General features: G+C 38.8%; 4 protein-coding genes across 4 annotated transcripts; all 4 read right to left on the bottom strand.

Moving 5' to 3' along the window:
* Positions 1–4,330: 4,330 nt before the first annotated feature.
* On the bottom strand, positions 4,331–8,347 carry LOC129711869 (homeobox protein Hox-A9). Its single transcript, XM_055659854.1, has 2 exons — positions 6,352–8,347; positions 4,331–5,721 (listed from the first exon to the last, which is right to left on the bottom strand). The coding sequence occupies exons 1-2, from the start codon at positions 6,890–6,892 to the stop codon at positions 5,480–5,482; spliced, it is 783 nt and encodes a 260-aa protein (XP_055515829.1). The 5' UTR covers positions 6,893–8,347; the 3' UTR covers positions 4,331–5,479.
* A 5,971-nt stretch (positions 8,348–14,318) lies between these two features.
* On the bottom strand, positions 14,319–18,894 carry hoxa10b (homeobox A10b). The gene is made up of 2 exons (XM_055659843.1): positions 16,635–18,894; positions 14,319–14,874 (listed from the first exon to the last, which is right to left on the bottom strand). The coding sequence occupies exons 1-2, from the start codon at positions 17,392–17,394 to the stop codon at positions 14,600–14,602; spliced, it is 1,035 nt and encodes a 344-aa protein (XP_055515818.1). The 5' UTR covers positions 17,395–18,894; the 3' UTR covers positions 14,319–14,599.
* A 7,689-nt stretch (positions 18,895–26,583) lies between these two features.
* Positions 26,584–30,734, bottom strand: hoxa11b (homeobox A11b). Its single transcript, XM_055659866.1, has 2 exons — positions 29,974–30,734; positions 26,584–28,815 (listed from the first exon to the last, which is right to left on the bottom strand). Exons 1-2 carry the CDS (start codon positions 30,620–30,622, stop codon positions 28,583–28,585), a joined length of 882 nt encoding a protein of 293 aa, XP_055515841.1. The 5' UTR covers positions 30,623–30,734; the 3' UTR covers positions 26,584–28,582.
* Positions 30,735–39,134: 8,400 nt separating this feature from the next.
* hoxa13b (homeobox A13b) lies at positions 39,135–44,083 on the bottom strand. The gene is made up of 2 exons (XM_055659878.1): positions 43,370–44,083; positions 39,135–42,980 (listed from the first exon to the last, which is right to left on the bottom strand). The coding sequence occupies exons 1-2, from the start codon at positions 44,016–44,018 to the stop codon at positions 42,736–42,738; spliced, it is 894 nt and encodes a 297-aa protein (XP_055515853.1). The 5' UTR covers positions 44,019–44,083; the 3' UTR covers positions 39,135–42,735.
* Positions 44,084–72,089: the final 28,006 nt, after the last annotated feature.

Consider the following 72,089-nt stretch of genomic DNA (forward strand, 5'->3'; position numbering starts at 1 on the left):
ACACTCTATCCTGCATATTAAGTCCGATTGTATTGGAGTATCTAATAAAATTGTGTATTCGCTAATAAAACACTGATATTGTTTGTGTAGCAATAATGTTAAATTCTTATTTTCTTTTATTACCAGGAGTCAGTGGATGCATTTTACGCAGCATCGTTGTTTCACAGATCGAATTGAAGAAAGTACCGAAACAAAGAAAGCGAAATACATTTCAATGCCATTATACAAAAGTATCGTGGCAGTAACTCCATACATTACCGAATATTGTAGAAATAAAAATGTGGTTTATAAATTTTTGCGAGTATCAGCAATGTTGTTGTTATATTCTCAGCAGAATCGGCATATTTGATTTTTCACGATGGAAAAATCGATAAATATTCAATTACTAACAATTTCTCAATTGTATAAGTAGATAGACAGACAGACAGACAGACAGACAGACAGACAGACAGACAGACAGACATACAGACAGACAGACAGACAGACAGACAAACAGACAGACAGACAGACAGACAGACAGACAGACAGACAGATAGATAGATAGATAGATAGATAGATAGATAGATAGATAGATAGATAGATAGATAGATAGATAGATAGATAGATAGATAGATAGATAGATAGATAGATAGATAGATAGATAGATAGATAGATAGATAGATAGATAGATAGATAGATAGAATAACAGACAGACAGATAGGCAGAGAGACAGACAAGCAACGAGACAGTAGGACAAATTCACTATGCTGGATTGCCACATAATGTTTTGTAGAAAATCTGGCAAATGTCAGAACTCTGAAATCTATATTTTTTGGATATTCCCACCGGACAAGGGTGGGTATTTTTCCATCGTATTCTAACAGATTTTCATAATAGTTTTGGAAGCTGCTTGCAAACACACGCAAAAGACTTTATGCAGCATTAAGATGTTGCACAGCAACAGATCATACTGAAAGTGCAGCTGGGAACTTTACACTTCAATAGACATAGTAGAAACGAGCACTTGATCACGGAGCATATATTGGAAATGCGATTGAATAATAATATAGATCATGCCTGTCAGCATATTTTGAAATACATACATATCAATTCCATTACAAGTCATTTGCTGTAGTTGGGAATCTATTATAAGGCTGTAAAACCACCACGTTCCTCTGTGCAGCTTATTAAAAGAATGGGGAGGCTAGTATTTACAAATTAGCATTGCTTTGTTGCAATAATGTGCAAGCCCACGTATACACATATAAACATGAAAAAGAATGAGTATTATTTAAAAAAACAAATAGTGAAATAATTAGCCTTCCTATGGTGATAATTATGGGATATTCGGCGAGATTTTAAATCCAATTAAACTGCTTTTCAGTGTGCTAAAAGACCTCTATTTTGGTCGAAAGGTAAATACAAACATATTACCAATAAAGAGCTGCACGATGTTAACTTTGAAAATAAACGATTTAGATATTCCGCAAGAAATCAACACTATTTGAGGCTGACCACTCCTTCCTTCACTCATCCCAAGACCAATATGGAGGAATTCCTTCAGAGAATGCCCTTTAAAAATTATATGCTTAAATGCCGCAGTTTGACCCATCGATAAATATTATGCAGGTGACAGTATATTAAAAAAATGTGTATCCTCCTAAATTACCTTTTTTGGTCGCAGTTATTTGAGTTATTAATGATTTTATGAGAATTCTAAAACTAAGTTAAATACATTTATCCTGCATTTCACTACGTACTTATTTCATAACTTTCTATATTTAAAATCCATTAACGTGTTCGCATAGAAATATCAATTTCGCTCTCTCAAGTTCTCTGTGTTTACATAATGCAAAATTATCCCTTATTTTTACACATTTCTCCTTTGCATGCAGTTAAAGAGGAGTCATTTATATCCACATACTCGTGTATCATTACGATAATTTATTCTGCAGCTGGCTGAATATATTTTTCTGGCACTAGGGTTGATTTAAAAAAAATGTGTTATAACAACGTGAAGTCTAAGCACAAAATATAAACAACTAAATTAATTATATAAGTTTGATTTTCCTGCAATGAGTTACATATAACAGATGCCTCCTGCTGCTCTTGAAAAGAAAAGGCATTAACAACGTAAATACATTCATATGTAACTGCTTGCGTGTATGTGTGAGTACATGCAATTGTATTATATTTGTTTGCATGGATGTACATGCGTATTCGTGCACTCAGTGTATATGCACAATTTTATGTGGGGTTATAAAAGATTCATTCTCAAGCAACTTTCAATCGCAATCCATTGTTGCAAATAGCACAGTAGGGTTGAGGAATGGATTGGAAGATAATCAATTTAAATCGTCTCAGTATACATTAAAATAAAACGCTGAGATACAAATGGTTTTCTAAACCTTGTTTGAAGTGGAATTAATCTATTCACAAATTAGTTGATGGATACAAAATGAATATACTCCGTCGACCACAGTCCGATTTTACAAGTGTCATTTGTCGTGCATGTTTTCATCCTATTTACAACCTACTGTATAAATAAATCCCAGGATATAGCAGTTATTGCACTTTTTGGCAGCTTGGCGGCACTCTTTTTAAACTCTTTTGTGGATGAATGCTGCCATCTTCTGGTTGTAAAGAGATCCTGCTACGAAGAAATTGCTGACAAGGAATGCCCAGAAAGCCTTTTCAATTCTGTGGCGAATTTAATAGCTGCATAGAGTTTAATCAGGCATTTTATTTTATTTAACAAATTTAATATCAAGTATTATTAACAAGGCTTAACATTAACTAAATGTTGGTTATTTGTCTACTAGACGCAATAAATTGGTAAAGAGATATGTGAGGGGCCCGTGTTAGAGACGAGACTAATAAAGGTCGTTATTTCCGCAGACCCTTTTGTCTAAGCAGCCAGACAAAACAAATGGATGGCCTTCCCTGGAAAAATACTGATTGTAGCTGGACAGTTGTAAACTCATTAAAACCTGAATTCCAGACGGCTTGCCAGACCCTTTATTTTATTGCAAGTCTCCCTGTTTAGTCTTTGAAGTTCCACATGCAACAACAGAGGGCGTCGCATCATTATAGTCCTCCAGACTGAACATTTAAAAATAAAATAATTTCAATTTACCGCTACTTTTAATATTATAATAAAAAATATTGCAAATACCGCAAAGCTATTCACGCGTTTGTTCCAGACGCGGAGAATACTTCGATCGTCAGTGTCGTGTTTATGTACTTCGCCCCTTAACCTCCAGCGTTTTACACCCCATAAACGCTTACAGCAGTCATTTTCTTTTATTGCGGTACACCACTCTGAATTTTACTAACGACAGCCACTGCCAAGACTTGCAGCTACTCGGGCCTTTCCGTCCAAATTCCAAATCATTTGAATCTCACTAAATCCATCCAAACTGTCTTCGGGGTTTTAAAAAGTTACCAGGGATCTTACAGTTAGAAAGGAAGTTACATAAATGGTCAAATCGTGTACTTTTTGTTCGTGGTGAAATGCCTAAGATTATTTAACTTTGTTTGCTTTCAAAGGCTGCGACTCTCGTGTGCGATTTGTTAAAGAAATGGCGGCAAGGATTTGTGCCAGGCTTTTTTTTAAATGTATATATAATAATTCACTTCATTATAATATGGTGAAATCCCATAACGTTCCAGGTTTTTTTCACGGGCAACTGGATCAAGGTTATCCATTCCCACTTGGAGAAAAGTACAGCATTTCTTGCATTGGCAGCCCACAACAAATCTTATAAATAGCCAGCCACATTGGAGCATGGCCAAGCGACAAATGCAAGTTGTTAGTGCACTTTTGCAGGTTCTCGGGTTAATTGGTGATAACTGGGCGTTAAGCTCAACTGTATTCAGACTCTGCGTCATCAAATCCGCTTCTAAAACAAAGTTACGACTTCACGGTTTATGAATCCTTCCAGAAACCTGTAACGTTCGTTTTAGTTATCAACTAAACATCCCATGTTTATTTGGAAAAATCCAAACAATGGATTACATTTTATATGTCAGAATTTGAGAAAGGTATATAATAGCTGTGTTGACATTAGAGATTACATTTTAGTAATGAATGGGATTTAAAAAAAAATGTATACATATTATTCTATTTATGGCATCGTCCGGGTGTTGCAAAACTTAGGGTGATCTTAAGCATTGAAATCGAAACCATCTGTAAAGAGGGCAATGAAGATCTTGAAAGTATTAGTGTTGAGTATGGTGCGTTTCAAAATTCTGAAATTGTGGCGGAATTTATTAAACATAGGCGTGTACGAAATACCGTGCAATGCATTTCCATAAATTGAATTGTGAGAAGCGAAACCACATGTTTTATGTAGTGAAACATATATTTTATTAGACAACAAATAAAATGACATTTCATTACAAACAGTATAGTTTGGTCAATATGACACGAGGTATTCATTTCAAACGTGTACACAAGTTTAAACGTGTTAGCTCCGCAGGTTTACCGAAACCCTATTTAAAACACATTAGTGGTATCGGTTCTTTCTATTGCACCCAGATATTTTCCTTGTATTGTACACATTACATTTATTGACAATATTGTTTTTTTTTCCATAGCATAAATGCATCTAGACTGTTTTAAGAGTGACATTTACACACAAAACATAGGTAGTTACTAGTTATACATATAGGTAGTTTTTAAACCAAATCTTATACTTTTCTTTGCACCACAACACCGATAAATACAAAGTGTCTGAGAACTTTATTCGTGCTTTCATCACAATAGACAATAGTATCGTGTAGCAGTATGTTCAGCGCCGCTCTTTTAAATAAAACTTATATTAGCATTCTATGCAATTCAGTTTCATATATTTGCTGAAGAACAACACAAACGTCATGCACCCAGGCAAGGCCGTTACTCAGTCTCACAAAGACAGCATAAAGCCTGGCGATTTTACGTTAATTCACAGTGAAAATAATACAATATATGTCCCAAGTTCACCACGAAAATAACATTTCATATCCAACACATAGCCTGTTAGTTTTATATTAAACATCCTGAGTTGAATTGAGATTTTTCTTTTGTTTGTTTACACGATCTTTACTCAGACACCGCCTAAGCACAGAGGCCCAGTCACAGAGATAATCACAACAGACACATGGATTCAAGTATATAGGCAGCCTCATTTGCTGCATGTAAAACAAGTAAATATTAAACGAATACAGTATTACTGAATTACTGTCCGCATAGAATAGCGGTGGATTAAGAGAAGGTAGTTTTCATGTAAAGGTAGATTCCGTAGCCACAGACTTAACCTTGCCGTAGATGTCTCCCTCTTTGGTTCCCATCTAACAAGTGTGTGAGTCTTTCCCACCAAGTGTAGTCCAGAACTGGCAAAGGAATAATTTGTGCTAATGGTATGATAAAATGTTCACAATGTCTTTCTAACCAGAGCCCGTTTCGATAGTAATGGTGAAATAGTCCTTTTTTTTCTCTTCGAAGATATTTTAATCCATGTCACCGGTCATCTTTAGGTCGTTCCTTATTAATTTTTTTCATCTTCATTCTTCTATTCTGAAACCAGATTTTAACTTGCCGTTCGGTGAGATTGAGAACCCGGGCGACCTCGTATCTGCGGTCTCTTGTGAGGTACATGTTAAACAAGAATTCCTTTTCCAGCTCCAATGTCTGATGTTTGGTGTAAGGGCAGCGTTTTTTTCTGGTAGACCTTGCATGCAGCCAGTTCGCGGAAGGGTTATCTGAAAGTATAAAGGAAACACATTTACTATATTTCCCTTTCCATGTTGGTCAAATATTGTAATATTCTCAGAATCAAATCACCTTTACACATAAAAGAGGGTGGGGATTTCTGGATTCATGAAATTGTTTACTGAAAATTCATGTGTTTACACAGATTATTATACTCTTACACGCATGGCCCTGGCCAATGAATAAAGTCTATGAATCGAATTCAAATACTAGATTAAATGTCAATGTTGAGACAATTTATAAACAAGGTAAAACGTTGCATGTTTGCATTGTGCATTTTTCGATCCAGTGAACTTATCTCCATCACGTTTACTTGCATAGGATGCACTTGAATTACGGAGTCAGCAATTACTATCTCCCCTTCCTCTATTATAACGAATTAGTTCAGTATATTCATGGTTTCTGTCCTTGACAATGCCTAAAAGGTACAACATAAACCTGAATCAAATATTTATTTTTATTTTTATACAACCACATACAAAACGGCGAATTGAAAACAGATAAGTCATTGTTTTAAACTAATTTTTTACTCTATGAAGATGTCAGTTTAATAAAATGGTTTTAATTTATAAGCCTTAGGTAGAAAAGTAAAACAAATAAAAGGAGAGATCCGTACTTACTTGGATCCATGTGCAGCTTATCTGCGTTTGATTCAACCTCTCCATTATTTTCAGAAAAGGAAATCTCGGCCAGACGTTTATCACCAGGAGATGGTCCACAAGCATATTCTGAGAGGGCTAACGTGTGTGTATCAAACGTAGTGCAGTCATTTCTGCGGGCAACTGCAGGCTCAGGTTTGATGCCGTAGTGTCTACTGGAAGGTAACCCGGGAAAGGACAAGGTCCCCGGCATGGGTTCTAGCCAGGAGCGCATGTACCTACCATCAGGCGTAGCGGTAATAGGTGCCTGGTGCATGTATGGGTGATAAACAGTGGGCATGTTGGCAGAGGTCTGAGCATGCACCGGGTTCCAGGACGTGCTGAACACAGTCGCTTTAGACTGGAAGTTACAGGGGGAAAAATCGGGGTGTTCAGTAAGGGCTGCCTGCCTGGAAGCCTGAGCCAGTGGACCCGACGCATATCTGGACGCCAGCAGATCATCGTTCTCATGCATTATGAGAGAGTCGACATAATAATTGCTGATAGTCCCCGATGTCGACATTCTCGGCAATGACACAGCAAGCGCCTCTGAAAATATGAAAGAGCAGAATTCAATATAACAACTTACCGCCGGGACAAGTACAGTCCGCTAATATGGTGCAGGCGCACTTCCACCCCATTGGATACATCACCCACGTGATTCAAAAAACAACAATAAAATATAAATCAGTCCGCAGCTTGTAGCAGGGTCAATCTTTTATAGTCATAATTTTATATAGCAACTCCATATGTTTTTTTATGCATTGGCATATAATCACTTCTATATAAGGAAGTTGATTTCTTTCTGCCAACTGAAATACAAGAAGAAAACGGTTGGATTTCTTTTCTTGAGGGACTACTTTATATCATAATCAATCTTCCCATCAGATGCTCGTTTTTTTTAACGAACACCTTATAATCGTTAACCTTCTCATAAAACGTTATGGAAAGAGTGAAACTATAAACTGCAAAAAAAAACAACGAAGAATAGAATAGGGCCGGTATTTATTATTCGAGTTCAGTAAAAACTAAAATTCATATCCAGTATTAACAAATCAAAATCGTTAACGAAGTTTTAAAGGCTACCACTGAGAAGTGGCGAGTGTACCTGCAGCTGCTATGAATCTTTCATTTTAAAAATAAGGTACACATTAAACCCACTGTGTCAATCTCCGTTTTATAACAGGTTAAGCAATAAAACTACATGTTAGCAAACTATAGCCATTGCAAAACGACTCTTTACCTACAATAAACCATAATTAATTACAACTTCCGCATTCAGCGTGCTATTTTGGTTGACAGATGCAGATTCACGGATCATATTAATTTGTTCGGAAATCCAATAGTTGCCACATCTTTCTTTTCGGATTCGTGGACGTTCTCCTTCCTGCATTCACTGGCGAATTATGTGGGGAGGAAATTGCAAAGCTTTCCCTCACTGACGGTATTTGGAAATCTCATCGCTTATACGGTTAACACATATTCCTTTCAATGGTAAATAAAAGCAAACCGTTAGACATATCATAGATTTAAAACGTGTGGGCATTTCTGTGGATTTCGCCAGCATCCGTATTAATGGTTGCATTTATCACATGTTATGTCTTCGCGGCATATTAAATATTACAACGAAGCACTGTGCTTTAATACCTAAATAGGCCTAGTCTTCTCTCTCTGTCTCTCTCTCTCTCCCTCTCTCTCTCCCTCCACTTTCCCTAACACACAAACACAGCCACACACATACAGGCGCATATTCTACGGATATATGTTATAAGTGTGAATGTGCATGTTTAAAACGGTGGACTATTTCACTTTAAAAGAGCAAAAATAACATAAACGATATTTCCGAAGGACGACATCATGGCCTGGTCCACTTTTTAAGTAAATAAACTTGTAATGTATTTAATATAAAATCGTTGAAATAACTTCAAATACATTTTGTAAAGTGATACTCGTTATCTCTATAATAATTTTCGTGTAGAATAACTTATCATCGCTAATCTCATATGAAATATTTTATTGTGTATCAAATAATCAGATGCCAATGCATTTGTTTTTATAGCTTCATGGCGCAGTATTTCGCAGAGTACTATGGTAACATTTCACTGTTTCATTTGGACACAGTTTTAAAATATATTTATATGTAAGCAGCATTTCCAGACCTGTAAAAGAATTAATAACAATTATTTCAGTTTTGTTTTATTTAAAATATCCTTGGATTTTTCAGGCCAAATATTTAGATTTCCCAGCTAAAGCTGCCGGTTCCTATCTGAGCCTTATAGGTCCAATTCTAATTTTCTCTTAGTTTGGCGATTTGACCAACTATATGTGGAATGCTTTCTTTCTGCTGCATAAAATGAAGCAGGAAAAAACCTCGGCAGTATAAACAGCGTAGAAATTCAACGTCTTTCCTCGCAATTAACGTGAAGCACTTGAACTGTTGCGTTATATCCGATTGCACAGAAATAGTGATGAAACAAAGGCAATTATCAGAATAGACTTTAAACCATCGTGCTCCCGCCGCTGTGGTGAATAGCTTGCTCTAAAATACACCCTCCTCAACACAACTGCCCTCGACGCAACAACTACCCGCTGATTGTACAAACCTTAAGGTGCAAATAACTGAAATGCAACGTCCTTTTATCGCTACTTGGTTTTTTTTAATCTAAAACAAAATATTTTTGTTCATTCTTCTTATATTTTTTCACCAGTTTGGGCGATTTGGTCGGAAAAGAGGGTTGTGGTGGGTGGTTATGGTGGGTGGGGGGGGGGGGGGGGGGAGACTAAAGTGTGAGTTCTTGTGAATGCTGGCGGGGGGTGTCGGGGAGATTCAGCCGTCGCTGGCGTGCCGACACGAGAATCTGAGCAGCGGACTGTTACAATGAAACCGGTGGAGTGATGAGGTCCAGAGCAGAATCAAGAACCATTCAAGTCCAGTGTTGAACCTTAGGGAGAAAAAAAAGACGCTTTGCGTTTCCTGTGCAGATGGCCTGAAATTGGGATTGAAATGTTGATTTTATATATATGTATATATATATATATAATGAAGCCACGAGGCCCTGACTCTGCACTTCGCTAAAAAGAGCTGTTCATCTCATTAAAATTAAGGTTTTTATTTGAAGGAGATTTATAAAAACGACTAGCCATTAAAACAAAGTTGGAATGCGCCGCGTCTAGCTGTGATACTAAAGATTTATTGTTTGTATGAGATGCTTGATTTCAAACTATATACTTGAATTCGTTAGAAAAGGTATAGTGATTACTTAATTCCTGTCATATCCAATCCATTCCCCCACCCCCACAATCACATAAAAATCATAATATTTTTATAGAGTTTGTCCGGGTGAGATTTTCAGTTTCGACTTTTGTTTGGGCGTTCAAAACGGGAAGAATATCTGTTACTTGCAAACAAGGGTATTTCAAAGCAGCAGAAAGAAAGAAAATAATCTCGTTCTTGGATGTGTTTCGCTATAATTCCTCAATCAATTGTTATTATGCAGCATCGATACATATCATCCGCATTATAGAGGAATGCAGTGATGTACCTATTTCAAGTTTAAGATATATTTGGTAGAGGGATCCATCATATCACATTATACAACAAGGGGATGGGATCAGGAATAAAGCAACATTTCTCTTTTCGTGCAGTGCAGAGTTCGTCTGATTTGCTTTTACTTAGGAATTACGGTTGTTGCAAATAATTAGAACAATCTTTATTAATTCGTGCAAAATTATACCAATGAAAGGTCTGTCAAAAGTGTTGTATCATTGATTTCCTGTTTTATTTTTTAAAAAGGTTTGTGGAATTACCCGGATAAATAAGATATTCATTGAATACACCTTGTAACCAGAAGCATTTGGCAAAACTATGATATAGCTGACTGATAACATTTTCAAGCATGCCACAGTTAGAAATGTGGCGTTTCTTTTGGCTTTTCGGTCCTATCATTTAAAATAACGCTGACGCCTTTATTTCCGTTCAGATAACATCTGTGTGAAATTGCAATGCTCAATTTGTGGAGACACAGTGTGTGAGGAGGACAGAGATCTTTAATCGCTTTCGCCTCTAATTTGCCGTAAGCAAAATAATTTGACAAAGATTCACCTGATAAATAAAAATAACAGAAAGGGGGAAATCAAATCCTGGAATGTCTGCAAATAAGAATCATCAAAATTGGTCAGATCGCTTTGCAACTAAACATTCACGACGCCCTATAGTCTGGGAATCCAAACGTGATATTGGGCTGTTGCGTTTTTACGAATAATTAAACCATTTTTAGGCCATTCGCAGCAATCCAAAATTAAATGTTCAACTTAAAACTATAGAGTTGGGCAGCGTGCATTGGTCTTTGTCTTTAATGTAAGTGAACATTCAATTGAAGAGCTACAAAACTGTAGCGAATCCCTTTATATAAGATTATAAATATATGAACCTTGGTGATGATAGCAAGCAACGCGCAAATAATAACATTTAAGGTGCAAACAGAATGATTTTCAAACAAAACATTATTTGTCCTGTTAAATTTGTCAAATAAGTTATATGAGGGGGGGGGAGTGTGCATTCATAATGTTGCTTATATAAACAATATTCGTATTTATTCCGATGCGCAGTAGTTAAAGAAACATCCCCAATTACTTGGCAACGTATTTGGTCTATAAAACTAGGCAAATAAAAGCGAATGCGTTGAATCGAAGGGCTGGGTTGTACAGCGTTTTAAACAGGGCCTGGCTGTAACCAGAAGGGATGTTTTGACCAGTACAAACTTGACTTCCTCCGTGGGTCAATAAACCTTGCCGACGATATTTTAAGGTGGTACAGTGGCTTCGGGAGAATATGAACCTGCAATGGTATAACAACGCACATTTTTCGGAACATGTTCATTTATATTTAACTGAAAAAAATAATCAAGATAAATATTTCTGCTTTGCGTAACACTTCCATCTATAACATGCCGCGTGATATAATTTAACATCACAGATGAATTTTTAGACATATTATTTGAATAATGTATCAATATGTTGCTTGAAATGCTCATTTTAAATCGCTTACACGAAATTCTGGGAAATTGTAGGTTAATACGTTTCCTTTGTACAATGTGCAAGTATTTCGCATTCTGTCGGTTAATTTGTTCGGCTTGTCTTTGCCATGGAACGATATCATATGTGATTGTTATATGCAATGCATTTAATTCTGAATTCATAAATTAGGACACGAATCAATCTAGACATGATCCTTATTCTGCATAATGGCACTGAAGCATCAATTTTAAATAGTTTAATTCCAATGGTTGTTCAACTAACTTGACCAACAATATAAAGTGCCATTGTGCATGTTTACTTGCTTTGCTTCGATTAAAGCTTCTGTTTGTCTCGTCTAGAGAGCCCAATATAATGGGGCAAGTCTGCTTTCTGTGTTTAGTCTAGTTTCTGCAGAGCATGAGACACCGACCAAGTAGCGTTTCCACTACGCTCCGCCGAGGTCGCTGTTTCCAAGAACAAAACAAAATTACGCGCCCAGGCGCCATGTAATGATCATAACCGAGGCCTTGTGCCTTTCAAGTAATTTCTTTGTCTTGCACATGGTAGAATACATAGGTTTAAATGCGTACCCTAAATCATTTTGCAAGGTTCCTTTTAATTCCGATTTTCACCTCGAATTGCAGATAAGCCATGTAAAAATGTACAAAAACAATTATGTGACTTTTTAAGCGATGTTAATATAACTATGGAATATTTATCACTAACAAAATCGAAATCTGCAATGCATCAATTATGCCGCCGTACGTATGTAACTGCAGCAATCTACAGTATAATGCAGCAGATTAACACCGATCCTTTCAACTAATGGCTCCACAGCGCATATATATTGAAGGGAAATCGAAATGGATCATATTTAATTTAAACATGAACTTGATCCTTATTAGAAAAAAAAATCTAACATAAAATCTAAGGTAAATGATAGTATTTAGGAAATGCCAGTTCGCCACATCGTTCGGAAAGCACAATCCACGGTTAGTTTGCAAATGTAGAAGATTCTCTTCTGTTCTTTGAAAAAAATACACAGTTCGATTAATTTCGGGAGGGAGGGGGGGCTTGCAGAAGAACTAACTACCACGTCTTTGTATTACACATTCTTAATCCGATTGTAGAACGTGCCACTTTGTGGCTAGCTGTGTCAAACCAAAAGCTTTTACTTTTTCGGAATTATTTGAGTATCTGTGGTTTCTTTCCAAACCAACACAAGAACTCACTGGCGATGATGATAACTGCAGTAATTCAGACAGTCTCGTGTTGTAGAGTTAGACTTTAGCCCCAACAACATGAAACTACCTAAATCACACATCAGTTCTATCTCAGCTCTTTAGATTCCTATCACTGTACATTAGTAGTGGGACAATCTATATCCACATTCAACAAGCTTACTCAAATAGAGGTCATAATCATTGCGCTTCTCGTCAAAACCTCGCATGTATTTACCAAAATCGAAAAGCACTCCTTCCACATGCAAAGCTGTTTGTCTCTGAAATCATTTTCCAAATTATTGAGGGGATTTCGGGTTTCATACCGAATTCCAATTCAAATGAATAAATTGAATTGCAAATTCAGCACAATAATACATGTTAGTCCCCACTAAATATGGCGGGGTTCTTTATTATCTCTGAACAGGATTTCACGCGATCTGAATACATGTCATTCATTCCAGTAATGATAAGCCATTGCAACTTGTGTGCACAGCAATAATCACGAGTTCAAGGTTTGCCCGAAGAAAAGAGCTAGCCAGATGACAGTCAATATATATATATATATATATATATATATATATATATATATATGTATATATATATATATATATATATATTTCTTTTCCCCCACGTCCTCCACCCCCCAAAGGAAAATAAACAATGCAGTAGTTTTACGTTTTCTCTGCTAACGCCACCGATTGCATTAAACATATACTAAAAGCACAAGTTTGTTAGAAATGATCCCTTACCTATTGGTCTAAACAGAGGATAATGGATCTCGTTCTTCATATAGATCTCACCTTCAATGTGAATGCTTCCAGATGTTTTATCTGCTAAGATTTTTCGATTCTTCAAACTCTTCTGATTATTGCAGATTAAAAGATCTGGTGCGTATTTTGTTCAAAGAAAATCAATTTCCTACATCCGAGCGGTGCTCTGCTTCCTCTGTCTTCGTGGCTGTTCGCTGAACTGAAACCACTCGTCCAAGACAGCAACAACCCAGATATACTAGCAAGTCATAAAACTCAACAAAAGCCGACAAACGTTACAGCACCATCGCTATATAGCCCAGACAAATTACGACCGTCTAGGTAATATTTAAATAGATTGCAACGGTAATTGCCAGTCTTTAAACCCACCATTCCTGCAGTAAACTTCCTCAACAGATAAGGTAAGAAAAAAACGAACACAAAATGAAGTAAAAACAATGTGCATATACCTATCTCAATGGACTGCGACGAAATACGTTTTATTCACCTTCCAGGAAACACAAGTTTTTGTTAACGTACAGAAAGCAGCAGCAATAGGTCTAAGCATGAGCTGAGTTTTCCAGTACGAGTATTTCATCTTTTCGAAACCAGAATGAATCAATTCTAATTGATTTTATTTTCTTTTGGAAGTGAATCGACGGCATTGAATAAAAGGTCCGACATTCTACTTAGTTATGTTTGCAACAAGGTTTCACATTTAAATGTGCTATGGTGTTTCCATTCATGGCATGTGATATATTTATGTAACAACACACTTTACAGCATATTCACATTTAACTTTTTTTTATCAACATGTCGGTATATGGGTAGTAACATCATCCTGGAACTATTTAAACAGCATTAAATGTATTTAAATATTACAATGTTCGATTTACGTAGCTGATAATTGGTAACTAGCACAATTAAATGATTGTTGACATGTTCAACCACCCCCCCCCCCCCCCCCCCCTCACAATCCTATCCCTCCGCAGTTGTTTGGAAAATTCTCATATAGGAGGACAACTTCTGTGCATGCCTTGCTTATCATTGGCAACACTTATTATTATAGATACAGAAACAGACTAGCGCCACAAATAAAAACAAAAACACATAAATCGCATTTATCTACAATCAGCACAAGGCTGAGAAGTCAGAGGTAAGTGGAAAAGTTTTTAGTCTTTCAGTAACACTAGCACAACTTCCCGATGTCCGAGTAAATAGGCAAACCAGTGTCTGTATTTATCATGAAAAGCTGAAGTTAGCTGTGAGCTCCCGAATCCTGTTCTCACGGTTCATTTTCTTGAGTTTCATTCTGCGATTTTGAAACCAGATTTTGACCTGTCTGTCAGTCAGGTGGACACTGCGGCTAATCTCTAGGCGACGCTCTCGAGTCAGGTACATGTTGAAAAGAAACTCTTTCTCCAGCTCCAGGGTCTGATGTTTGGTGTAAGGGCATCGTTTTTTCCTGCCACTCTTTGCAGTCAGCCAGTTAGCCCCATTTTCAGCTTTCACTTCCCCTATTAAGTAAAAAAAATGATAGAAAACAAAGGAAAGAAAAAAAAACAGACATGCAAAGGCAGAGAGGGAGAGGCAGAGAGGGAGAGAGAGAGAGGGGCAGTGAGGGAAGAGAGGGAGGAGAGAGAGAGAGGGAGAGAGAGAGAGAGAGAGAGAGAGAGAGAGAGAGAGAGAGAGAGAGAGAGAGAGAGAGAGAGAGAGAGAGAGAGAGAGAGAGAGAGAGAGAGAGAGAGAGAGAGAGAGAGAGAGAGAGAGAGAGAGAGAGAGAGAGATTGAGAGAGAGAGAGATATCAAATGAGCAGAGAAAGAAAAGAAAATTTCGTCAAATAATTTTCAATGATAACTTAATAGTGGTAAAATGGACGTTTTACCTGTGTTCATGTTACTGTGCCAAGAAATAGGTACAATATATAGGTATAATATCAACTATTAAAAATGCTATATTCTCCATTTATTTTACATTTTAATTGTTAATACAATGGCAATATTGTTCCATTTTTGTCCATACATTGGGTACATACTCGCATTGAATGGAAACAATAACATTTTGAACTATATCAAGGTTTAATCAGATTTCTGAAATGGGGGATGATATGGTATTGTAATGAACCATGAGGGCTATTAGGATGAAGATGGAATTGGTTTGAAATCTGTATGTTAATGGCATTGGATATATTTAAACAATTGTCAAGAATCTTATGTACTTGGAGTAACTGTCAGATTGATTTCACGTCATTCAAGGGTCTTATAATTCTTCGCTTTTAAGATGCTTGGTTAATACCAACGCAGTTGGTTATTCGCAAAATGAAAAATTCTCCTGCAATTATCGCAATATTCAATATTTTGCTTGCACCAGTAAGCATGTCTTTCCCCCTGCTATCATGTACAAAGATTATGTTTTCAGTCCTATTTCTCGCCATGTTCCACACCAAACAAATCCTATCTTCATCCATGACAATATCCAATGAGATTGAGCGGAGTTTTTCGTTTAAGAAAATAACTTTAAATGCAACAGATCGAAATGTATTCGTCTTCAATGTTTTAAAGCTCTAGCCTCTTCAACTCCTCAATTTTCTCACTTGAACTAGCTCACTCAAATGTTTTCTTTGGAAGTTCGTTAGAGTTGCAATTAAACTAATCGGTGGACATTTTAACCATTTTATTATGGTGCTCCCATGTTGTTAACTAGATGGATTTCAAATACAGTAAAATAAAAACTAGGCATCCCCTAAAACTGTCTTTTAACATCTAAGTTTAAACAAAAGCATATGCAATAAATCGACATTGACCTAAAAGCACCAAATGTCTTAAAGTAAAATATGGCAGTGATATATTATATTATTTTGAAAACTTTTCTTATTTTCATTTCATTTTTTTTCTGGAAAGACGCGCTAGATCATAAAACGTTCCTGGGTTCCTTTGAGTATTATTCATTGGCTGTCTTTTATTTACTTTGGACCCTGTGTGCAAATATGTGCTTCTATGCGGTACACTTACATAACTGCAATAAGGATTCGTGGTTTGTAACTTATCTGACAAGTTTAGAATGTGAGTACAATTGATTCCGGAGCGTGGGCTCATGCTATAAACTATAGTAGGCATTAATTTTTACAGCATAGCTCACGCCCAAAAATAAAAAGTTCACAAGGTCAAAATAAACCCCCCTTTGTTAGGCTTGTTGGCTGTACCTGCCACGTCTACTCTGATTGTTAGCTTCTGATTGTTCGCTCTGTAAATCGCCCACTGTCTATTTTGTACCTACCTTTTGTTTCTTTCTCAGGAGAGTTTTTGCTGCTTTCTGAATGGACTGGTGAAGATTCTTCGTTTGGTGAAGATGCCGGAGCCTCTGCCTCTTCTCTCTCCGAGCCGCAGGTTAAATGGCCGGGGGATGTCCCCTCGCTTCCTTTTCTCCCCAATTCACTCGGGGTCGAAGCTGAAGAAGGGGGTGTTCCAAAACGGATCTGGGACTGAGGCACGAACGGAGAGGCCCCAACCTGCCCAGTGTTGGTATAAAGTGTCTGTTTGGTTGTCGGGTAGGCTTGGGACAGACGGAAATAGCCGGGCACAGGAACCCCGCCGCTAGTAGTAGTGTCAGTATTGGAGCACGATTCTGATGTTAGCCTTGGAAACGTGGAAAGATCTGTTGCTGCCGCGCTTTTTGGACATTTCTCAGAATCATATAAGCAATATGCATTTTCTTCTTTGATATTCTGGGGGAAGGAACATGCTGCTACTTGCTGGGTTGCAGGTTGCTCCATGCGACAGGACCTGGGAGGATCTGACCAGACCTCCATCCCGCTCATGTAGGGATGAGAAGTCAGGACCATACTCTGAGAGTTGTTCTCACTGCGTTTGCTCAGAGATGGGAAAAGTCCACAGTTTTGGATGCCGTATGATAGATCAGAGGCAGGCGGCAGGTATACGCTGTTGTTGGGGTAATAGGTTCCTTCCCCGCCACGGCCCACGCTGATCAGAGAATCTACTAAAAAGGAGTTTGCAGCCGGGCTGTCTGAGCATGACATTGTTGTGGGGTAATTTGGCGAAAGCAGAAGATATCCAGTTCAGGCTGACATTTCTTGTGCAAACACGTTGAATATGATTAGAGATACCTCCGCAGCACGACAGGCGGGACGAACCAATCAAATGGCATAGCTGGCCATAAGCCCCTCCTTCATGGTGGGGCTACGTCACCAGAACGGCAATAAGGTCACCATATGTGTTCGGTAAACTGCAAAAACGTCTAAATGCATCTTTATTTATTCAGTTCTACTTTATTAGAATCACGTCCTTCAAATAAAATAAAAGAGGGGCAAAATTGTAATTCAATACTACAAGTTTCAGCAAAATGTGAAGCTACCTAACTGTTTCAAAGTAGCAATTATTTACATATTTCCAATTATTCGCACACGCGGTTGATAAAAAGAACAAAGTTGTAGTTCTATATTGTACAATTTTAATCACGCGTTAAGTTTCGCAGGCGGATACTTGCAAGAAAACAGAAGTAATCTTGACTTTCACGGGTCTGATTGTAATTACCCAGCCGCCTGCTGCAACAGTTTCACAGTGATCACTGTGATTCAGACCCACAATGAGCGTTTCCTTATTGTTACTTCTGTTGCCATTCCTTGTATGCGCAGGGTTGAAGAATCACTCTTGAAATACAAGTCCGTGATTGTATATCTGGCCTTTTTTTGTAGTTTAGAGTTTAGTGGGGTAATGGGACATACTGCATCTCTGTAAGTTAAGTGTAGAAGGTCGGGCACAACAAACTAATTCTACAACCACTTCCTTTTATCCATTCATCTATTTCCCGACCGAGGCTGACTGGGTTGTGGCAATTCTTGAAATTTCTTACCAAATAACAATTTCAAGAAATAGAAAACATTTGGTTCGAAATACTTGATCATGTGTTCTTCAATTGGCTGGGCCAAGAACACACATCGTTTACCACATCTATAAAATCGACCTCATCATATCGTCTTAAAAATAGAATACACTGCAGTTAAACAAAATTTACAAGTATCTCAACTACAATCGGGTCAAGTTTTTTTTTAAGCGCGCTATAGATGCCTCCTCCAGAGTATGACACTCCATCCCATCCAAAGATAACTTAGAAATGAAACCAGAGGGGTGAAAATGCTTTACCTTTTTCCATGGGGACTTCGATTGGTGAACTATTTATCTCCAGAATTTAAGGTGGAAGATAATTATACTCAATCTACAGCTATTATCATAATATCAGTGCAAAAAGAAAGTAATGCAACAACGATAAGAGCCCCCTCCAAATACACGCACGCACGCACCCACACACACACACACACACACACACACACACACACATACACACACATACATAAATCCCTTGTGATCCAAGGCAAGGGAGGCTTTTAACAGTGTATTTGTGGCATATTTCTTCAATATGTCTCAATGGGAATCTGAATACAAAACTATTCTGTGTGTCGGTCATATTGTATGTATTTTGATCGGCCATCTCCGTAATAAAATGCAGCGCAGCAAGCAATGCCGCCGTAAATGTCGTCTTTAGATTTGGATGTAATATTAAATCTCTAACATTACTGTGTTTTTCTACGAGCCATCTTTTAGCCGCACTCAAAATGTGAACCGTGCCGCCCCACCCCCACCCTCTTCCCCACCGCCACTCTGTACTATTATTCCAATTGCAGTTATTTTAACTTCTGACGCTGGATTAAAGCTCAGAAAATGTTGTTAATCTAAAGCAGATTATTTAAAATATCGTTTCAGTTAAAGTCAGCGGGATATGAAGGCCGGCTTTACACGCACCGTGTTTGCTAAAGGGCCGTCTCGGAGGATTCCTTATGCATGCTTGTTTTTAAGCACAAACGACTGTTTAGAATTATCACGGCCGTCCAAAAATCATATAAAAACCTGAATGTTCTTTATCGAAAATTTTGAAAATATTCCCGTTTGCAATCCCTCTGAGCCAATGACACGTATGATCATGGGAGCAGACAAAGATTTAATGGGTAAAAATAACAATTACCATCTCTGCCAGAGTCTCATATATAAAGGTCCATGCTACTGTACAGCAATGCTAACAAGCGGCGCATTTATGTGTTGGAGGCATGATATTTATCTGGTTCTTTTTGCAAATGTTTCATTGCTTAATAAATTGATACCATATTTGGATAATTTTATTGGGGCATTTTTGGAAAGGTTTAAACGTCTATAACCCAATTTCCCCAGTAAAACTGTAATGGGGATGGTGGATTGATTTCTCCTGTTTCTAAGATACTGCAGGCCTTTCTCAACTTTATGGATAGGAATGGAGCGAGGAGCTGGGAGTCTCATGTGAACATTTAAAAAGCCCACACCAGGAAGTAATTGAAGCAGCAAGGATTTGCGGGAAATAAGTTTATTTTCTAGCTTCTAGTGTGTACGTGACTGTTAATTGCGACATTGGTAACAGTTAAGAAATGCGTTTAATGCCGAGGAGGTTGGGCGAGATGAAATAGCTTTATCGCCTATTTCAGGAATATGGCGAGGGGAAAAATTAAATTAAAGAAATAGCTTTAGAAAGTGCATAGTTATACAATACTTTTAATGGCCATTAATGCGTTCCATTTGGCATAAGAAAGAATAATGAAGCCACATTTCTTTGCGCCAAGCTATGTCGACCGTGGGTACTGCAAGATTTCTACATTTCTCCATCAACGCGTAAGCAATAAACACACGTCTTACAACGCTGCAACAATCGAGGTAAATAATATAGTCCAGTCTGTTATAAAAGGACGAGCATAGATTGCAGTGGCGCATGTAGTGCTTCTTCAGTAAATAAGCGATTTCAATGTCTAAACTGAGCAGGCTGTGCCCACTCAGAGCTCGGGCTCGTTGTTAGCCTAGATCGTGAACTTAAGACTGAAGGCCAGACTGAGTGCCTTTCACCCTGTTTTCCGGATAAAGTTCCAAGAAGAATACTCGTATGCTCGCCACCTACACCACCGAGTGAGATTGCTTATAATTATGTAGTTCTTGTTTGCAGTCACAAAATCTATCCAACACTTCGTGAACTTCAAAAAAAAAACTCCTCGCCCTTCAAGTGTATAGGCCATTGTATGTACGCAGTGAAATCTTTTCGTAGAGGGGCCAGGGCAAATATTTGCCATCTACGGCGCTGATTTAACATACATAGCTTTTTCAACAAGAAGTAATAACAATTCTCTGTAATTCGCAAAAATTGCTGGAGAAGTTGAAAAGAGATCATTATTTTATGTCTCCGAGATAAATCTGAAAAGAATGTCACCCTTTATCTGTGTATGTATTCAATAATGTTGTAAGCAACCACTTCGGAATCACATTACTTTCAAAATCATTTCTATTTCTTGAAATTTTTAGGTAAAAATATTTAAAAATAAAAGGCACCAACTGTAAAAATCGATGGTAAATGGATAAAATTGAAAATTCGCTGCATTAAAGGGCTTGGTTTCTTTATATTGGACACTTAAAGAATAAAACACGTTGAAATAGAAACACTGTTCGGTAATTTTAGAAAGCCATGCAACACTAACTTTTTGCACAGTGTACAATCAAAATATAAACTAACGTCTATCAATCGCAGACAAGAAATCTAAAAATCAAGGATATCAAACCTCACCAAATGTTATCATCCTCTAAATCTACAAATTTAACTAATCTGGTTAATTGTTACCACGGAATTGCTATTGAAACACTGATATTTCTTGCTGGATAGTTTGTGATATAATGCTTTATTTCTTTTTAAAAAAAGATAGTGAGTCTAACACTTAAATTTAAAGACATCGTTTACACTCGCATTTGAATGAAAGAGAAACGGAAATCCAGCCAGAAAGCAAAGGATGTCAACAGTGTACAATAAGTCCGAATGAAGTGCAGAGTAATAACAGAAATAGACGCATAACTGTTTTATGGTTTGGAATGACAAAAATATTAATAACCATATTTTTCAATTGCCTGCTTAAAAAGACTTCCGTAAGCATGTCTCGAACAATTTAAAACTGAGACAAAAGACTTCCATTGAAGCAGCGCCTTTCACAACCTTGGGACGTCCCAAAGTGCTTTACAGCCAATGGAGTACTTTTTGATGTGCAGTCCCTGTTGTAACGTGGGAGACCTAATTAGTTTGTTCTATTTTAATTTCATTTCAGTCAGCTATTTTACTGTTATATAGAATTATGCGCCAATATACCCTCTAAAAAATAAAACAAAGAAAGCGCAATTGGATTATACGATTTCAAATGAATAATCGACTTTGAACGTGAACAATGAGCAATATTCCGCAAGGTAAAGGGTTTTTACTAGTGAAATCAAGCGCTTGTATTTATAATGAAGATTACAGCGATGTACACTTCAATTTAGGCCTTATCAACAGTTTATATCGACAAGATTGAGCAATTACAAGAAAAAAGCAGTCTAACAATTCAAAAGAAGTCCAGATAAAAATAGGATGGGGATCTTAAATTTGTTTTGTGAATCGAATGGAGTAAATAGTCTATTGTGAATTGAGAAATTGCTTTTAATATAAAGTGTCTTAGGTAATCCTAATGTTAATTTCGCTTTAAAGATTACATTAAAGAATGCTTACCTTATGCGGAAACTACGCGTGCAAAATAATTGCAAATAAACACAGAATTGCGCAAAGTCACATTATTCTCCGTGTCTTTAAAATTAACGAGATATTTATGTTGAATAGATTTTGTTGAAATAAGGAGCCAGATTTTATTCATATGAAATTGTGTTTTTGTTAACATATCGTTTTTCATAATCTGACGAACAGATTTTCATTTTACTAATCGTGATTCTAAGAAAACGACGGTAGAGTTTTTGTTTTCACGCTGACAAAATAGCTCACTAGCTTTATAACAAAAAAGCGGCAATTCAGTTGCACAGGCCACGGTGAAGGTGACGCAGCGGGGGTCGAGTCACAAACCAAAATGGTCCATGTTATGAACCACGTTGAAAATAAAGAGTTGGCGTAAAATGTACAATTACAACACATTCCTCACATCAGTGCCATACTCTGACGAGAACGTTTCATTCAATAACTTGATACCTTTAAACAATGAAGGATTCGTGGTATTAATGTTCAATGTAACGCCGTTCCATTGCCTAGCATTCATTTCATATTAAAACAAACACACTGTTCTTCAACTATGAAGTGCACACGCTAGTTCTGTTTTATGTACAGCTTCCACGTTCCAGAATAAACCGGTAAATTTCATTACTGTACCCCCACCCATCTTGTCAAATAAAAAAATTAAAAAACTGGCTGCCCAAACTCTTTCGTATTTTACAATTTGCGATCGCAGAAGTAAACTTTCTTTAAGTAATTTACTTAAAAATATGTTCGAATGTTTTGATGCAAAAGGCTATGCAAAGGGATATCTGTGCCCTGGTTTAATTAAGCAGCGAACTGCACACAATGAACATTATCGGAAAGTGTTTTGTTAGACATAGAAAAAGAAGAGATTGGCCTTTTTAAAACAATGATAAGCCCAACCGAGTTGTCTAGACTGTTTTATTGTCCGAAAAGTTGGGAAGTTGGAGTTCGAGCTCATGTTTATTTTTAGTTCACCCTAGCTTTATCTATTCATTCCTTCACTGGCTCACGTTATTGGCAATCTCACTCAGAAAATGCCTACCTTTCCCACTGTTTATTTTTCAAGATTTATCCGTTACATATTATCAAATCATTAGATATTTAATCAAAGGGTTAATATTTGATGATAATTGAAAGACATGTATTTCAGTAATTAGAAACTGGCTTGCACTAGTTTCTGAAGGACAAATCCTGCCAAGATAATAAAGAGGTTGTTGAAATGGTCTCTTTTTAAAAGATATGCTCTTTAACAGATAGGCTGCCGTTGACATTTTGCGTATATCGTTACATCAAATATTAAGATTTAAATTGCCATTAGAAACTAAGATTTTTTTTTAGTTTTTTTAAAAATTAGGATCTGGCTATTAAATTTATTTAGTACTGCAATGCCCGAATATATTTTATACAGCAACCAAGAACAGAATGAATGACCATTGTACTGTGGTGCAAGTGCCAATCCTAGACCCAGAGGGCGCTATGGCCTAAGGTTGCTCGAGCTTTCAAATGGTATGCTTTAAATATTCAAGTTGTACTGATTCTTGATAGGGATGCATTTCATGACATTCTTGATAACACGCCATTAAATAATATGAAGATAATAATTGGGAGTAGCCATTTTAGTCAAATAATCTGAAACAAAGGAATGAAGTGAAAGGAATACTATTGGTTGGCAGCATTATTCAAGTTATAGTAAGTAAGAAACATTTTCACAGAAAAATTCCATTGCTAACAATTAATGAATATTGACGTTTTAACGAAACCCTTTACTAACTTATCACAATCCCATAATGCAATATATATATTATTTACATCACACACACACACACACACACACACACACACACACACACACACACACACACACACACACACACACACACACACACACACACACACACACACACCACCCACACCCCCACACACACACACACACACACACACACACACACACACACACACACACACACACACACACACACACACACACACACACACACACACACACACACACACACACACACACACACACACACACACACACACCAAAGCATGCAATGAACTACACTACAGTATATTCATCCACCACGATAATTTAACGCAATAAAATTTGTCACAAATATCATGTTTATACATTGTTCAGTCAAACTAGTTTTATAGGACATCGTTACCGAACCGCACAAGACAATTTTAATCTCAGTATTCCCACAGGAAACGATCAGCAAGTATGAACTTCATGTGAAATTTACTTAAAAATGCACACAATCGCGTACTTATTCTTAGTTTAACAAGCTCCGACATAAAAATAGGGTTTGGTAAATTTTACATAACTTGGCACAGTTGCTAATTAGCTTTCTAACCTTAAAAAAAACTGGTCAACGGACATCAACAAATAAGAGGTATAATCTGGAACAATAGGTTTATTTAATTTCTGCGTTAACTGTCAAAATTAAGTAATGCGAAAAAGAATCAATCGAATATACTTTCGAAAAAATGCACCAACATTTCCAAATCTTTCCTCATCATTTAAAAAGGAACAGTTAATTGAAATGACACTATCCCGCAAAAAAAAAAGAAAGGAAAGCGGGCAAATGATTAAATCTCGCCAGTTATACTTTTTGGTTGAACTGTTAATGTTCGATCAATATTTAAGAAACATAAAGCCACCACAATTTGATTGTTACATTCCAACGAACTGTTCGATTTTTTTTGAAACAGACATATATGCGCATTATTTCGTTAAATATGGGAAACGCATAAGAACAGAGAACAGGAAAACTGCAAAAGCGCTCTGAATCTTAAGTGCCAAACCAAAGATCCACGGTTCAGCACATTTAAACCCTGTTAATGTTCAGAATAATACATATAGTCATTGCGGGGATAGATTTCCAAAAGCTGCATTATGTGTCGGTTGTTGAGGAAACAAATCAAATTTGACAATTGCCGATCAAACGTCAAGATAAAATCACTTGGTGCCCCAATGATAGCATTATGTTGATAAAAGAAACCATGCAATATCAAGCAAAAACAGAAGGGAGAAATGAAAGAACGAATATGAGCAACCCAGTTCCAGGAATAAACCTTTTCTTCCTAACCAGCAAATCGAATAGTGCACATATTGTATCTAAATATAAAATGTGGTCCGTGGTTTAGTCAAGAAGCAAATATAATGTATTTTCTAACCAATTTCCAATGACAATTAAAGTATACTGTTTCTGAAATGAATATCCTGCACTTTCCCTTTTCCGGAGGGTTTTTTTTCTTAATGAAACAAAAGCGGTTTAACAATGAACTTTCACTCCATCCGAATTCAAATCTTACGTTAGTTGTAACGTACACTGTCGAACCGCTCTTTGATAATTGTGAAGCCACATTTCTCAATTCAAGAATCCATGTCGTATATACATGGATCCCGATCACCTACCTTTTGTTAGAAAGATTGGTTATTTTGGAGCTCTTTAAGATATTCAATGAATATTGAATTTAAATTGTCAAACATATAGGAACTATTTTATTTTGCCTCAAAAAAATAACATACCTCTTTAACTCGTACTTTGGAAGAGCGACAAAGTATTTTTCATTATAATTATTTTTGCTGCCCAAAAGCGGCTTTGACATTGATCTAAATGGCGCCACCATGTGGACTGAGGGTCCAACTGGAGGAATTCATTGCCATAGCTCTCTGGTGCAGCAGTGCAGAAACATTGAACGAACGCAAAACGACATTAAGAGGGAGAAGAACTAAACTCAAAAATATGTATACGTTCATAACATTAGGACTATAAAATCTACTGCGGTAATATTCAAAAAACAGATAGCTACAATTATTTTTTTTTAATCACTTGTCCCGCTGTTAGTAACCACAGCAACAGAGACGATCCCATGTCATTTGCCTTGAATGCCACAGCCCCTTAATATGCTACTTCACTGGTCTCAACTCCCTCTTCTGCAGATATAAAAGCTTCCACATATATTTAACCACCTCCAGTATCACTCATTATTAAAACAACCTCACACGCAACATTAAACTTCCAAGATACTAGAATATGTCTCGCTAGTTTCTCTGCCAATTCAGTTGATCAACCTCTTATAATCTGTTTTGGTCTCCCGTCACCTCCGGCGGGAGTCTAACCAGAGAATGTAAGCTTCAGGGCTGATTATCCCTTCACCCCCAAGGTTAGAGGTGACGTCCACGGCGCAACAGAAGTTCAAAGCCAGGAAACAAACAGGAAAACAGAATGAAAATCGGCATTAAAGATATTATAATACAACTGCAATGCAATGCAATTGTTTCTAATGTACGCCCCTATGTATCCAAACAAACGTCGTCGATAATTTGCCAAACCGACAGTTTTGATTCACAAAATTTCCCAAAGAGAGTTATTTGTGCTGAATAAAGTTCTAACAAATACAATTTTTGACATCTTGGCTAATTGTTCCCATTTGAGCATGCGATTATCAATGTGAAATGACTATAGCCCGTGCCAAGGGAAAGATAATTGTAATTGCATTGTCCGAAATTTGATATGAATGCCTTGGCTTGGCTTCCAGAAAATAAACTAAAGAAAAACGTACCAATGTATGTAGACAGATATGAATGTTATCCAGCTTTAATGGTTGCTTATTACGTACATGAAACGAACAATATTACAATACTTTGCAGGTGTTTTAGTTTTCGGCTTGAATACCCAACGAAGTTCGCCCTCAAGAGAAAGCACCTTCATTACTTTTTCTACATGAAATCCAATTGTGCGCTCTCTCAACATGGACATGCACATTTACCCCCACTTTAGTCAAATTGATAAATATAAATTATATACAAATGTTAAGCAAATGTCGATTTCACATTTAATAAAACAGCATCTGATTGTTCTTAAAATAATTGGTGCTACATTTCAAAATCTAAATGCTTAATGTAAAAAAAAACACCACTTCTGTGGTGCATGTTCCAGCCTTTTAATACATTTCAGTGTTTTGCAAAATAAACTAGAATCACAAAAAATAAAGATAACGGCGAGCAGCCAACCGCTGTCATCTGTCATTTTATGAGAATGAACAATAAAAGAAGCTATTTTGATGATGTTAATAACAAAGGCCACAACGAAACATTGAATTTAAACTGATAAAATAAACAAAAGTGATTTTGAAGGCTGGTATATGTCGTTAGGTAAAGTGTGGGTGATTTTTGTACAATACGGCCTATAGGTATATCGGCCTATAAAAAGCTTAAATGGTGAATGTACAGGAAATGTTACCATTGTGCAATAAACACACTTATGTGTTTAATGAAAATATTTTTCTGTCTTTGGTTCACACGGATAAAGATGGCTTCAAAATGGTGAATAATGTAGACTTGTCACCCTTTGGGGGAATCCGTGAAAAGGATAGATGCATGAGCAGCAGCTTTCAAACCCAATTCCTATACACATTCATAATGTACCAAAAGAGCGACATATTTACAATACTTTGTGCTCAAGTATGCCATCACGGGTAGCATCTCTTCCTTTTGAAAATTGAAACGTAAAAACCGCATTTGTAAATTACGAAGCACAATGGGTCAAGTACAAATAAACACACACGGATTGCTTCAGCGAGCATAAAATAGCCGGTTTTCAAATATCTTATTATTCCAAGCTATGTATTAAATGGTAAGGTGTTTATATATCGAGGCCAACAGCTAAAATATACAGATTTGTACATGTTAAACAGAATTTAACCACACTTGTTTATTTTAATGACTAATATAAATTCCACACTCATTAGAAACGGTGTTTCTTTTTGCTATGAATTTCAAATTGGATATTTGCATGCATGTTACCTTTTGGGGTAATAATGGAGGTGGGGGTGGGGAGTACTGATTGATATGTATGGAAATAAATGTGGATCTATTGTGGAGATGGAAGTTGTCATCTGCCTTTTCTAGAGACGAGTTTTAGTATGCTGAACAGCGATAAGCAGGCATTATTTGTGGAACTGCTGCGCTACGTTCCCTCCTTTCAGAAGGCTCAGTTGCAAAAGAACGAGACTGCTTGCAACTAGTTGTAACCGAAGATAACAAATATATATCCAATGAGTGCCACTGTAATGTTCCTAATCTAAAGCATGCGCTTCTTATCGCCTTATTTTTAAAAATACGTTTATATTGCAGCTGGTCCACAACAGTCCACTCCTTCTCCCAGACCTTCAGTACACGTGTCCGTTCATGTATAGAAGCTGCCTTCTTCCTTGAATTTAAAAAAAAATCGGTTTCGCTTAACTAAGTCCAAACGTTCACCTTGACATCTCAAAAGTTAATCTCAAGAGATACTCTATGTATTAAATATATAGGAGACGTGTGTGTATTAATAAGTGTGTGAGTGCGTGGGTCTGTGTGTGGCTGTGTGTGAAGTCAACGATGAACATTAATTCCAGTTACTTTTTAAAGTTGAAACTAGACGTCCCCATTAGTTTTGAAAAGTTGTCTGGCCCGTCAGAGTTGTATTAAAGTGTCTGCTCACAAACTCGAACTTGAGCTTTTTTTTACCTCTGCCTTCTGGCCTGGCCGATTTCATCGTAGAAGTTAGGAAGGTGGAATGCCTCTTTGTAAACTCAGTCTAATCTCAGAGCAATGGATTCGTAGTGTAATATTGAAGGCGGTCCCTGTTCAACTTCTTTTCCTTCATCCTCCTGTTCTGAAACCAAATTTTAACTTGGCGGTCGGTTAAATTGAGCATGCGGGAAAGTTGTAGGCGCTTCTCCTTATTGATGTAGACACTGAAAAAAAATTCTCTCTCCAGCTCCCTGATCTGGTACTTGGTATAGGGGCATCTTTTTTTACGTGTACGCTGGCCACCTGTAACAGGTAAACAGTACGTTAAAACATTGATAAGTCAGAGTAGCCAATGTTTTACTCAGGAGCAACATATACTTTGCTGTAATTCGGAGCACCTCTACATAATTCATACTTTTTACACAGCAATATCTACCACCAATGACGATATACAGAAGACTTCGCGAAAGCTTTAAAGCGCATTTTAACATGTTGAATGGGTCTTGAAACATAAGATGGCTGCCTCGGTTACCATAATGCTTGTGGAACTTCTGAAGTTAAAGCTGTGATACTCCCTTTCCAAATAGTATTTGAAATTACAAAAGGGCTTTCCGTACCCAGGAACTACCCGCATTTGGAAGATAAATGATTTTTACAGATGAAACGCCCGAGTATGAGAGCATTAAAGACAGAAAATAAATGAAGAGCACGACGTTTTATTTAATTTAGGTTGTTAAATCTAAAAGGATTTGAAGCATGACACAATCGCCCTGTCATTATAAAGGTGCTGGGAACAGGAATTGGGTTTCTTAAGGGAGGGGGCTTTGTTGTGTAGATATTCCGTGTTGTAAAAGTCGACATAAGCATGATCCAGAAGTACTGCTGTAGCGTTAAAGCTGTGCTTATCGCACGTCCAGCTATAAAATGTGATTATTAAATAAAATATGGTCACTCAATCTGAAATAAGTTTTTATGATGGAAAACCCTGTGCTTAAGGTATTGTACTATTTATGTTGCTGTTAAAAATGTCATTTTACCCTGTTATGTTTTAAAGCGGTTACTTATGGAATTGAATACAACCTATAAATAGAGGTTTTGTGTCAACACGTGTTTTATAGAATTCGTGTGCTGTATTCATACACGCGTAGATCACAACGGCCAAAAGGCTATTTTTCATGAATGCACACCTAATCATTTAAATGACCATATTTTAATCCAAATTTCACATTTAGAGGTGCTAGTTGAGCTATTTTAATGCAGGGATTGGCTGGTGTTATTTCACGGCCAATTTCAGAGCGGAACACGTGATCCTGTCATTTATTTAAAAAAAAGTTTTGTTGGGAAATCTACAGGCCATCCATAAACCCCCTTATATGCTTATAAAACAGCACATAAAATTTTTAACAGCAGCGCGCGAGATCGCAAAACTTTCCTTCATAAGTAGGCACTGATTCTACCTACTAGAGTTGCTGCTTTTTTCCTCATTGTTGCCGGAAGAAGATTCCGGGCTGCTGCTCCCGGGACTCGTCTCCTTCTCCACCGACACCCTGGAAGTCTCCGAACTTGAAATTGCCGCAGACGGCACTTTACCTGGGCTCTTCTCCCCGCAATACTCCGACTGCTGATTCTCACTAGAACCGTAGGCAGTCTCGAAGAACTGATCAAATCCTTGCGGCAGGACACCGTTCCTACCCACCGGGTTGTAGAAGCTGGAAGTCGCGTTGGAACTGGGGTGGTAAACGCTGGCGCTATTTTTCATTAACATCTCGCCCATGGTGCTGGCAGGCAGGCATTCTCTGTGCATCAGCTCCTCTGCGGAATAGCAGTGGGGGAGATTGCTTCTGTGATGCCACTTATTGGAAGGATCGATGGCATAGTCTCTGAAGGTAACTTCCCGCACAGGTTGAACCTGGGGGATATTAGACGAGTAAGAATATGTCATGGGACGAGAAGCCGGTGTCTGAGGTAAAAATGAAGGCAGGCTGGAGAAATCCGGACCGGAGACATAATAGGTACAGCTAGGCAAATAAAGGTTAGAGCCACAAGGAACCCGCTCATCAAAATCCATCATCGCTTTCTTGGGGTCCCCTAGCGCAAGAATAGCTTGCATTCGCACAGCTAAACATGGTCCTTAGATGCTGCTGCCTCTTTGAAGCTGATCCGCGGAGTAAAAATTTGGAAACGTAAGCTGACGTGGAAATGTATCTCCATACATCGCAGGAACCAGCCGGTCATGTGACCAGATGCCTGGAGAAATTGACATGCATCACTTTGGATTCCCCCCTCGCACCAGGAGCGCAAAGCTCTTTACAACTGAGCTCTGCACATTTCTAAACGGGGAAAGGAAAGCTCGAATAATACTGTGAAGGTGTTCAAGTTTCACACCAGAGACGCATTTGGCACATTTACTCCATGCCGCTCCAACAAGCTGACTCGAATCAAGAGTAGACATGGAAAGAACTTATAACCATTTCCGCAGCAAAAATGTCAAACACTGATTTTTTTTTTTAAAGGGCGATTTTTGAATTATTACGCACATTGGACGAAAACCCCAGAAAATTACATAATGTTGGAAAATACTCCCCTTATCTTTTTGTCTTGTCATTTTAATGAGAAATAACGTACAAAATATTTATTTCACCAGCAGAGAATGTGTGTATCTATACACAAATAATCACAAACTATGTAAGAATCTTCCAGAGACGTGAAGTGGGAGCGGATTTTATTTTAATGAATAAATCATGATTTATCTACCTATATCTTCTCTGTTTTCAACCCGAATACCCTCACTTCCACGTCCCCACTCAACAGAAATAAACGACGGAAGCATACAGTCATTTGTAGACCCCCCATAAAAGCCGTGGGGAAGATGAGTTAGACTGACTACAGGTCCGGAATTGAATATTGGCTTGTTTGTGTCTTAGTGAGTGTAGCCGAATAGCTTTTAGGTGATTTTCTTCATAAAAATTGAATCCGCACGGAACTGCCACATTGCGTTTCATAAATGTGTGTTGGTGCTTGTAATTTGAGGATAAATGGGCATGGTCACGTTCAACACCACACACAAAACCATCGCCCTCTCGATACAAATAGATGCCATTTAGCTGGATTTCAGGAAATATTTTCGAAAACAGTCTATTGGTCAATCAGCTTTATATTTCAGGCGGAGTTCTTATGAACACGCTATTTTCGACAGAACACTGGTAATTATATATTTTAAAATGTTTAGGTGAAACAGGCGTGAACAAAGACGGAAAAAAATCCATTTGACATTGGCCGTGGGCACATTGTTCTGTATTTCTATGAAATCTCAACAAAGTCATATGAATATGAAGCGGACTTGCATTTACTGTGTTTAGGGTTAAATAACAATAGTTTAGTTTGGCTAGGGAAAGATTAATTAAAGAACAGCCAATAAAAGTGCATTTTATTTAGATATATTAGTGCCATCTAACAAACTATATGGTTTAAATGCACACTAGGAGCTTGAAAGTGATGCAATGAATTCCGATGCTGTTGAACAGAATGGTGCCATAGATAAGAGTTGAAGTTAAACTTTGCTTTAAGAATTTGTCACATATTAGCTTATTGCTGTTCCAAAAACAATTGCGCTGTGCCAAAACAAACAGGTTTCCTGGGGATAAGGGCCTTTGCCATAAACATTTGCCAGAAAGACCTTACTCTGAATTGTTTCACGTACAAAAATACTCTTAACGAGCAACCGTGTTAGTTGCAAGTTAATAAGTTAATCTTTTTTTCTAATTGTTTCTTTGCTATAAGCATACAGCAATGATATGAAAAGGTCTACAAAACACTCGAAATATAGATGTTATTTGTTTTTCTGGCCCGCGCAACCGAATAAATCACTCGTTGTAAAAATAAGGCCATCTTATAAAAGAATAACAGTAGATTCCGGAAACACTAAGGATATTAATAGGATTTTCGATGCCATAATTCGCAATAAGGATCAGCAACACTCGGTGTAAATATTCTTTGTCGCATTCAACCGTTCGACAATCCGGTTATCTTTATATTACACTATAGGACATATCTATATTTTATTTTAACTTATATATACATACAAATATTGAAAAAATATATGCACCGAATACAACGAAACTGCGAAGCCATACAGTGAAATCGCAGTTCTAAATTAAGATCCAAATTAATTCCTGTTCAGTCGTTTTAAAAAAAAACGATTCACATTTGGGACGTTTAGTAACTGTGGTCAAAACTGCAGATGTAAAATCTGAAATATTACAGTTAAAAGAAAAACATAGTGAAGTCCAGGAGGATATTGACACGATTTGTCCCTGTACGGGTGGACAAATTCCGATACAGCGCTTTTCATAATATAATTAAATATAATACGCCTAGGAGAACCGAGAGCGGTGTAGCTTGACCTGTGGTTTTAATAGCAGTTTTGACAACCAGCTTCACTAGACGCCCGCATAGACATTGTAGCCGACCAGGGGTTAGCTAAAGACGCCACCTACATGGAATCCCTGACATTCCCAGCTAACGTGAGCAATCAGGCGTTCCCAAAAGCGACAAGGACGCGCTCTTTGTCTGATAAAAATCGGGCAGAAATTTGAAGGAGTAAGCTTTTTAGCCGGACATTGCACGTTTTAACCACCAGTGGCACAGAATCTACTTTCTTGTCTTTTTTCTTTCTTACCGAAAGGTTGAATTATACGTGAATGAATTGCTGTACAATTTACCAAACAACGCAATCTGCTATAACAGTGTTAGAAGAACAAGATTAACAAAATTACAACTATCTAATATACCTACAAATTAAAAAAGGAAGCTGGCGATGGCATTTCCGTTTAAATAAAAGCCGAAAATGATCTTAGATACAGTCACTATTTAATGGCTGCGCCATTTTCTAATCGTTTGTATTTCTCACCTATCATAGTATCTTTGCAGTAAGTATCGCCCTTTCTCATAGCTGATTTTCAATTATAGATTTAGGATCAATTTGACTTTTTAATTTCGTTTTAGTTGTATTGCAGCCTTTAGGAACACATTTAAATAATGCCCAAGAGTTAATTCTAAAAAATAAAAGTACCTACCTTGTTTATCTTTAATTTAACGCAAACTCTCGCCATTTGGTGGATATTTGATGTGAATGAAATCTAATGTAAATGCCGAAGTTTAAGGAGATCGGTGAATTATTGCGGCGCAGGCTATTTTCCTGCAGGAGTCCAACTCCGTGGGAGAGCTGAGACCCGGATGAAGTTAATTTTTCTTCACACTGAGGTGTATTTTAAAGCTTTGTTGAAGATATTGTCAAAAACAAAATCTGGTTAAAACTGTTCATGTGAAGGTTTGAACACAAAAACAAGTCCCCTAATAAGACAAGGGCTAGGGAAAGTTTACATCTGAGTTTGGCGAGGAATTTACGCTTAAGAGCTCGCAGCCGACTTAACATTGAACTTCAACTTTGGAAAAGGCTGCGCACGCGAAATGTATATACTTGACAAAAACAAGATTTGTATCATGCGAAGTTAAAGGTTTAATGAAAGGAAAATATCTTAAATCTATTGGTCGTCTTGAAAAAAAAAAGGATCAAGGCCTTCCGCCACTTGCGGTGTCGACTGTGTCATTAAAAGAGACGGCCTGGAAAAGTAAAGGAAAATACACTGTGGCGCGCTTAGATTCATTCATTTTGATGTCTCACTATCCACGGGTTAAAAGCTGAAAATTGTACTTCCAGCTGGCATACTTATATTGTCACTGTAAACCAGTGTGGGATGAAAACGGCCAGCTATATTGTTCTTTGCAGGTTTTATAAGGGATAGTATCCGCATTACTTCTTAATTTCTCCCACGAATTACATTAGACCCTAATTATCGTTGGCAAATGAAACAACATAATTGCGTGTAACAACAAAGTATGTTGCTATATTACGCCCCAAGCCATTTCTCTAACATGGAATGGTTCAGCTCATTTCTGCAATATCTCCCCTTGCCCTCCTGAATGACAAATGAAAATAGCATCTTCGTGCTTAAAGGGAAATGGACAGTTTCTGCTGTAATATGAAGTTACAATCAGGATTTTTTTTTTAAAGAACCACCGTCTTTAACGGTATTCGTCTATCTATTGCAATATCTGCCTTTATTAACTTGGTCAAATATGAACTGATTTTGGAATTAGTTCGATAAACTGTGAAACTTAAAAACTCCCCCCAAGAAATTCTACATTCTAGGCCAAATCAAATAAAAACAAATTCCTTCTTGGTAGTGGGGTTGGGGAGGCATGCAATGTCTTTATTTTCCTTTTATTTAACCACAGACACTACGAATCTCAAAATCTAAAGTGAGAATCACTGGTTTCAAATGAGTGCGTTACTTTTCAACGAAAATCATGTCGATTTTTTGTGTGCAGGGTTGTTTTGTCCTCTTGTTCAGTGTCACTGACAGTGACAAGACAACGGGAACCGGCGGCCATTTTTATGCCTGATGTCTCCGAAATTTTGTAAAGTTCAGTTAAATACTTGCAGAACCTCGTTCCTTAGTCGAACGAAGAGTTGGATTGCTAAAAAGTCAGTCTTTTAAGATGTGAAAATACGTCGAGAATTAATAGGGTTGAGATCCCAAGCGGATTGTTGTCCTTGAATTTAAAAACAATGCTAGATCTGTATCGATTAGGTTTATTTAGATTTTGTTGACCCGCAGTGGGGTTATTGAAATTAATATATCAAATATCATGCACATTGAATATTATGGCCCTAATTAAGCGAAAAATATATGTTCAATTTGCTCTTCTATTATACTTTTTTTTCCCTATGAAAACCAGTGAAACACCGCAATGAACGTTCGGCAAGTCAAGTTCGGCAATAAAAGCAAAACGCACTCCGCACCATTCGCCGAAAATGCACATTTAATATCTTTTAACCACTATATGCTATTTCAGTTTTTTTGAAGAAATCAATGTTTTGTGTAATGAAGGTTTTTTATTAATGTCTCTGTCATATTTACTATTCGGAATATAATACTTCAATTTTGATAAATACTAGATTAGCTAGATTCCAAGTTGTAACCTACCCATAGTCTCAATAAAATTACAGAAAATGAATGGTAAGTTTCATTGTGACAATTTTGTGCCTTTTTTAACACTAAATCCCACAACGTGGAGCTCAACTGCATCAAGTTGTCCAGTGATGCAGGGCAAAAAAACCCTCAGCGGTGGTTTTCAGCACACCTCGGGAAAATAAATGACTCGTTAATTAATATTGAGGCTTCTCTTTTGCACAATTAGACCTGACCATCGAAGAATTAGCATTCTATTTGCAAATAACCACTTCGTTTCGCTTCCGAGCATTTTTTAGTCTATTCTATGCGAATTTATTTAGAACTAATCCATTATCGGTTTCAAAGACATGCGTATTTGAAATGTACTGCTGCGTTCACGGGATAGATTTAATCCTGGCACACACAATTTGACAAGTTGAAGAACTACCCTTTAGACACAATAGCGTTTCAGGTCTATGTTAAGAATTTCAAAGGCAAGAGTCCTCGACTATAAAGATAAAGATAATTCAGCAAACCCATCACTAGTTCTGTAGTGATTTTCGGTAATATATGTTTCACGAATTTACACAAAAATGTGATGTTCCATGCTAATCGGCCCACTATTTGATTTCAATATATAAGCCGTTATATATTCTTATGTATTCATGAATACTGAAATATCTACAGGGTATGGGAAATTTTATCCGAACTGTCGAATTTGAACTTGAAAGCTTACGTTGAACTTGGCTTGTTGTCACAGACCGGAATTGCAGAACTTATTTCGGTAAATGCACTCCATTCGCCTGTAACTATTCCTTCTGTTTTAGGATGAATTCTTCCAGCTTTCTTATCCTCTGCCTTTCAATAAATAGCCGCCGCCTCAGATATGCTGGGCTCACAACATTTACCGCAGTCTCATGCTATAAGTATGCCCATTTGGCATACTTAGATAAACAGAGACGAGGCGACAGTCTAATTGCATCGTGTCTTTGGTAAATTAGAATATAGAAAGTCGCGATGCAATTGTCTCCCAGATGAACAATTCGGGACGCACACTCGTCTCGCATATGTCCATTAAACCTGCAGTACGGCAAAATGTATTAATCCTTTCACCAAGTGGAGTAAATAAAATCAAAGTGAAATGCTGAAAATACGTGAAGTGTCAACAACAGGACAGGCCCGCGACTGCGTGCGTTAAGGATGGAGCCAGCAATGTTATATCATGAAAGTTAAAATTAACGAATTTCAACTGCATTCATTCTGATGTGGATGATGCTTTGTTGATGAGTTGTGTAAATTAATTTGAATGACTGTAGTTCTGAATGCATTTTATTTTCTACCCCTAATTGCAGAACGTAATAAATGTTTGAAGCATAATGGGCAAAGTTCTAACCACTATATGCTATTTCAGTTTTTTGAAGAACACTTGCTCACAGAGCTGTGAACTCAGCGACCATTGGAACTTATATTTGATCTGTTTACACTCAGCTACCTGTCCCATTTGGAGAAGGGAAGTGAACATTTCACTGCTAATTCATGAACTATTTTAAAACAACGTACATTAGAATGAAGTATTTCCACTTTCCGAATTGAGATTCAAAAACATAACACTTCACATTAATAAATATGAGGACTAAGCTTCCAAGTTGAATACTAGGAGGAGCATTGCTATCTGTATTATATTTTGTCAAACATCAAAGAACACCACTACCCTACTAGACAGCTGATTTGCAAGACGATATATAAAAATGTATAATGTAAAAACATCCAATATTTCATAATCTTTACTGGAAATTAGATTTACTTTCAGAAACACTGTGCAAATATGTTTTAATAAATTATGTTTCCTTAGGTATCATACAAATTATTCAGGGCATGCATTTGGCGTTGGAATGAATAATAATGTAATTGAATATTAACTTACCATTATTGTTCAGCAAAGAAAATCTCGTACATTGAACAGTTAGGTTTAATTTCAAAGAAATTCTAAATTAGAATATAAAATACACTTTAAACATTGTGGCTGTGTGAATTTATATTGTTAATGCAATTACACTGATATAATTGAAGAAGGGTCTCGACCCGAAACGTTAATATTTCCTTCTCTCCAGAGACGCTGCCTGTCGCGCTGAGTTCAGCATTTTGTGTCTATCTTCCGTTTATATATATACTTTGTTTTAATTTAATATCGGACACTATTTCAGTGAAGTGAAATATGAACATGAAGTGAAATTATATTTTATATATAAATATTATATAATATATACAATATATTCCTCTGAATATCTCATAATATATAAGACGCATGTTATCTTAATCGGTCCAAATGTTATTTGGAAATTGTACAAAATTGCACCAGTTGGTTGTACAAGAACGAATACATTCTACACACGAAATGCCATTTGACCTTATTTACCAAACATAATAATGTAACCGTTATTAATTCAAATGCCGCAACTTTGTGAGTGCATATGATTAAACAAATATTTTATGTTAATCTATAAAATGTTTGTTTCCTTGTTGATATGTATCTATTACAATGCAGAGAGTAATTGTTTTAAATTATTATGCTGTGGTACCCCACAAACCGCAAACTCAAATGTCTGGGTATGTATGTGATATAATGTTCTGTCTTATGAAGATGTTTCGTTGTTTGCACCATACACTAGTTACGTAACTGACTTAACATTTGAATGCCATTACATATTATTTACAAAGAGTTCCATATTACGATCTATATTGTCAGCAATGTCAAACCAAATATATGTTATCTTTGTACTTATGCATAGTCCATTATAAATGCCTAACCTAGGCAGTCGCAGGCGTGCCCTGTTGTTGACATTCAACGTGATTTCAGCGTTTCAGTTTAGTTTTATTTATTCTAAAACAACGAACAATTTGCTTATGTGCATTGAAGTACCGTTGATCCAATTATAATATAAAACGACCACACAAATGCTTTATTTCATTGCCCATTTGAATAATACATTCAGTTTCGAATTGGAGTGGCGCAATAGTATTTAATAGTGTTTTTAAAGTTAATTCAACAATTTTGAAGACAATTTGGCGTGATTTGCAAAGAGCCACGTACGCAAGTTAGGTACAGCGTACATTTATTTAAAATCCAATTCAATTAATTCTGTTCATGTTTGAATTCGGTATGGATTTGACATTACACATTCGATTGGAGTAATTCTCAATAAATATTTAAAATATATTTGGGGGGTTATTATTGCGAAAAGTAATAGTTTTGTATACACATTAATTTCACGATGGCAAGTTATGCTTAACAGTGAGCGCAAAGAAAAACGGGCTTTGCACGATTCATACAAATGTACGCAAGTGTAGCTACTGCCTGCAGTGCATATTGTTTTCCCTTAGAATTTTTAATACGACTTCAAATCGATTGAAGAGAAGGAATAATTCAATCAAACAATTTTACCAAGACAAATGAGCATGCCGACTGCAGGCAGAACATACAAAATCGGTGATGTGAATGGATACATACTTCTAAAAAGTGGAAATCAGCGAAATAAATCCAAATCTCTGCCTTAATACGGCTTTGGTTTTTGGAAATGGCTTACAGATTTAATCGTGTAACGAGGGGCTCTGTTACAATTGTAGATTATGCCGCGTATAAATGTCTTTAAACATGATTCTTGGCGTTCAGCTTCGTGCATTAAATTATCATAATATATTTTTACTGACAGTCTGCAGTAACGCATGCGAAATTATCCCTAAGAACTAACCCAAGGTTGCTGGCGTTATTCCTTAAGGCAATTTTAGGGGGGGAATGCATTATCTTTTCCCAATAAATTATTTTATTCGCTCGGGGCTGCGCTGAATCCACTAGAAGTACATTAGGTTACGATAATTTACGCAAAATATGTGAGGTTCACGGCGAATCATATGCACCAACAGAAGAGCGGAAGAGCCGAAGCTAAATGAACATTATGGAAAGCCAATTCTATGTTGTAGCATTGTTTTATGTTTGGTTATGATGATGTTAACGTTGACTGTATGGCAAATTTTGCTTGACTATATATTGTGCTATAAATAACAAGAAATGGCGAGTCCCAAATCTGATAGTCTGACGAGATAAATCTGATTGTTTGAAGGGTACGAAGCACCATTGTTCTTGCATTTGAGATACTTAAGACTGAAGCAAAACGGATAATAAACCGAAGTAAAAATTTGCCCAGAATGTATATATTTGGAGAAACTGATAACTGTTGGTTATACCTGCTTTGTCTGCATCAATGATTACTGTTAGCTAATAACACAGTGTTTGGTTCTCATTTCCTCGTAAACGAAAAAAATCGCCTTTTTTTACACAAGATGCAGTAGAAAAGTATAATCTAATAATTAGACCAGCCTTGATCAGACACAATGTGGGTGGTTCTCCTCGAGTATTTCCCAACCAGCGCACGGATGAATGTTGCAATAGGATGTCGTGATTGGTTCGCTGCGTCATGTGATGAATGTAGTATTTTATAATCCCACGACATTTTGACAAATCAGCTTGCATGTTGCAAGCAGCAGCCCCCGAGTTGTTGATTCGTGTGCATTAGGAAAAAGGCACTAGAAAAATAAAGTATGGTTTAAGGTTCACTATTAGAAGTGCAACATTATTTAGATGTAAATGCAACAAAATAGATCGGAGACTTCAATAAATTTGCTTACCTCTCAAATAATAATTTCAAGGTAGACCACTTCCAAGAGACCACTCTCTGTAATATCCAAGATAAATCAGAGTACTCTGCATGACTGTGGAATTTATCTGTAATTCTATATTTTGAAATGAAAAAATGAGGAAATTAATATTTTTAGTGCAGATCAAGTTTTAGCTTTACACGTCCACAGCCCAGCGAAAGATGGATTATGCAATGCCACACACAATTTCCTGTGCTTCCTATTTATAACGTATGTAGACTATATGCTTTAAAATTCTAAAAAATGCAGCATAAAATTCCTTACTCAAATATTGTGTAGAACAGCTCGGTAATCATTTTAGTTTTGCAAGAATAGAGGCGAAATTTCGCAAATATATGACCAGATACAGTGTACCGAATATAAGTGAATAACCATTATATCCAGAGCAGTTACATACAGCTGTAGACAAAAGTGAAATGATGGTTACATCATAACAAACACATAAGAGATCGGCTGATCATAGATAACATAAAGTTGACTAAATGCCTTTTATACGGTTCATGAATGCTACAATCTTACAGCTTATTTGATCAGCCTATCTACTCTTTTTTTTTGGTTGCACAGGTTGAAATTTAGATGCAGCTAAAAGTTAATTTACAAAATTGTAGCCATATATCAATATTCATTTGCATTGTAAATTTAAGCTTTGGTGATGTTAGTAAATTACTAAAGCTTGGCTGAGCAATACTTAATTCATGATTAGTCATTGAAATTCAAACATTTAAAATAATTTAGCCGAACCTTTCCACAATTTCGACAATACATAATACTCGGTACAGTTACTGACCTATGTTTGGTAGTCCTTGTTCAACTTTACATGCTCATTATTGAAACACCCACGTTCGGTTGGTTGTGTGTTCAAAGCCCTTATAAATGATTCTCCGCAGATGTAACAGTAGATGGCGTACTTGTTCTACATATACACCTCATGACTATTCATGAGCTGTTAATCGTCAAGGTCAAAGACTATCTGTTTTCGTCAAGGTCAAGGTTTAAACCTCCCCACCCCCATCGCTCTGCAACCAGAGCCAAGTAATGGCAGAAAATGTATTTGTATTCTGAATATTTCAACGCGTTTAGTTTACTACACTAAAACATTCAGTATTTTAATACATGCTTAGATATAACCTAAAATATTTCCATCAACATCCCGAATCTTTATCTGGCGGTGATGTTTTCCTTGAAGAAAGGCAGCACATACTTGCTAAGACTTCTTATTTTTTTTGTAAGTTCCTTGGTTGTTTCTTAGAATGAAAGCTCTGTTTTCACACATCTTGAATAACTTGCCACACAACAGGAAGAAATCTAATTAGCCCATTTAAAAAAAACTTTTTTTTTGTTTTGAAGTTCTTAGCCGGTCTCATGTTTCTTCATAAAAAATATGCGACGCTGTAGTTTATGAAGACTTTTATTCGTGAAATAATTTGTTTTAATGCAAATAATTCAGAAGATGATTAAAAAAAAGACAATAGGCTATACAGATTAAAAGCTGCATAATAGCAATGCAAGACATTTCTTAAATCTTTGATTATCATTCTTGATTTAACCTTGCAACTATAATTGGTTATATATACCAAGCAAGAGGGGGGCATGCAGGTATAACAATGCGGTATTTTAAAAAAATACAATTGCACGCAAATGCTGTCATCTTTAGGAAGGAGGCTGTATGTCTTAAGACTGCATGGAGATTAATGTAATGTGTGATGTGTAATATAAGTAGCAAGCAAAAAAAAAGGCTTCATATTGAGTTCATTTTCACGGAATTGGGTCTTCCACGTTTGCAATTAGATATTTTTTCCACTCTGTAGAAACTGCATTTTAATTACGAAAGGCAAGGATGCTCCTAGGTATGTACATAAGACGAACGTAGTGCTGAAATTGTACGCATTCACGTTCCCATTTACACTGCTATTTAGAATATATTCTCCCTTCTACCTGTACATTAATATCTTTAGAGATAGCGTATCCCTTCCAAAGAAACCTTAGTGCGTAAACATTCTTATTATACATTTCACGATATATCCCATAGCTTACCTGAGGAAACAAAAATAGCATGCACTCTAGTAGCGTTTTTATTAACTAAACCCCTTTCAGCAAGTTTTCTTTAGGTGCTTTGATAGCATTCATGCGAAGGAACAGTATGAATCAAAGTTTTATGATTATTCTTTTTGAGTGTTTCTGTCTATATGCACTCGACAATGTTTTTGCCTCGAAAATAGCAACCCTCTAGATTTTTCAATAATGGGGTTGATTTATTTCTGGCGAATCTTAAACGATTAAACGACTTAAACAAGTCAGTTGCACCATATCTCTCTTGAAATATTATTTGTGAGTTGTTTGGGATTGTTTTAAAAAAAAAATAACGTGCAGGCAGAAATGTAAAAAAATCTAGCATCAAAAGAATGAGCTGAGATGGATTATTTTTTCTCCAGGCTGAGATTAAATATGTTCTAAACATTTGCAAAGTAAGTCCGAGTGTTCTGGAATTGTCGCACTAGCTGTTACTTTTCAGTTTGGTGAGGACTTTCTTTTCTTTGACTCGTCTGTTTTGAAACCAAATAGTGACTTGTCTTTCTGAGAGATTTGTTGATGCCGATATCCTCCTTCGCTTGTCCTTGGTGATGAATTTATTGGTAGCATATTCCCGTTCAAGTTCTTTTAACTGCACCTTGGTATAAGGCACCCTTTTCTTTCTTCCACGCCGAAAAGAGCTCGCATCCGAAGGATGAGAAACGACGTCTATAAAGAAAATGAAACACACCTTTACTATCCCATGCCCGTCGACAGAAAAAAACACAGAGAATGTGGCTGGTGTCAAGTTCAACATCAGTGCGTGGAGAAACTACTGGGATTTATTTACTGAACTAAATGACATAACAGCAAATGTAATTTTAATGCGTAATAAGTTGAATGAATGATATTTTAAAATATATATATGTTTAGGCAGTACATTAAAACGTGAAAGGCATATTTATGTTGGGCACATCCGGAATATTATTTTTTAACTGTGGTTTAATGTATATATCTTTCAGTTACCCGTACGAATTTGCAAGTCAGACAGAATGCTTTCCCCCTTCATTGGACGGATTTCGGTTATGGGGACTACGTTACGTTTTATCAATATTTACCTGGCAGACTCGACTTCCAGAGGTGGGTGGGTTGAGGTTGCTCTTTTGAACAGCAGACTTGACCGTTCCACCCGTTGGTAATAGCCCAGGGCTGGTAGCTCTCCATGGGTAATAATGTTTCGTGTCTCGGTTCTCCCGGGGCGCTGATCGTGGGGACAACAGGTACATCCAAATAGCTGGGCATGGGTTGGTATGGCCCCGCGTAGCCTTGATAGAAAGCAAACTCCTTAGCTCGGGTGGTGAATTCCTCGCCGGCGGACGTGTCCATATACTTGTCGGCAGGATAGCCAGACAAGGTGGAGGGCTGCGCACAGGACTTAATGCTGCTATGGTGGCTCATTCGGCATGGATAGTAACTGCTCCCAAAGTATCCATAAGGAAGAGAAGCACTGGAGGAAGTTTGAGCAGCTGGACAAGGACTACATTGTTTGACAGGTTCGACAATGCCAGAGGCTGGTAGTTCACTCGACGAGTAGGCAGAACTGGGGGCTAAGGATGCTGGATGGGCCATCAAATTCCTGCATTGGTTTGCGGTGAAGTTCCCTCCTGAAAATCCATCCATGCTTTTATTAATTTCATCCAAATTATTGTCGTAGACGAACATCACCGTGTCGATCCAGCGGGGATGAAGTATCACTGACGCTGTCATATCACGTCCAACATTGAGACTAGTGGCCGTTTTAAAAGCCCCCAAGACTGAAAAGAGATACTGAATCTCTCAGACTTACCAGCATTGACGCGCCAGTGTCGCTGAAAACCGCCCCCTCATTGGCTGCCACTTTCCCACGTGATATGCAAAGTAGATGATAAACATCTGAAGAATTAAAAAGGTAGATGCTACACTCGTCTAATATAGTAACGTTGGGGCATTTAGGTGAAACACTAATTGGAATTAAATACGTATCTCAAAATATTGAAATACCATCGGTGCACAAAATATACCAGATTATGGGATTGATAGAGGTGGGTTTACATGAAAATGCCTAACCATGCTGGAAAAAGCAACATTTTGCACACACACACAGATGCTCGATGTTAAATATGTTGTTGCTGCGTTTAGCAAAATAAACTAATCATATTTATTGGCTTTACGCCGTAAAATGTTTAAAATATCGGTTTTCTGTGTTGGCGCCCGATTATCAGGCGAAGTTTAGTTTCTCTTTGGTTAGATGATTTTACGGTTCATCCTTGTTATCAAACGTATCTCATATCGATTAAATTCGGCCTTCTTTTTCAAACAGGCTCTCAGTTAACCAAAGCGGGGCGTTAGGATGGGTTAGCGCCACACCTTATAGTGTATAAATAACATTACGAAGTGTTTTTAACTAATAGGAAAATAACGTTTGGAGAAATAGGTAGCTGCAGCAATTTTATAGTGAAAAGGAAACATCTGTATGACCTTTATATTGCTTCATGACATAACTCGTTAAACCAAATAGTAATAATGCCCAAGCAAAGTCCAAAATTATACTGGTGGATGTTTGCTAAAAAGTGATAATCATTTGAAAAAAAATCCATCTGATCACTCTCGCTATAATATTTGTGAATAAAATAAACACCGGAGCAGTGTATGTTGAAATCAATCATTTTCAATGTTTTAAATATTGCAGAATAAGTCACTTTGTATTTCCATTCGCCCGAACAATTGAGATATTTACCCGGAGCAGTAATGGTGACATTTCTAACTAGCTTAAAAATACACTTAATATCAAAGGACATTTATAACACAGATAGGAATATTGACGAAATATTTTCTTGCCATTTTAATATCTGAATTCTTTCTTCCCCCGCTATTGCAATCTGTTTGTGATAGCTTGCTTGCTACAAAATGTATATTCTCTGAACATTCTGATCAACAGCATTCGCATAATTGGATTTCACATTAAAAATATCAATGAATGTATTTTACGAGTAACTGGCACATTCAAGTACACGGTGAAGCGATAGAATTGCGAATTGTTTAATATCTGCCACATCTGTGAATTTACTAAAACTATAAATATTATTTATTTTATAACATCTATCGCGTTATTAAAAGCATTATTTGATAAATATACGCCTAAATAGGCGATGCATTTAGAATTAACGGTGAAATTTGGCGGAAAGCATGGCCATAATCCGCCCTACTAAACGCAGATATCACATGATGAAGAAGAGCGGCTGGTAAAATGGAAACAACGGTAACCAATACTAGTCGACTGTAATAGGTCGTCGTAAAGAGCGATTTTAAATTCAATTTTAGCCATTTAATGGGACCTTACGGTAAATGGAATCAAACCCATATCGTGATGAGCGACCTCATCAACCCTGTTTCAGAGTCGTTGGTCTTAGGCTCTGGCTGAAGACCCAGTTCCTTAAGTGATGCAGCTGTCTCGAGCAATCTTTTTACTATTGAAATGCTTTTTATTCTTTATATTCACTACCTTACCCTCCCCCGCGGTCACTATCTCTCTATCGTTCTCTTTCCTGCTTTACTTGCTTTTCTCTTTATTTTCTCGCTCTGTCTTTTTTATCGTACTCTTCATATACAGGGGCCAGGCAATCGCCAAAGGAGTAGTTAATGGCGTTCATTTAATCCTATTTTAGAAAGTGGAAGTAATGCGAAGCCTAAGTATTTGGGGACGTTTTCAGTTACAGACGATCGTTATTCGGCAGAGAGGCTGATATTCCAATTATAGGCAGTAAATACTCTCCGTCGGTTCCCGTTGTATCAAATCACGTAATTAAAACATAGTCTTTCAACCGTCCAGGGGTATTATGAATTAGCTTTCTTTTCAGTATCCAAAGTGTTCAACAGTTTTCCAGTTTATAATTGCCGAAAATGGATTGAAATTAATTCAAAAGATACAGTGCTGCAGACAAGTTAAATTAGGACTTTCTCACAAGATCTTGGGCGATTATTCTTTCACATCCTTGACCAGAGTACTCGGTGGGGGATCGTTTAATTTATACCCCAGTGATTATTATGTGATAAGGCGATTGGTACTCGTGTGTATCTGTCATTGACTGACAAAGATTCGCTTCCTTCCATAATTATTACTCGATCGATCTCTTCAGTATCAGTATTGATTACATTTCCCCATACATTGTAAACAAAGGTTATTTTTAAACTTTGTTCTAATTTTGCAATATTTTAAAAAACATTGATTCCACGTTAATTCTTAATAACGCCGTATCTGTTCAGCTAATCTGATCGTTTATACCGAAGGTGGATTACATTTAATTATGTAGTATTTGTTCCACTGTAATATCCATTTATCAGATAAATAGGCAAGTTTGTGAAAGACTGGATTGTTTTCGAATATGTTTCAAACTGAATTAATTAAAAAAAAAGTTTTATACGGCGACAATTTTTCATTGAGCATTAATTAATCGTGTTGACTGCTACCCCCCCCCCCCCCCCCCCCCCCCCCCCCCCCCCCCTCCAAATGCACTTTTAATGCAACCAAATTCTGCGCTTTTCGGTGTATGTTTTACCTTCGGTGTCTTCCGCTTTCAAAGAGTAGTATTTTAAGGAAAGGGTGCGATATAAATACATTCTGCACTATATACAAACTGGCACATTGCAGATTATGCTACAAAATGGCAGCAATCAAATAGGCAGCTCTTTTACATACGGGTTAGACACGGCTAAAGGCCAAGGTCAAGTTGAAAGTTGCAGTCTAGCCAAAGTGAGTGCTGTCATTCACGCGTTGACGACCATGTCTGAATTCTTATAAAGGCACGCCGTGAGAATTGACTTCTTCATTACCGTTTTGTTTGTTTTCTTTTGTTTTCACTCACAACCCTCTAAATGAAAAAAAGTCCACTGACCATACCGTCATCATTTCCAGGCTGTTTCTGCATGGTTGGTAAAGGATGTGAAATGGATGCAGTCGCTTTGAGATACATTGCAAATTATACAACATTACATCCGGTTTAAATGCACTGTTTACGAAAGCTCTTGTTTTGAACTGAGTGCACCATAGGCACGTCTATGTTACTTGGAAAGGTAGGGGCAATCGGAACACGCTTAACTATACTGATGAACACTGCGCCAAATATTGAGGGCCATGCTGCGGTGCCAGGAGTCATCTCCAGGCACGGTTTCAAGCTATTATTGGATCCGTACATCAGCAATGAAAAGCTTACATTCTGACAAGGTGCAATATCGACATGTCTAAAAGGTAACCGTGTCTAAGAGATAACTCTTAAGAAGTAAATGCTTACGTCTCGTAAGAAAGGTATCTTTAGAACCATGCAAAATATCAATTTAGTCTTATAATCGTTGTCTACCGTTTTGCTTTCAAGTGTTTTATAGTATTTCACGCGTAAGCACACGACCTCGATATTTGCAATGTGTTATCAACCTTTTTTTTTTGGTTTGGCTTTTCGGAACGATGTTGTGAATAATATCGCTTAATTGCTCAGAATGTGTGTCTGCAACCCAAACTATCGCAGAAGCAAAACTTGAAGTAACCAAGTTGTGAGAATGTAATACTAATTAACGGGTTAATAAATCGCTACCGCTAAAATACGTCAACAACTGTTTTCCAATAAGAATATTAGTTTGAAGTCTCAATTCATAGCATTAACGTCGGTTTCATTTCCAACATTTTTTGGGGGTGGTTGGGTTCATTGGTAAATTGATTTCCCATTTTCGAATAATAAAAATGTTTACGTGATCAGGAATTATTAAATCTCCAAATTGCATTGGTCAAATATCTCTGGGCACCTATCTGTCATAGTTCTTTGAATCAATACTACGTGGCTGTTAGAACTTAGTTTTCCAACATTATAAACCATCTATCCAAAGTCTGCAGAGTTAAAACTATTTGCAGCATGCCATAAAAATATGCTTAGACCACGCGTTCTCAAAATTACTGCTTTGTTCTTTAGGAAAATCTGTCTGGTTTCTGCCTATCAAGGGGAAATATCACCCACTTCTTCTCGGGACTGAGTCTAAAGGGATAATCAACATGCATGGTTTTTTTTTCTCCCACCATTATTGTTAATTAATGCTACAAATTACATATGACAATCTAATGGTTGTTTGATAAATAATTTACTGGGCAACAATTTGATATCAGATTTTATGTCACTAAGGTCATATGGTAAGTCATTCCATTTATAAAATACAATCATAATGTATTCACTGCTCCTAGAAATATCTCATATCGTTTTATACTCCTGTTTATAAAGGTAAGGCGATGTGTTAACTCCACCAAAAAATACGTTGTGCTGCTCAATTATGCATGTACTACATTTAATAAAGTCATTTCTCCATTTTGGCCGCATTCATTGCAGTAACATATATGATGGTATTTCCTAAATCAATTAACTTGCAATACTTTTATATGTCTGTGTGTGCATCTTACGAGTCATATTTGGGATATTTATACGACTGTTTATTCAGCACTGCACATTGATAACTCAAAAGACCCTGCACATGATTCCTTTCTGAAATATTTTGAAATATCCTGGAGCCTAAGTGAGATCAAAGAAAATGATTAATTTGTTTTGCTGCCCATGAACACATTTTGCAAAATTGTAACATTTGTATCAATAATTGTAGGTGCAACACAGATTGAACATGGTTCCTCTTTCATCGCTTAATACTTATAGATATAAGAAACATGCATTCATCGTTATATTGAAACATGTCGTCAAGATAGACTTTATAGATATATTGATATCACTGGAGAATCACGGTCACTTGTGAGACTCAGATTTGGCAGGGAATACGTATATGCCATAAATGTTTGCATTACTGCAATTGTCAATCTTATTGTACAGCAATACACAAATATTTTGCTTGGGAATTTGTATCGTATTGGTCACTGTGAAGCATTGACAAGTTTGAAACTAACAATTCCCATTTAATCCACATTTATTAATGTCAGTCCAGTATTCAACACAACATGTCATTCACCTACATTGGCAAATAAACCTTAAGGATATAATTTATTGAATTAGAACGAATGTGATAATTACATTCGTATATGTACTTTACTTGGTTTTTCGCGCAGGTATGTGCGTGAGGAGGGGGCTGTTTACACATGGTATTACCTTATTTATGCATATTGTATGCAAATGTATTGTCAATGTTGCCATCTGAAATGGGTGAACATTTAGAAAAAAAGATAGTTGTTGCACACTGACAACTGCTTCATAACAACCATTACCCATTGCTATACGGTTATCATTGATATTATTACATGTAAATTAGCCCTTTAATTAAACAACTCAATTTGCAAAGAAAACACACCGGCTTTTCTGCAAATGTATTCTCACGAAGTACAACTGGAATCTTATTTATCAAACAACTTGCTATGCGTAATAAGAAACCCAATTGTGCACATGTTTTGTTTTATTCGAAATTTGCCGCTAATTTAAATTTTAGCCATCTGTTCATACCTTTCCAGGGGTGGGGGGCGGGGGCTGCACCTTTTATACTTTAAACCTAACGACAATGTCATTTTTTTCGTCTCTTCGTAAACATTCGTCAAAGGTACATAAAAGGACATTTTCTGCGTAACAATAGACACAAAAAGCTGGACTAACTCAGCAGGACAGGCAGCATCTCTGGAGAGGAGGAATAGGTGACCCTTCTTCAGATTTTGTTTTGGAACTGCAGTTCATAACTGCATTATTAGTTATAGTTAGTTGGAAGCTAACGAGCCTTTTCTTCTCTCGCGCACATCTTCCCGAAATCAGAGGTACACAGAAATGCCGGAGAAAATCAGCGGGTGCAGCAGCATCTATGGAGCGAATGAAATAGGCGAAAGAAGGGTTTCGGCCCGAAACGTTGCCTATTTCCTGCGCTCCATAGATGCTGCTGCACCCGCTGAGTTTCTCCAGCATTTTTGTGTACCTTCGATTTTCCAGCATCTGCAGTTCCTTCTTAAACATCCCGAAATCGGAATTCGGTCTGCCATTACAAATTGTTACTCCCATTTAAAAAAAGATTGGACCCCTTTAAGACATATTTTCGCTTTTGCTTCTTATTCTAATACCAACCCTCCCTGGTTTGTTCGTCTGCTATCCTGCTCAAACGTCACCATTACCACACCCTCGCCCATACCCCAGCAAACAGAGACAAATTCACCATAATCGCTACTAATTTTGCATGTTCGTTTTGTCGTTGTACTTCAGGGGTCAGAAAGCAGGTTTCCTCGACAGAACTGTTGGGCTTTGCCATCTGGAAATTGATATTATGGATTCCCTACTTTTAACTGAGTTCTTGGGTGGCCAGGCCAGGCCAGGGAGAATCATTGCTTCGAGCTGCGAATGAATAAGACTTAATTATTTGATTTAATTGGTCTACTGTCTTATAGACTTTTACTTAGCATGATTGTGTCTAATGTATAATAGGATCGTCACTGAATTGAATGGAAAAATGCATTTCACTGTACTTAGGTGTACATGACAATAAAGTACAATTAAACCATTGTCATATTCACTATGACGTTTATAATTCCTACCTAAAAATTCATAACCAGCGATTACATGGTAGTGTTTAATGCATTATTTTGCGTCAATGGGCCAAAATGTACAATATGTGCACTTTTGATAAACAAAGAAGGTTTATCAGAGTTGTAACTATCAGCTTTGAGGTACCGAATCTCAATTTTCTATAAACATATAAACTAATTGCTAAAACTCCTTAGGTAGTTTTACATACATATATGTGGAGTTCTGTCTTCCTGTCTACACTCATAATAAACTCAAGGGAAACGATTCAAATATTATGGAAATTTAAAAAAATCATCCATAGGTTAAGACCCATATTTTATAAATATGGAACATCAATAAATTTAAGTATATACGAATTACGATTAAAAAAGAAAAAAATGTTTTTTGTGATGTTGTGCAACTGGAATTCACACTATATTAAATCAACATTTTATGCATTGTATACATGTATTAAGTGCGAAGCTAGACTAAACGCCAAAGGTGCTTTGGTATAATTCATTGCAAATGTCTTGGACGATATTAGGACACGTCATTCATTTGGTACTGTTGCATTAGCATTGATTTTAGTACACAATGTACATTAATTGCAAATATTTAATATATTGATAACTATGTTTCTTAACTTTAGTTGCTGTCGCTTTTTTCCTATACACTATATTGGTAAGCTAGATATATGAACTAGTTTTGGACATTAATATATCTTGAAAATGTCATATCTAATATTTAACTCCCGGTTATTGGAACGCATATGTGTGACTGCAAAATCCAGAATGGACACCTGCGATATATATATATATATAGATATATACATTTTCCAGAGATGCTGTCTGTCCAGCCTTTTGTGTCTATCTTCGGTTCAGAGCAGTTCCTTCTTATCTATCTGTGTGTGTGTGTGTGTGTGTGTGTGTGTGTGTGTGTGTGTGTGTGTGTGTGTGTGTGTGTGTGTGTGTGTGTGTGTGTGTGTGTGTGTGTGTGTGTGTGTGTGTGTGTGTGTGTGTGTGTGTGTGTGTGTGTGTGTTTTGATTCTTTTTTTTTTGTTTTTTTCCGTGCTAATAAGTCATTAATTCTTGGAGAATTGTCGCATTGTATACTATCCAGCAATTATTTACGATGCACCTCCATTAGGTAATAGCTAAATACGAATACTTATTCAAAACCAGTTCATCGTTGCTCCTGTAATTTGTATTATGACATAGAAACATAGAAAATATGTGCAGGAGTAGGCCATTCGGCCCTTCGAGCCTGCACCGCCATTCAATATGATCATGGCTGATCATCCAACTCAGTATCCTGTACCTGCCTTCTGTCCATACCACCTGATCCCTTTGGCTACAAGGGCCACATCTAACTCCCTCTTAAATATAGCCAATGAACTGGCCTCAACTACCTTCTGTGGCAGAGAGTTCCAGAGACTCGCCACTCTCTGTGTGAAAAATGTTTTTCTCATCTCGGTCCTAAAGGATTTCCCCTTTATCCTTAAACTGTGACCCCTTGTCCTGGACTTCCCCAACACCGGGAACAATCTTCCTGCAATCTTCCTATGACAAGACATAGTTACACACATTATCTTCTCGGCGACGGGCTTGGTCTTTGAATTTATGTGGAAACATTTCGAAACAAACATCTGCACATCCTCGTTTACAGTTGCCTCCGATAAAGGTTGCACAAAAGGATGGTCCGATTATTTCCTCTTTCTCCAACAAAGATGTTTCCTGGGTAGTAAAGCTGTACCTAGTCAGCTTACCTACAGGCTGTTGAAAAACTGTCATAACATAATGATAGCATGTTACTATTACATTGTACGGTCGCTTTTAGACCCAATCCCTTCTTTATGTCAGCTTATGTACCCCAAATGTAAAACACGATCGACTTGGTACTAAACTCGGTCCTATAGTCGTAGATTGGCGCTCTTTCTGCTGCATGGAGGCAGCGTGAAAATACAATAATCAGAAGATCTAATTGAAGTCTTCCATGTCGAAAATTAATTGAGTATTTGCGCGAGGTACCTAGTATCAGGCAGTGTGATACAGGTAGTCCAATAGCATGTGAGGTCTTCTATTTCATAATATTTCAAGGAAAGATGAGACTGCTATGATTCGCAAATGTATTGCACATTTTCCGACTATTTAATAGATGGTAAATTATTTTAATTAACACAAAATACTGCATTTATTGATACAAACCGCAACACAGATGATTTTATTTGGCTTTTGTTTTTGGTTGATCGACAATTTACTGAATCTTTCTAAATTAATTTATCCTGAAAATGTTTGATTGAAAATGTTTTAAATCGATCGTAAACTGTCTCCAGTGACTAACTCGTTCACTGTGCATCCCCACCATACCGACAGAAGGCAGGTTATGAATTATTTCCCGTTGGATTAAAGAATCAGTGATGCCACCAGGATATCGTCAGTCTCTTCATCGGGATATATCTTAATCTGACGAGTCAGATAAGAAAACCGAGGAGTCTATATCTCCACAGAAACCCTGTCTGACCCTTGCATGTTCAGCCAAGTTCCAGGCCAGTCAAGGAGCTCTCGTGAATGACTGCATCTCAACTATTCTGATACACAAGAGCAGGGTCTATACAAACTCTTGACTCGAAAATTCGATCACAACCGTAGGGAGTCACATCAAATCTTTGAGATGCCGGAGAGGGGATCAATAAAAATAGTCACTGTCACTTTGGGAAGAAGTAAAAGCTAGATACGTACAACTCGTAGTTCTGAGCCAAATTATCCCTGTAACTGCATTGTAGCGACACAACTTTGCCGCTAGATGTCTTCAAAGTTAAATGGGAGACTTTCAAGAATGCCGTTCTTTCCCGAATTAGGAGTATCGCCCACAAGTATCGTTGCTGTTAGCTGATTGTTGGTTTTGTGTTTACCTGGACCTAGTTGAACAGCACGTATGAATGCAGAATTCAATCTTTTTAACGCGCTGCACAAAGTTGTCAATGATGAAACAGGGCGCATCATTCGCTTATACAATTGCATCATTATGTTACACTAACTGGTGAAATAGAAAGGTAAAGCTGCAAACAGGCCTCCAGTATTCGAGGCAAGAACAGCGAGGTAGTCACCAGATTTACATTGCCAGATGCAGAATATGGGCCAACGTCAGAAATGTTATTTCCATCGAACTCAAGATTTACATTTACTTTGCAGTAGATTTGCGCAGTTTACCTGCAGAGGGACATCTGTGCTGAAACGGAATATATGAAATATAGTTGGGCAAATGGCCCTGCTCCAGCTAATTTAGCAAAAGGACACGGGAATTTTGAGATTTATTGATCATTAATTACATCTGGCAGAGCACCTAGGCTTTCATCAAAGGCACCTAAATTACTTTTAAACAAATATTCAGACCCTAAGCAATAAAATGCTTAGTGCCGAACAAAAGGAGTGTCCTTGGTGTCCTGAGCTAGTTAAAACTATCCAAAGTAGTCATCCGTTCTCGTACTTTTTAGTTGGCATTGCCGATTTTTTTGCACGACGTTCTTTCACCAAAATCCCCACCCCAAATATCTCTAATAAAACAGAGCGAGCATTTCCTTCTACCGAAACTATATTTTGCCTTTCAATTTTACATCGTTTTCATCTGTCGACTGAAACAGTGCTCTTCGCTCTATAAATATTACTGCATCATTACTTAAATTAAGCTTTGGTGTTCGATTTCATTGATCACAGTGAAATAAATCATTCCAAATGTTCGAAGAGAATAGGAATGTGAAACGAATCCAGAAATTGCTGAACGTGTAATTCACCTTAAATACGTTCTTTAAACAATAATTTATTTTTCCTAGGACTACGTTTCAAGTTTATGATATCCTGAAACAAATTAAAAACACCCGCATTGAAACGAATTTAATGCCTCATAGCTGGATCTCTGAATTATTTAAGATCATATCGTTTTCAACGAATCATTGTCGGAAACAGGAACGAGCTAAGCGGGTGTGGTCTCTCAACATATAATCGCTCGGGATGAGGGTCGAGATGGTGATAGGGGGGAGAGAGATATCTGAGAACAAAGATCAGCTCATTGGTAAAATAAACCAAGCCTCAACTTGGTTTCGTCGGCTGGGGCAATGTATTATTTTTTTTTCTGAGCGCATCTGATCATTGTATGCATAAACTCCTGTTCCCGTTGATTTCGTTAGATCCAAAGAATGGATTGCTTGAAATAAACCCGAAAACATCGATCGAAATATGGGTGCTGGCAAGTCAACTAGCAGCTGATTGGTTTAAACGCATTCGACCACTTCCCGAAGGTGTTTTATTGCTTCAGTGTGTTGTGGGCAGATTGGAGTAAAGGGCACAGTGTAAAGCATATTGCTCCTTTCATTCTCTCCAATGCTTCTTATCAGCTGCACTCCAACCTCTCAAAACCTAATAATGTTTGACTGGTCTCGTGTCACAAAACTAATAAGCTTATGCCCATTAATTGAAATATTTCAGTGCGCAATTATTATTGCCGAACACGTGTTTTAGTTGGCTCTACCTTGCCTTCGCTTTTCGAGAATTTGTTAATTATACCATTTCAGATAATGCAGGTAAATTCTTTGAACAAATAGTATTTGTAGTTCAAAGGCACGGTCACAGTCACACTGCTTTCCATTCCAGGAAGTCAAAAATATCCCCCCAGTGACAATTATAGACCATAAAAATGCACTAAAACCATGAGTTATTACCAAGATTAATGTCAGTGTGTAGTGCAAATGAAATTGGACTGTTTTAACGTTGGTTTATGCATTGTGGGTGTGTTGTTTTTAAACTGTACATGTTAAATAATGCTAAAGCGGTGCGGTACCGATAAAAAAAAATCCCGTAGATTTTGCTCTATGTCTTTTGAAAATCGTGTTAACGTTACGCTTGGTAATGGTAATGCTAGAAATCTCAAGACTCTTCCGACATAACACAGGCGAACGCATCTTCATTTTTCAATTAACTACAGATTTAAGGCACTTGTGAAAATGCTGCCGCGACAAGCACAAGGCCCCCCAGCGAGAAGTCTAACATTTTCTATAAGGTAAGTCACCGTTTTTTTCTTAAACTCACAGCTCACAACGCAAGTACCTAAACCTGTAGATTTTACAAGGCAAGCAAACTTGCGTAAATACGCGTGCTTTAATTAGTTTAGACGAAGATGAAAAACCGTTTAAAAATGGCATAGTCTAGCCTATTTCACACTGCAGTCAAATCGTTTTCCATTTAGATCATTTACTGGAGAAGCAAATGTAATTATATAAAAATCTTTAATATCCATTAAATTGCTTCCTGAAAGAGTCAACAATCAAATCACAGCCCACCTCTACCATTGCTTCTATGCTATTCCAGTGGTTCTTAAATACATTCCGGAATTCCTTTATTTCCGTTTAGAGTTCGGTTGCTTAACGTCACGATCATTTTATGTTCCCGAAAAAAAACGAACATCAGGGTTATATCAATACCAAGTATATCTTCATTGTTTTTGTATCCTACCGCAAAAATATAGAATGGAATGACAACAATCTAAAAATTAAGGAAAAGGTTCGTAAATATATATTGCTTTGTCAACCACAATCACGTGCAAAAACTCGGGAAAATTTCAATAAATTATTCTTCGTGACAGAAAAAGGAAATGTTTCTGAGAAAAAAAAACCCAGTTCAATTTGTGCGAGGAAAAGGTGCAATACGAGGCACGTAGCCTCTGCCAACTGGGGTTCGGTAGCATTATGGGGTAGTAATGTGAACCAACAGGAGGGGGAGCAAGAGGACAGCGAGTGACAACCAGAGCACCCGTGGAGCTCTGCGAGGCGTGAAACACAGATGCAGCGAGAGCTTCTGGAGTTTTCTGAAACAGCAGGCAAACAACGTTTGCTGTATTGCTCGCCTCGTTCTAATCCTTCCACAGTATATTCAGATGTCTTATTTCACCTCGAAACATATATACGCATCGCCTTTTGTTGTACATATTTTATTCGCTGCTTCAGAAATAATTTAACAGGGTGGCTATTATAGAAATATTGTTTCTGGTCATATTTGACTTTTGTGATTTCGGTTTTTACTGCTTTGTGAAGTCTACTATGCAATGTGACGTTTTGCACATATTTCTGAATGATTATACATAACATGACAGCTTTGCAAATACACGCAAAATATTTATTTTTTCTCCAACCATAAACAAGTGATTTAGATAAAGCATACATGCATTTCTTTCAATTACAAAGATCTTCCCTGTTGGAGGGAATTTGAAAATGACAATCTCGGCGGTGCGTTGTGTCCATTTGACTGCTTCCCTGTCACCAGCTGTTACGACGGGGAACTAATTAAGCGTGTACAATTAGAATCGATCCAGAGGGAAGATGACTAATATCCAACCAACCCAACAGACCATGAGTAGTCGGGAATACAACTAATATGCGCCAAGACTCATCCACAGTTATTGAATGAGGCCCAGCTAGGGTGCTTTTCCAATCTCATGCCTGCTTGTTACAACTGCTTGCATTTCCCTATCACAATTAAATTAATTAAATGTCCTAAACTGCTTTATAGGAGCATTGTTGGACAAAACGACAGACACAGAGACAATGACGGTGATGGGCTGCTTGGTCAAAATAGGAGATTATTAGTTTCTAAGAAAGGAGGTAGAAAGGCCAAGCAGCTGAGGGAGGAAGAGTCAAAACTTGAGCCCTTTGGGCTGAAGGTGCAATTTCCAAATGACTAATAAATGGACAGGACGCCAGAATTGATCAAAGGTGGAGCTTGGAATGTTGTAGAACCTGCTGAGGTTGCAGACGTAAATGAGAGAGTCTTACATTCTGAATGGGACCAGCCCAGGTGCCAACGGTGAGCATGGATAAGATGGGCCGAATGGCATGTTTCTTTGCTGTATGGCAGCTGAACAATTCCATAGAGGAATTGAAACTGAAGGATTACGTGATCTATGCACTATAAACAGCTCGATTGTAATCATGTTTTTGTCTTTCTGCAGACTGGTTAGCACGAAACAAACGCTTTTCACTGTACCTGCACTGCACACGTGACAATAAACTGAACTGAATTGATCTTCAAATGTGATGAGGGCAATGAGGGCAAAACCCTTGATCGTGCAAACTCATTCACCCTGTCCAGATTTGGTGTCCACAGTCCCTGCCTGCAATTATTTGACGCAAATGCAGAGGATCTACGTGGATTGCTGTCCACAGCCTGGAGTCCCACTGCTTAGCACACATGGTGACAGGGCCTTGGGTGGTGCTGTGAGGTCCCAACTCTAAAATTCCCTTGACGGCTGTAAATGGGTTCAGTAATTTCAACACCTTTAAAATGTCAGATATTCAGGCTAATTTAAAGAAATATTATTAAAATAAAAATAAAAATAAATAATTTAAATGTACATATTTTAAAATAAAAAGTTAGTTAATTAAAATGCAAAATGTGCATAAATAATTAAAATCTTAAAAATAATGCACAATAATTTTGTTTTAAACTTACCCTCTCTCTTGCCTCCCAAATGTTTCCTCTGCAATTCCCACTGAAATAATTGAGTTAATTGATCTGAATAACCATTTCCCTGTGCAGTGCAAGGATATCCTCAGCAAAAATGGGATCTGTGGTTGAATTCTATGGAGATCACTTCTATGGAGTAAACGAACACATTTAGCCGTTCACTGCAGAGATATCAGACACCAGTACTGAGTTTCCTTTCAAAGTTTGACCATCGGCTGGCAAATGTATATGTAATCTGGCCCAATATAATTTGATCATTGTATTTAGCAAAATAAACCCTGTCTTAATGTCTCCTCCAAAGGATGCTAACAATGCTCTATGCTACACTGAAATGTCAGCCAAGATTATTTGTTAAAATCTGTAACGGATGTTGAGGCTGCAACCTACTGACTCAAAAGGGAAAATGCTAAAAAATCAGCCAATCTGACATAGTAAATGAGCTGAAGGATTTAAGAGCAGATTCCATGCTCACTATTCCTAGCAGGGAACAACATCCACAGGGACAGCAATGTGGGAAATAGTGTACATGGGGCCTGTGGTTTCTCATCCATTCATCTTAATAGATGGAAAATCACCGACTGTGCACCTACAATTTCCTGCATTGTGCTTCCTGTGACTGCTGCTCCCTGCTGGGAGTGCAGGATCAGCCTTTAGGGTACAGGTACAGAAATCATTAAAAACTAGCTTGCAGGTGCAAACAGAACCATTTAAAGTTGAAAGAATGCTGGACCAACGCAGAAAGCATCAAATCTAAATGTCTGAATGTAGCAGATTTGGACTTAAAATGTTTTGTTTTGCTTTATGCATTTTTAATTTGCCAGGAGGACTGTGTGTGTGTGCGTCTTGGTGCTACTGCTGCTGCTGTGCATAATTCATTTTGCTTTAGCTATTATTGTTGTCATTGTTAGTTTTACTGCTGTCATTATCATCTTGCCCTTTCTGAGCCTGAATCTGAAGAATACGAACAATTGATTCAATTTCAGAATGGACGATGTACTATGCTTGAGCTGCAGAATATTCTGCTTGACATTTCCATTTATGTCAAGTCAAGTCAAGTCAAGTCAAGTTTATTTGTCACATACACATACGAGATGTGCAGTGAAATGAAAGTGGCAATGCTCGTGGACTTTTGTGCAAAAGACAAACAACCAAACAACCAAACAAACTATAAACACAATCATAACACACATATTCTTTTACATAATAAATAATGGAAGGAAAAACGTTCAGTAGAGTTAGTCCCTGGTGAGATAGGCGTTTACAGTCCGAATGGCCTCTGGGAAGAAACTCCTTCTCAACCTCTCCGTTCTCATCGCCTGGCAACGGAGGCGTTTGCCTGACCATAGCAGCTGGAACAGTCCGTTGCAGGGGTGGAAGGGGTCTCTCATGATATTGTTGGCTCTGGAATTGCACCTCCTGATATATAGTTCCTGTGGGGGGGGGGGGGGGGGGGGGGGGGGGGGGGGGGGGGGGGGGGGGGGGGGGGGGCAGGGAAATGTTAAATATGCTGCTGGACCTGATTCTGAGGCATTGATTGAACTAAAATATGTTTAGTCATGTCAATTCTTTTGTGCAATAATAAGCCACATTTCAAAATTGTAAACAATTGCACTTGATTAATTTCAAAACATCTGAATTTTAATTGAATTTGAATATCTACTTTTAATTGATATGACCTGGGATGTGGATGAGATAGTGTCATCTGCAATAGTACAATTGAGTAAAAGGTGTATATAAAATAATTCATTCATATTTTATAATTATCTGCTAATCAGCAGGATTCTTACTCTAAATTAATTAATTGCATTTATTAAGGGAAGATTCAGTCATGAAAATCAATAGTAAATAGAAATGAAAAAGAAGCATTGTATGTAATGTTAATGAGAATTGCTATCAATGTGAATTGTATTCACATGATAATGGTATCCGGTATGAATGACAATTAAATACATGACAATGTACCATACAGCTAGCTTATGTCACAGTATATTTATCTGTGAGACCGTACCATTTTTACCCTATGGGTAACTATGTTTGCAATGTTACTATGGGGTTATGGCCAGCAGGAAAATGTTAAATATGCTGCTGGACCTGATTCTGAGGCATTGATTGAACTAAAATGAGTTCATAGTATTCTTCTGAGTTGGTATATATCAATGATTATGTTCTACACAAGGCAACCCATGCCCCTTTGCATTTCATCAGATTCTGATTCAGATTCAGATTCAAACTTTATTGTCATTGTGCAGTGTACAAGTACAGAGACAACGAAATGCAGTTAGCATCTCACCCAGAAGAGCGAACATAGAATAATGGAACAGTAAATATATATATCTACATACAGTAGCAGTGGTGCAATTTTTCTGGGGGAAGGAGTGGCCGGGGTGGAGTGACTGGCAATCACCAAGGTGCAGAGTTAAGTTGTGTAACAGCCGCAGGGAAGAAGCTGTTTCTGAACCTGCTGGTCCGGCAATGGAGAGACCTGTAGCGCCTCCCAGATGGGAGGAGGGTAGACAGTCTGTGGCTGGGGTGAGAGCAGTCCTTGACGATGCTTCGCGCCCTTCGCAGACATCGCTTGCTCTGGACACTCAATGGAAGGGAGTGAGGAACCGGTGATGCATTGGGCAGTTTTTCACCACCCTCTGCAGTGCTTAGGACTGTCATGCTAAATTCTGCAAAGTCACTAGGAATCTTTCTGAATCTGGGGTAAAAGTGAATGTGAATTCAGTTGCATAGGAATCGAGTAATAAGTAAATGCTATCTATGTTGGAGACCAGTTTATTTCTTGTGTGGTGAAAATTATTCAGTTTAATTGGTTAAGCATGCTAAATTTATAAATTTTAAAGTAGAGAAAGGTATTTTTAGTTGCCAAGTATCTTGCATTAATCCATGAAAATTATTTGACAGTGAACGTCTGTAGTATACTAATGTGAAAAAGATAGATGGCATTTACACTAAATATATTAACAATTCATTATGTGAATGCTGTTGATACTGCATGCTCATGTATAAAATTATTTTTTTTTACAAAGGGAGCCTCAAAATGAATTCAGTAGAAGAACTGGTAAAACGGGTATCTGAATGAACAGAAGGAACTGTGCAATATTTTGTTGGCTTATTATGTTTATCTCTGGGTCACGTCAACTGGGGAATATATGTTTTCTCAGGAACAGGGCCGAATTGTGCTTCAGTTTATGCTACACTGAATAACCAGACACCATAACTTAAGATAGATACAATGCACTCCATAATGTTTGGCACAGACCCATCATTTATTTATTTGCCTCTGTATTCCACAATTTGAAATTTGTAATAGAAAAAAAATCACATGTGGTTAAAGTGCACATTGTCAGATTTTATTAAAGGGTGTTTTTATACATTTTGGTTTCACCATGTAGAAATTACAGCTAAATTTATACATAGTCCCCACATTTCAGGGCACCATAATGTTTGGGACACATGGCTTCACAGGCGTTTTTAATTGCTCAGCCTCCTTAATGCAGGTAGAAGAGAGCTCTCAGCACCTAGTCCTTCCTCCAGTCTTTCCATCACCTTTGGAAACTTTTATTGTTGTTTATCAACATAAGGTCCAAAGTTGTGCCAATGAAAGTCAAAGAAGCCATTATAAAACTGAGAAACAGGAATAAAATTGTTAGAGACATCAGCCAAACCTTCGGCTTAACAAAATCAACTGTTTGGAACATCATTAAGAAGGAAGAGAGCACTGGTGAGCTTACTAATCGCAAAGGGACTGGCAGGTCAAGGGAGACCTCCACAGCTGATGACAGAAGAATTCTCTCTATAATAAAGAAAAAACCCAAACACCTGTCCGACAGATCAGAAACACTCTTCAGGAGTCAGGTGTGGATTTGTCAATGACCACTGTCCGCAGAAGGCTTCATGAACAGAAATACAGAGGCTACACTGTAAGATGCAAACCACTGGTTAGCCGCAAAAATAGGATGGCCAAGTTACAGTTTGCCAAGAAGTAGTTAAAAGAGCAACCACAATTATGGAAAAAGGTCTTGTGGACAGATAAGACGAAGATTAACATATCAGGGTGATGGCAAGAACCAAGTATAGAGGAGAGAAGGAACTGCCCAAGATCCAAAGTATACCACCTCATCTGTGAAACACGGCAGTGGGGATATTATGGCCTGCGCATGTGTGGCTGCTGAAGGTACTGGCTCACTTATCTTCATTGATGATACAACTGCCGATGGTAGTAGCATAATGAATTCTACAGGAAGACAATAATCCTAAACATACTGCTAAAGCAACAAAGGATTTTTTCAAAGCTAAATAAATTGTCAATTCTCGAGTGGCCGGCAATCAGCCGATCTGAACCCAATTGAGCATGCCTTTTATATGCTCAAGAGAAAACTGAAAGGGACTAGCCCCCAAAACAAGCATAAGCTAAAGATGGCTGCAATACATGCCTGGCAGAGCATCACCAGAGAAGACACCCAGCAACTGGTGAAGTCCATGAATCACAGACTTCAAGCAGTCATTGCATGCAAAGAATATGCAACAAAATACTGAACATGACTACTTTCATTTACATGACTACTTTCATTTACATGACATTGCTGTGTCCCAAACATTATGGTGCCCTGAAGTGGGGGGATGATCTATGTATAAACACTGCTGTAATTTCTACATGGTGAAACCAAAATGTATAAAAATGGCCTTAATTAAAATCTGATATTGTGCACTTTAACAAATGTGATTTTTTAAATTACAAATCTCAAATTGTGGAGTACAGAGGAAAATAAATAAATTATGTCTTTGTCCCAAACATTATGGATGGCACCAGTGGTGTAGCGTGGGGGGGTGGCAGTGGGACGGTTGCCCCGGGCACTAAATTTTTAGGGGCGCAAATAAAATTGTTGAATAAATTTTTTAAATAAAATTAAGAGGCCCGGGGAGCCGTTGGACTGAGGAGAGGTTACCTGGAGCTGTGAGTATAAAAACAGCGCGGGCCAGGCCGCCGCTGCTGCCCCAGCTCCGAGTTCTGGTCGCCGCTGCCGCTGTCCCAGCCGCCGCTGCCTCTGCCCCTCCCGCCCCTGCCCCGCCCCCGCCCCCGCCCCCCCGCCCCCGCCCGCCCCCCCCCGCCCCCGCCCCCCCCCCCGCCCCCCCCCCCCCCCCCCCCCCCCCCCCCCCCCCCGCCCCCGCCCCCGCCCACGCCCCCCACCCCCCCCCCCCCCCCCCGCTAATGAGGAGGCGCAAAACTTTAAACTGCCCCGGGCGCTCAAAACCCACCCTACACCACTGGATGGCACTGTACAAAATGCTGGAGTAACTTAGCGGGGTAGGCAGCATCTCTGGGAAGAAGGAATGGGTGATGTTTCGGGTCAAGACCTTTCTTCTGAAGAAGTATCTCTCCAGAGATACTGCCTGCCCTGCTGAGTTACTCCTGCATTTTGTGTCTAACTTCTGTGTATAACCAGCATCTGCAGATACTTCCGACACAATAGCACTTCCATGTGGCTTGCCCAATCATCAGCTAAGAATGCTATCACACAGGTTTCAGTTAAACAAACCTATTCCTCCCACAGTCCTTATATTTAGAGTAGCTCTGTCATGTTTTGAATTTAGCTTTATAGACTTTCTCCATAATATATTGTTCAATATCAATTGAAAATGGAGTTTGTTTGGAGTAAAACATGATCACAACCATGAATGGGTTGAATTAATCAGAAATTTGACTGGCATATCTGTGTGCATCTCATCCTTGTGCAGTTGATGCAATTTGCCAGCTGCACTCAGGAACCTATCCTTCTCTTGAATGGTGGAAGGCAAATAGGATGCACAAGTGATGGTCCTGGGAATGTCCAACACTGGTCATTACACTCATGCTTCACATTGCTGCTGCAGAGACAGAGATGTATCTTAGAAAGGCCTCAGGGAGATTGCCCCACCCAACACTGTGAACCCAACACATTGTCTAAAGGGCCTGTCCCAATTAGGCTAATATTTGGTGACTACAGGCGACTAAGCTGTTTCACATGGTCGTGGGGTGACACCTGTATGGTCGTGAGTAGTCTCCTGAAGTCGCCTAAAGAGCCGTAACGTTTTTCTGGTCGCTGCTGAATTTTGCAATGTTCAAAATGTTTCGGTGACCATGGGCTGGACGTAGCTCTTCTTCTTCTGTCGTTTGTGCTGTTGCAGGTTGTCGCCAGGATGACGCAGGTTGTCGCCAGGTGACGTTGGTTGTCGCCGGGTACTGACCGGTGAATGCCATTGGCGACTACCTACGTCAACCTACGTCAATCAGCGACAGGTACCGGCAACTGAATTGTCTTCAGATGTCTTCAGTTGTCGTCGACAGGGTGTTGCTTGTCGTAGCTTGTTGTGGGTGGATGTAGGTTGACTTTGGTTGTCGTAGGTTGTCGCCTGTGTTGTGATAGGTTGTCGTATGTGTGGTTGTAGGTGGACGTCCAAAGTCACGACGATTGGGTTGTTGGTAGCTTGCCGAAGCTTGACGTCGACTAGGTGATAGGTTGTCGTAGGGGGGGATCCAGTCGCCGCTTTTTCGGTGACCTGCTATGATTGTGACAGTCACCAGCGGTCGCCGAAAAAATCGCTTATGTGGGACAGACCCTTAACTCTTTTCAGTTTCTTTTTCCCTAAGTTAACCTGCCTTAATCTCCACACGTTTTCCACTTTCACAACTCTGCAGACCCTCCCTATCTCTCCTCTTCTCCACTATCTTCCAAATACCCACCTCACTCTAAAATAGCCTGAACTCTGAATCCAGTCTTGCCACATAATTACCCATCCCACATCCTAGCCCCTAAACATCAGCCACTAAACCTCCATCCAGGTATCCAGTTTTTGCCAGGCCCTATTCTCCTGATATCCAGCTCCCATTAGGGCCCCGATTACAAGAGCTCTGACTCTCCTAGTCCAGTCAGCAGGCCTGGCCACTCTATATTTTACATTGCCTTGGAGCTGGTGCATTTTGCAGCAGCACACCTATAACCACATCGATCCCCGGCATGCAGTGCCCCTTCAGCATCCTTTTAATGACAATGATGAATTACTCGGCTTATTCCTCTGATCAAAGTTTTAAACAATAAACTCTGAAAGATTTCAAAGCTTTATGAGAGAGACACTACATGCCTCACCCAGCTCCATTTATCCATTTCTATCTTATTTACATTTTGAAGCTTTCTGCTGTTTATAAATGTATATCTGTGTGCTTAAGTCATTAAATCATAAGCAGCTAAGAATAGCACACCTTACAATTTCATAGCCTATACTGTCCGGGTGAGAGAACGCAGGGCATACTTTAGTGCTCAACATTGAAAAGAATCTTTCAGCTTAATCATCTTTGCTCCATTTATGGTGGTTTGTTAACACTTCAAAGTTTCTTATAATAGCAGGGGTGCTCTCTACCTCTTTAAACCTTGGTATTATTGAATGTTGTGAAATTATTCCCTCCAAAATTAGATGCAGAATCAACTTACTCCCACTGACCCTTATCCTTATATATGTTTAAGAAAGAACTACAGTGACTGGAAAAATCGAAGGTCAGCAAAAATCCTGGAGAAACTCAGTGGGTGAGGCAGCAGCTATGGGGAGCATTCATTTACATGGATCAAGAGCATAGTGAAATTGGTTTAACGGTTCCTTTTGCCCTGCATTTGCAAAATGATTGTTGTCATTCTTTCTATTTACCCTGTCGAGTTTTTTTAAATCTGGGTGAAGGCTACAAAAGCACAATATGCCAGTGTGAGAGGCGATAGATAGATAGATAGATAGATAGATAGATAGATAGATAGATAGATAGATAGATAGATAGATAGATAGATAGATAGATAGATAGATAGATAGATAGATAGATAGATAGATAGATAGATAGATAGATAGATAGATAGATATGCCATTTATTGTCACTATACATGTACAATGAAATTAAAAGCTGCTCGTACTCAGTGCATACATATAATTTAGTACAAAAAACAAGAAAAACAGAAAAACAAAAACAGAAGGGAGAATGGGGGGGGGGGGGGGGGGGATAGGTGCACAATTCTGCGGCGCTATATACATATATACAGATGGAAGTCCGGGTGTTGGGCTGTGAAGTCAGTGCATGTGTGAATTAATTAAGAGTAGTTATAATTTTCGGAAAACAACTATTTCTGAGTCTATTTGTCCTGGATTTGATGCACCTATAGCGCCTTCCAGAGGGCAGCAGGTCGAACAGTCCAAACGCAGGATGGGAGCTGTCTTTGATGATATTCTTTGCCCTGCTAAGGCAGCGGGAGGTGTAGATATCCATCAGGGAGGGGAGAGGGCAACCAATGATCTTCTGTGCTGTCCTAGTTACCCTCTGAAGCCTCTCCCTGTCTGCCATGGTGCAGCTGCCATACCATGCTGTAATGCAGTATGTCAGCAGGCTCTCGATGGACGAGCGGTAGAAGGTCAGCAGCAGGTTAGAGTCCAGGTTGTGCTTCCTGAGGACCCTCAGGAAGTGCAGCCGCTGCTGAGCCTTCTTGATGACCGCTGTCGTGTTGTCCGTCCGGGAGATGTCAGCAGCGATATGGACGCCGAGAAACCGGAAGGTGTTGACCCTCTCCACACACTTGCCGTTGATGTGTAGGGGGACTAAGTCGGTGCTGTGCCTCCTGAAGTCGACAATGAGCTCTTTTGTTTTCCTGGTGTTCAGAGCCAGATTGTTTTCTGAGCACCAGGTTGTCAACTTCAGGACTTCCTCTCTGTAGGCTGCCTCGTCTCCCTTTGAAATAAGTCCGACTACAGTAGTGTCGTCAGCAAATTTGACGATGCGGTTGTTGTTGTGGGCCGGACTACAGTCGTAGGTGTAGAGACAGTATAAGAGGGGGCTTATACACAGCCCTGTGGGGAACCGGTACTCAACCTGCGAGTGGAGGAGAAGTGGGGGCCGAGTCTCACAGTCTGGGGCCGGTTGGTGAGGAAATCTTTTATCCAGGCACATGTGAGAGTGGGGAGGCCGAGAGTGACCAGTTTACCAATGAGAATGTCCGGAATGATTGTATTGAAAGCTGAGCTATAATCCACAAAGAGCATCCGGACGTAGCTCTGCCCCTGCTCCAGATGGCTCAGCACAGAGTGGAGAGCTACGGTAATGGCGTCACCCGTGGATCTGTTTTGGCGATAAGCGAATTGGTGGGGGTCGAAGTCTGGTGGTAGATAGTCCTTGATGTGCTGGAGGACCAATCTCTCGAAGCACTTTGTGATTACCGGAGTGAGGGCCATAGGGCGGTAGTCATTAAGGCTGGTGATGGGAGACTTCTTCGGCACTGGGACAATTGTGGCTGATTTTAGGCAGGACGGAATAACTGCCTGGTCCAGGTAGAGGTTGAAAGTGTGGAGCAGACATTAAAAAATGGCAATTATTTCACTCGAACATCTATCTCTATCTATCTATCTATCTATCTATCTATCTATCTATCTATCTATCTATCTATCTATCTATCTATCTATCTATCTATCTATCTATCTATCTACCTATCTATCTATCTACCTATCTATCTATCTATCTATCTATCTATCTATCTATCTATCTATCTATCTATCTCTAAAAGTCTCATCTTGACCACTTCTGGTCTACGTGGTAAATATATTTGCGCAAAAACGCTGCCCTATATCGCTATGATTTCTTTTGCTATCTTACTCACTGTTCTCCTCTAATCCAAGACACCAAATTGTGTTCCAATCGGCGAAATAATGGAAAAGTTATGAAGGTGTAAAAAATCGTGAGGTCAGCAGATTGGTCTTCTCGCCTGTCAGTCACCATGAAGGTAACCGGGCCCCGGAATAAAGCCCCGGAGGCCGGTCGTAAGTCAGTCAGCCTGCCCGGAAGACCATGAGTGAGAGTTGAGTCCAGGGCTGTGAGTCTACGCCTTGCTGAGTGAATCGTGAGTCTACGCCTTGCTGAGTGAACTGTTAGTCCTCGTGTGCTGAGTGAACTGTGAGCCCACCAGCCGCGGCTGAGTCCAGAGGTCGAGCTCATTCTGGAAGTCCTGCTCAGTCCACAGTCGCACTCATTCCAGAAATCCTGCTCAGTCCAGAGGTCGCGCTGTGTGTGTGATGGAGGGTGTGTGTGTGTGAGTGTGTGTGTGTGTGTGTGTGTGTGTGTGTGTGTGTGTGTGTGTGTGTGTGTGTGTGTGTGTGTGTGTGTGTGTGTGTGTGTGTGTGTGTGTGTGATGGAGGGTGGTGTGTGTGTGTGTGATGGAGAGTGTGTGTGTGTGTGTGTGTGTGTGTGTGTGGTGTGTGTGTGTGTGTGTGTGTGTGTGTGTGTGTGTGTGTGTGTGTGTGTATGTGTGTGATGGAGGGTGTGTGTGTGTGTGTGATGGAGAGTGTGTGTGTGTGTGTGTGTGTGTGTGTGTGTGTGTGTGTGTGTGATGAGAGGTGTGTGTGTGTGTGTGTGTGTGTGAGTGTGTGTGTGTGTGTGTGTGTGTGTGTGTGTGTGTGTGTGTGTGTGTGTGTGTGTGTGTGTGTGTGTGTGTGTGTGTGTGTGATGGAGGGTGTGTGTGTGTGATGGAGGGTGTGTGTGTGTGTGTGTGTGTGTGTGTGAGGGTGTGAGTGTGTGTGTGTGTGTCGGTGAGTGTGTGTGTGTGTGTGTGAGTGTGTGTGTGTGTGTGTGTGTGTGTGTGTGTGTGTGTGTGTGTGTGTGTGTGTGTGTGTGTGTGTGTGTGTGTGTGTGTGTGTGTGTGTGTGTGTGTGTGTGTGTGTGTGATGGAGGGTGTGTGTTTGTGATGGAGGGTTTGTGTGTGAGTGAGTAAATTACTTGGATGGAGAGACTAAATGTACTGTTGCCAAATTTGCTGACATTCCCATATTCTGTTGTGCTGCAGCAAGTAAGAATTTCATTGTCCCGTCCGTTGACATATGACAATAAAACACTCTTGACTCTTGACTTGACTAGAAAGGATACAAAGAGGATGCAAATAACCACAGCGGATATTTATAGGTTAAGTGGGTGGCAAGAATTTGGCAGATGGAAACATGTGTACAGATCCAGCCTCCATAGCTTAAGGAAGGATATGATTCACTCGGTTGATTCCTGGGATGGAGGAATAAATGGCTGAAGAAAAATTGAGCATGTTGAACCGATACTTTAGGCTATGCAGGAATAAAATATATATTTATTGAAATACTAGACTAAGTGGGACCCATTGGTCTGGTTCCCCAATGCAACACATTCCCCCAACATAATATTCCACCACTCACCTATAGCCCCCAACTGCACAGGTGTGGCTCATTTACGCCATCCCCAGCAATCTTTCCCCCTCCTTTTCACCCTCCCTCTTCTTTCTCCTCTCCTCCTCCCCTCCTCAACCCCTCCCTCACCTCTCCTTGCCCCTACCACCAGTCCCTCCCTCCATAACTCCTCTCCCCTCCATACCCCCTCCTATCCCTCTATCCCCCACCTCCCCATTCCTCACCGTCCATTTCCCCCCCCCCATCCCTCCTCACCCCCCCGTTGCTGTCCTCTCCCTCTATTTCCCACACCCTACCTCTCCCCACCCCCTACTCCCTCCCTCCCCCCCTCTCCCCCTCCTTACCTCCTCCCTCTTCTTTCTCCTCTCCTCCCTCCCCCCCCCCCCCCCCCTCCCTCATCTCTCCTTTCCCCTACCCTCAGTTACTCCCCCCCACCGATCGGAACAAAAGTTAGTGCACTTGCAGCACAGGGGAATGGTGAGTAAGGTGGTGAAAATTGTAGTAGCACTATCACATACCAATGTTGCGAAAATTAAAAAACAATGCAAATCGGGAGATAACAAGATGAGAGTTTTAGTTACAGTATGTACTAGACTAAATGGGACCCATTTGGTCCCAGTCACACAGGAGGCCTGATCCCCCCAACGCAACCCGTTCCCTCAAAGCAATATTTCACCACTCACCCATAGCCCCTAACTGCGCAGGCGCGGCTCATTTCCCCTCATTCCTGAGCACTCCCTCCTCTTCCTCTTCATGTGTGGGAGGGGAGGAGGGGAGGCGGGTGCACGGTGGGAGGGGAGTGGAGGTGTGTGGCAGGGGATGGAGATGGGGCGGGAGAGTGGTGTGTGGGGGGAGGGGGTGGGAAGGGAGGTGAGTATGTGTTGCATCTCTTGGTGCGTTCTTCAGATGGGGCTGTCGGGGGCTGGTGGGGGAGGCGGAGCATCCCGCACCTGGGGGAGGGGGACGGCTTCAGGCAGAGCCTGTCGGGGGCTGAAGAAGGGTCTCGACCCGAATCGTCGCCTATTCCTCCTCTCCATAGATGCTGTCTCACCCGCTGAGTTTCTGCAGCATTTTTGTCTACCTTCGATTTTTCCAGCATCTGCAGTTCTATCTCACAGGCAGTTATTATTTTCAAAGCTGACTTTTTTTAAACTTTAAATATCAATAACTTCAGGGAATAGAGGTAATTTTCCCCACACATCAAAACAGGTGATATCATAGACAATGAAGAAGATTATCAATAATTCCAGCAGGATCTTGATCAGCTGTGTAAGTGAGCCAAATAATGGCAAATGGAATTTAATAGTAAGATTAAACGAGAACTTACCAGTTTGAAGTTTGATCTGTATTTTACGAGGAGTTACGATGAGGGATTACGTGAAGAACCACTCCAGCACGCATGTGCGACATACTTCAAAGCTGCGGTGTGGAATCACAGAAACAACACAATAATTGAATAAACATAGTAAAGACAAGGAGAACTAAGTTACCAGTTGATCTCTATAATTGAGGGTTTTGAGCGGAGGGCACGTAATCCCTCATCGTAACTCCTCATAAAATACAGATCAAACTTCAAACTGGTAAGTTCTCATTTAATCTTACTGTTTTACTTCGGAGTCATGTGAGTGACTACGTGAAGATTTTAAAGCTCTGTGATTTCAAACCAGGTAACAGTTCATACTTCACTCACTGTCGAAGTCATTCAAGGGAGGAAGTATGTTATCGTAATCAACCATGAATCTGTTTGTAAAATAATAATGGTGTTATTAACAATAACAAGACCAAAATGCTCCCCCGGGCTTAAATTATATATTTTTTGCAGATTCTAATACTTTTTCTGCAAACGATACAGGTTCTGCCAGCGGCTTGTTATAAAAGTTTGGAACGTTTTTTCCCTAGACCACCCCACTGTAGCCAGGATGTGGTCCATAGGCATGTCCATCCTCTTAGTCACCGATGTGGATGCTGCCCTGGTGGAGTAAGATTTATACACGTTAGTATTTACTCCAGCAACTCCCAGTACCTGCTTGAGCCACGAGATAGTTTGGCTCGTCACCCGACCATGAGGTTTCTTGTGGCTGACCCATAAGGCTTTTTCTCTCCCTCGAGGATTTCTTATTGTGTCGATGTAGTTCAATAAGTGGGTCATGACACATAACCGTGGTTGAGGTGGGTATGCCCGGAATTCCATGACTAGACCTGATGTTCCTGGTCTGCTCTGTTTGACCAGCCCCCAAATGGTAAATGGAACACGGTCTGGTGTTATAACCATATTGTCCAATCGTAGTAGATGGAGGAACTGGACTCTTTGTGCTGAGACAAGGCCATCAGCATGACCGTCATCAGGGTGGGCTGTTCCAGGGTGAGGGACCTGGCTGGTGACCATCCCCTAAGGTACGTCAGAACCACACTGACATCCCAGATTTGGGTGTACCTAGGTCTGGGGATTAGAGTTGAATGTGCCTTTCCTGAATTTGATCACCAGTGGGTGGTACCCTATGGCCTGTTGTCCTGGTGCCTGAGTTAAGTAGGCTGACAGAGCACTTCTGGCTGTGTTGATGGCG

This window comes from Leucoraja erinacea, chromosome 2, assembly GCF_028641065.1.
Source record: "Leucoraja erinacea ecotype New England chromosome 2, Leri_hhj_1, whole genome shotgun sequence".
Lineage (NCBI taxonomy): Eukaryota > Metazoa > Chordata > Chondrichthyes > Rajiformes > Rajidae > Leucoraja > Leucoraja erinaceus.

What these genes read in the sequence shown, in the direction of transcription:
- LOC129711869 (XM_055659854.1), bottom strand. Translation starts at nt 6,892, where the DNA reads ATGTCGACATCGGGGACTATCAGCAATTATTATGTCGACTCTCTCATA. An exon ending in TAAGCTGCACATGGATCCAA is followed by an intron (nt 5,722 to 6,351) that starts GTAAGTACGGAT and finishes TTATACTTTCAG; the next exon opens with ATAACCCTTCCGCGAACTGG.
- hoxa11b (XM_055659866.1), bottom strand. Translation starts at nt 30,622, where the DNA reads ATGCAAGCTATTCTTGCGCTAGGGGACCCCAAGAAAGCGATGATGGAT. An exon ending in GGAAAAAAGCAGCAACTCTA is followed by an intron (nt 28,816 to 29,973) that starts GTAGGTAGAATC and finishes TACCTGTTACAG; the next exon opens with GTGGCCAGCGTACACGTAAA.
- hoxa13b (XM_055659878.1), bottom strand. Translation starts at nt 44,018, where the DNA reads ATGACAGCGTCAGTGATACTTCATCCCCGCTGGATCGACACGGTGATG. An exon ending in CTGGAAGTCGAGTCTGCCAG is followed by an intron (nt 42,981 to 43,369) that starts GTAAATATTGAT and finishes TTTTCTTTATAG; the next exon opens with ACGTCGTTTCTCATCCTTCG.
- hoxa10b (XM_055659843.1), bottom strand. Translation starts at nt 17,394, where the DNA reads ATGTCATGCTCAGACAGCCCGGCTGCAAACTCCTTTTTAGTAGATTCT. An exon ending in TCCTGAGAAAGAAACAAAAG is followed by an intron (nt 14,875 to 16,634) that starts GTAGGTACAAAA and finishes TTTACTTAATAG; the next exon opens with GGGAAGTGAAAGCTGAAAAT.